The following is a 65,633-nucleotide window of genomic DNA, read 5'->3' as shown; positions in this document are numbered from 1 at the left end:
TTCTGGAAGTTAATAGCAAAAGACTAGTTTATTAGGTAGGGTGATTCATCCCATTTGTTAGAAATAGACTTAAGATATTTAAGCATCCAACCTAAAATATTAGTTTATTGCGTGGATTGATCTATTACAACTTATAAATATAAGTGTCTCTCCTTTATTAATAAACATGAAATTAAGCTCAACAATTCTATCCTCAAAATGAAACTTTTTTTTTTTTATCCATTATTGCATTCGACATACTTGAGATGTAACACAATTTGGCAATTGAAGTTTGTTTATAATACTACTTGATGGAGGCAAATTTAAGACATTCTCGCATCCAACCTAAAAGATTAACTTTATAACTTATAAATTATTAATTTATCCTTCTCTTCATTTATAAGTCTTTAAATATCTCCTTTTTACGAACCATTTTGATACTATTCAAACGTCATGATTTACTTGATCAAATCTAATTCAATTACAAAGATAATTAATAAAGCGAGGAAAGACATTTCGTTGGGGTCTTTTTTTCACCATTGAAATGGCTTTCTCGTTTTCAAAGCGAAGCGACAACTTCAAACAAGGGAAAAAGAAAGATAATAGTAACAAAAAGGTTGAAGGGTTTCATCACGGTTTGGCTTTCGGGAAGAAAGAACAATTATTCACGTAGAAAAGAAGGGTGTTTAAGTTGGGCAAATAGTCCCATAAACGTGAGTGAGCAGCTGATTAAGGGCTGGTTTTGGGGCAGCTTTCTCACCTAATTTCTTCCCTAAAATAAGACATGATTAAAACAAAAGATAAAAGCTTTAATGGTATTACACACATAACACGACACATTGGCCACTTTCTTTTTGAAAGTTCATGCAACAACTAATGCTTTGATTTTTCATTTACATGGCTCCACTAGAGAGGAAATGCCATCTGTAGATTGGATCAATTATATATCTTCAGAGTTTTGTGCATGGCTAAGAGTCTTTCAAAATATTTAGGCAAATTTCTTTTCTCAAATAGCAGTGATAATTCACTCATATTGAGTCAACTTCTATCTATGTTAAGTAAGAATTTTTTTTTTTTTTCAAAATCAGAATATTTTGCTAGCAACGATAAACAAAATAGATGCCTCAACAATTCTTGAATTGTTGAAATGAAAGTAATAAATGAAATTATCTCGTTGCACACTTAAAAAGTAAAAGTTAGATTTAATTTGATTCCATAAATTCTTTAGGTAATCTAAATTATTAATGTTCTTATTTATAGTACGTTTTGTCGACGTTTATGAGCTAGCTAGTTGATTTCAAAATTGACTTATCACTAGTAAATCGATTGCTTGACATGATATCGAATTTCACATGATTAGGGTGTATTTGTCATTCTAAACTTCACAGACACTTTAATTTTTCACCTGCTTTAGGAAAGAAAATCAAAACTATATGTAATATATGAGTTGAAGAAAAATTATTTTTCATTAACTGAAGATGAATGTTGGATATGCATTAATTTATACAATAAATTTTTTAATAAGTCATTTGAAGAAAAATATGGGAATTTGGAAGGCTCGTTATTAAAAGAGCTGATTATTCGTTTTTTTTTTTATAAAAAAAGTATTGTTATCATGCAAATTGATATTTTTTCCACCAATATAAATAGGGATTTAACCTAAAACTTAAGAACGTATTCAAAGACCAAGATTCAATAGTTAACTTTTCTGAAAAAACAAAAGAAGAAAAAGGAAATTATCTGAAATTATTTCAAGAAAACAATTATTGGAAGTCTCCTCGGAAAGTATTGAATCCAATAAGATATACGGGTCGGGTTCGGATAAGATTAACAATTAGAGGGGTAAAAGTATCATTTACCATCCTTTAGATTAAAGCCAAATGGAGTGAATCAGTGAAGTACCAGAAACAGTGTAAACTAATAATATTTTACAAAAATGGGAAGCAAGAGGCCCCCCATTAAATGTCATTATTTAATCAACCACCCAATATTGGGATAGAAAATCTGACAATAGTTCATTCACATCTGCTGATAATTATTATCAGATTTTAAAGCCAAATCTGGCCCATCCTCTCTCTCTCCCTCTTTTATTGATCCGTCAGCTCTCTGTTTCCACGATGAAGATGTAAACTAAAGCTTGGCCTAACGTAGAGCCACCCACACTCGATTACTTCGTCTTGTGGCTTCTGCTGTAAATTTCGCGACTCGTAACCTTCACCCAGGCAGCCGAGCTAAGCCGACACTGCAGCACGGCCCACGTGGTTAAAAATTTTATTTTAATTTTTAACATATGGTTACTCATAATTACATCAATTCTCTTTTCCATTGCAATTTGATCACGCATCTCATGATTCCCCACCTCACCTCACCTCACCTCAAATTATTTATATTTCCTTAAATTTGAAGCTTTAATCACTGGGAAAAATAGAAAAAAAAAAAAGTTCAGCTTCTACCACAAGAGACCGACTAAAAAAGACTATCTTTAAAACAACAAATTTTGTTATATATAATTTCTATAAACTTTGCCTGATTGAGGTGATAAAACGAACAACTTAAAAAGGTGTATAGAAATCTGAGAATAATGAGTTTTAAGTTTCAGATTAAAAGTTTTCACATTATCAAATCTGCCTTATTTATAATCACTCTCGCTAACCACCAATTAATTTTTGATTAAGATGATAAAGATTGATCGTGGTTAAGTTGAACCTATTTCAAGCAAAAATTCAGCCAATTAATTGAAAAGATCAGGATTGTCCAAAGTAATGAGTTTAAAGAACCTATTTCAAGCAAAAATTCTTTTTTAGCAACAACTCCACCAATTTAACATTCTTTTCAAAATAAATGGCATTTTTTTTTTGAGAAGAAAATAAATGGCATTTTAGTTTAAAATTTGAACTCAATAAACCGTATAGAAAAGCATTTTTGACTTGTACTTTTAAAATGCAAAGGTATTGTTTTACATTTCTTTTTATATGCCATGGAAACAAAAAAACAATTTTTCCCAGCTGTCCTGTAAAAAAACAGTTCGAGTTACACTGCGCATCTAAAAAAAATTATGCAAAAAAATACTAATAAATAAAGCCCCCCAAAAGAAACACCGGAGAAGCCTTGCAGCAGCACCTCTCCTACAACTCAACACTCTCTCTCTCTCTCTCTCTCTTACTCTGAAACAAAGGAAGCAGGGGTTTTTAATGTTCAGCCATCTCCTCCTCTAACCTTTCATTCTCTTTCTTTTTCTTTCTCTTTCTCTTTGTTATTCAAAGACCGAACCTTGTCGTTGTTTAATGTGTTTTCAACTTTTTCTCTGCTCTGAGACTACGACCCATTTGTTTTATCTCTGCTTGTTAGCCTTTAACAGAATTCATTGTGGTTAGCTGCTTCTGTCTCTCAGATCTATTAGCATTGTCATCAAATCCTTTTTTTTTTTTTTTTGGCCTGGGTTCCATTGTTGTAGCTGGTTTGTTTGTTTTATTTGACCGGACGGAAACAAAAAAAGAAGAAAAAAATGAGTAAAGAAGAGTTCATGAAGATTCAGGTACCACTTCCCAGAAGCTTTTAGAAATTTCCCATCTTTTGAACTTTTGCTTTATATGTTCTTGTTCATGTATATGTGAACCAGAGTGAATTCTTTTTCTTTTCTTTTTTGCATTTATGTTGGTCATTATGCTTTACTTCTCTACGGGTTTTTTATTTTGGTTACTTGCGCATGCAGACTTATGTTCTGAAAGTGAACATACACTGTGATGGGTGTAAGCACAAAGTGAAGAAAATCTTGCAGAAAATTGATGGTACTAATATTATTGCTGCTCTTCATGTTATTTTTAATTTTAATAAACGTCCTTCAAAAATAGTTCTCCTTGATCTTCTTTAATTTTGTAATGCTTAAAGAAGAAAAAAAAATCCAATTTTGGGGTTGCGTAATTTTGCTACAGGAGTATTCACCACCAGCATAGATTCAGAACAGGGGAAGGTGACAGTATCTGGTAATGTAGACCCATCGGTTCTGATAAAGAAGCTTGCAAAATCAGGCAAACATGCAGAGCTTTGGGGCGCTCAAAAGGCTAACAACAACCAGAACAATCTACCAAACCAGTTCAAGAACATGCAACTTGACAATGGCAAAGGTGGTAACAACAACAACAACAACAACAAAGGCCAGAAAGGTGGCAACAACAACAACAACAATAACAATCCTCCTAAAGGAGGCGGCGGAGGCGGAGGCCAGCAGCCAAACGCTCAACAGCAACTTCAGCAACAGCTGCAGCACCTGCAACAAATAAAAGGGTTTCAAGATCTGAAGTTGCCACCACATTTTAAGGACATGAAACTGCCTAGCATGCCAAACCAAAGCCAAAACCAGAAGGCTGTCAAGTTTAATATTCCTGATGATGACGAAGATTTTAGTGATGATGAGTTTGATTATGATGATGAGTATGATGACGAGTATGATGATGACTTGGATGAACCCCTTCCGCCGCTCAATAAGATGAAACCCATCACGGGTAATGGTGGCCCTCCGGGAATGATGCCTAATAACATGATGATGATGAATGGGATCAATCCCTTGATGAATGGGATCAATCCCCAGCTCATGAATGCTCAAAAGGGTGCTCCAATTCCTGCTCAAAATGCCAAGAAAGGTGGTAATGGAGGGCCTATGCCCGTCCAGGTAAATATGGCTAACAATGAGGGTAAAAATGGAAACGGAGGGAAGAAAGGTGGTCTTGGTGGTGGTGGTGGTGGTGGTGGTGGTGGTGGTGGGAATCAGAATGGAGCAAACAATCAGAACCAAGGTGGCAAGAATGGTAAAAATGGTGGAGGGCAAAATGGAAATAATGGAGGCGGCGGCGGCGGCGGAGCTAATAACAAGAATGGTAATAATGGCGGTGGGGCAAACGGTCATAATATGAATGGTAACGGGGGCAAAAAGGGCAATGGTGGTCCAAATCCAATGGGTGATATGAATGGTGGGTTTCAGAACATGGGTGGCGCTGCCGCTGCTATGGCTGCTGCTAATGCCAAGATGGGTCAAATGCCAATGGGCCAAATGGGTAGTATGCCAATGGGCCAAATGGGCAATGTTCCAGCTGTTCAAGGCCTACCAGCAGCTGCAATGAACGGTGGTGCCGGTGGAGGTGCCGGGTACTTTCAAGGTGCCGGCCCGGACCTTATGCCGGGTAACCCATACCATCAGCAACAGCAACAACAGTACATGGCTGCTGCAATGATGAACCAACAACGTGCAATCGGTAACGAAAGGTTTCAGCCCATGATGTATGCAAGGCCTCCACCTGCTGTTAATTACATGCCCCAACATCCATACCCGCCATATCCATACCCGCAGCACCCATACCCGCCCCAGGATCCCGGATATACTCACTTCTTCAGTGATGAGAACACCTCAAGTTGCAATGTGATGTGAAAATATGTCCCAACTTCGCTAGGGTTTGTGACTGTAGTTCAGTTCCGGTGTCGGTGGTGGTCCAGTTATAGTTCGAGGACTAAAAAGTTTGGTCATGCCAATATTATACATCATGGAAATGGGTTTTTATTTTAGTTTTTAATATTTTTCTCTTCTTTTTTGTTTTAATTTTTTTTCCTCAAATCCTAAGTTGAATTAGGGTTTTTCTAATTATCATAGGGAGTATTTATTATATATAGATAATTATATTAAAAAGTCCTTTTTAGGGAGGAGGGAGTAGTGGTGGGCCCTTTTTATGAGCTGTTTATATATGTTTATATAATGTTTTGCAAAAACAAAAATAAGATAATATATAACAATAGAGAATGGGGGAAGCAACAATAGCCCATCTCTCTGCCCATTTCTCTCCCAAAATTTTATCCCATTTTGTAATTTTTTGAATGTTTATATGTGCATTTACCATTTTTCTCGTTATTATTTTGTTTTTAAATTTTTTTGTTATCATGGATTTCTCTCGTTTGTTTGTTTGAATGTGGATGAATATGATAATCATGAAGGCCTGTGAGCTGCTGCTGTAGGGCTCACAAGCATGAGTTGGATTGATTATCAGAGGTTATGGCCCCACAAACCCAGTGCGTTTGGCTTTTTTTTTTTAAGTAGGCCCCACGCATGACTGAAATCGATTATAAGCGGAGAGTGGTAGTAGAGAGCATCATTGGTCATGCTGCTCGTTTACTTTTGGTAAAACACACTCCACTCATGACTCGGTAGTCGTAGTGACTCAGTGACAGTAGTGTAGTGAACTAGTGATACTTTGCTTGCACTCACTACCGGCCGAAACCCTTTTCTGTCTGTGCATCAGTAGCCGTAGAACATGTTGACAAAGACAAGCTAACTACTTGTTATTTCGAAAATCTAACGGCGTTGACACTTTTGACACAAATTCTGGTAAGCGTCTAGTCTTATCACCAGAAGCAGCACCAATCATCATCAGTTCAAAAAAAAAAAAAAAAACGTAATACCGAAAAATGGATTTTGTAAGTTACATGAGCTGTAACTTAGCAGCCCCCCGAAAACGGAAAAATATAAAAACAGATTAAAATTAAAGAAACACCCGCAAAAGCCAAATACCCCGTAACAATCTACAACCTCACATCATGTGTGTGATTTTGTCACGTGATCGTGATGATCACGATGATGGGTGCCATTAAGCTCCATCATCTGTCTGTCTAATCAGACAATGAATGAACAAAAGTTGGGATTCCAGTACTTTGCCCAAAAGTACTTCTCCGTTTTCTTAGAGCTTACACATACGATTCCCCATAACAAGTCCCCCCCCGTACAAAATCAATTACATTCACCAAAGATGGGGCTCTAGATTTTATTTTACTTTTTAAAAAAAAAAAACTCCTTAAATTGGATTTGATTAGGTGAATCAGTAACTACGTTAAAATCTAGTGGACCCCACGTCGTCAATATTTATGATGTATTTGCTTACGCCAAAGTTGTTGTAGTGCATTTTCAGGCCTACGTTCGCACGGGCGGTGTGGCCCTCTGAGGCAAACATTTAATGTGAGCAGCTCGAGATCCAAAATTTGTTCGTTGGGGGGGGGGGGGGGTGTTTGGTCGCGGACATAACTCTATTCTTCTGGTGGATCGATGTTACCTAAATGTACATATCATCCTCATCTTAATCCAACGGCCAGTTTCAATGCCAATTGGCATCGGCCTGATCAGGACACGTGGAGGATGATGAAGATAGACGATTTGGACGAGTAGTGGAGGAATCACATGGAGCGAAGGCAAGGCATGGGGATGAGGGTCGGGGGGTTGTGGGCTTTGTTTGGATGTATTTGTGTAATGAACGTGAATGATCAGAGAGCAGAGCACAACAGAGTGCGCAATGTTTACTTACATTACATGTCTCTCTGTGTGTTTTTGCTTAACAAACTCCTCCCTCCCTCGTTCTTGTCCCATCAATGAATAAAAAGACGTTGTCATTTTCTTTGATTTATTAGCCTCTCGTGATTCAATAATACGGATAAATTTGGATTGCGTTTTATGAACAGTTAAAACAATTAATTGATAAAAATGATTTCTGGTGTTTTTATTTTCCTTACAACTGATGAATCGGATAATATATACCTTTAATTTGTATATTCTTTATGGGAAGTACGCTGCAGGAGAGTTTCAACGTATATGCGTAGATTCTTATTTATTTATTTTTTATTTTTTTGAAGAGGTGGGAGATTCATCGGGAGACCTCGAACTTGTGTCTTCCACATTATTAAGAACAACAGGTCAACAAGCCGCCCACCATTGGGCTGCTACAAGCCCATGGCCATGGCGTTGAGGGGTCATGATTGAATGTTAAGCTATGCGCGTAATTTGAGAGAATAAATAAGGACTGAAACTTTAACCTTAGTCTGGGGAGAAAAACCAGGGAAGTTTGAAAGAAAAGAAAGAAAAGAGCGATGGAGTAAAACGGGGGAGTTACCAATCATGATGAAGCTGACAGACCCAAACTCTTTTTTATTTATTATTATTATTATTATTTATTTTTGCTTTTTTGGCCCTAAATTTTGACTAGGAATTGAAAATCCTGAACTTTCACGTGGGACCCTACCACTTACCCCTCTGTTACACCACCGTCTCCGATCGATTAAACCTGCTTTCTGTTTCCCCACTCTTGTATTGCCATGTCAATCTGAACAAAAGGTCAAGCTTCAATCACCCACCGTCTGATCGATTACATGTACGGCGAACTTTCATTAAGAACTTTGTTATGAGACCAGAGTCCCTCAATAAAAACTCGTCCTGCAATCGCACATTTTATTACGTACGACTGCATGTATTAAATCATACATCTTCTTATGAAAAAAAATTAATTAATTAATAACGTCAGCAATCGGTTGATTTTCTGAGAAAAAGTTAAAAGCACCAGACTACATAAAAAGCTTCCGAAATACTGATGAGCTTAACTCAGATTCAGAAGAGAATTAACTTAAATTGTACTACAAATATTTATATTTACGGTCTCAAATTATATGTAATTGCATCCATTTGAAAAAAAAAAAAAATACCAACTTCTTAAAGTAGTGCGTGTAAATAAATCTTCCAGTTACAAGCGTTTATTATGTAATTTGGTACAGCCTAATGGATCCAAATAAATTTCGATGTCCGAGATGGGAGTAGGACCCACCTGTTGCCTTGTTTGGTCTACGCGCCAGAAAATTCCAAAACGCTGGGCCCCGCAAAATATCAAAAAAGAAAAACAAAAGAACAAGCCTGACTATTGAAAAGTACGAAAACGCCACTAACGGAGACAACAAGCTCCGTTAAGTGTTATAATTACGATATTTAAAGCGACACTCGTTGTAATAATTACAAATCTTAAAAGCAAAGCAGTGCAGTGGGAACTTCGTACCATCGAACCATTAAAAATTTTGAATCAAATCTACCATATCTGCCATCGAACGGCGGAAAGCATAGGACTTTGTTTCCGCACTGTGCATACACGCTCTCACCGTACCCTGCCTCAAAGCCCTAAAACCCCTAAGTTATCCTCACAATTGGTCAACAGTAAACACCATTTTCATATTAATTTCTAAAGGCGGTGGCTGAATCAGCGATTGAGAAACCTGACCAGGATATTTCACAACATAAATCACAGCCTCGCCTAAAGTAATAAATAGTAAAAAATAATGGCTATATCAAAGTCGATTTATAATAAAATATGAATTTTAATTACACACATAAAATAATAAATAATAAAAAAATTAATATAATTTTAATTTTATAATTATGAAAAAATATTTTATTTCAAAATAATCAGACCCATAAAAAAATTATAACTTTAATCATATAATTATTTTAAAGCGATTCTTATATAACCGAATCCATTTCTAAAATATATTGTTAACTAAAATGGAGTGAGCTCATTTAACACAATATTAAATATTTGAATTGTCAAAACACAAGACGATTTTTTTACTCTTTTTTTTCTTTTTATTATTTGTGCCTGCTAAGTCAATAACTTGTAAAATTTAAAAACGAGTTACTGATTCATTTAGGAATAGGATCAGTTGTTCGTAGAAGGTGAGTTGATGACTTTAATTTATGGATGAATTTCAATTGTGGGGAGACCTTGACGTTAACTCTATTATGGAAGTGGACTCTCCACTCTCTTCATCACTTCGTATGGTCTTAAATCATTTCAAAATTAAACATCATCATCATCAAACTGTTTAGTTCGTATTATATCGACAATGAATTCAAGTATTGTGAGATTGCTCCCTAGGACCCATCATAGAAAAACGCAGCCGCATTTGAAATGATATTGTGTAACAAACATTCAATTAATATTAATTTTTATTGGAACAAAATGTTGGGTGGACTATATATATATACGGATAGACCAATAACGAAATTAAAATATGAATGGTAATACCTTATCATTCTTGCATTGTGAATGATGGCGACAGACAACATTTTCCATTAATGATATCGTAATGTGCCCTTCATTTATGTTCATGCATACATAAACAAATCAAGGTCATGCCATAACAAAATAACCCATGGGTCGAACCTTGGAATTGACATGACTATATATTTTCAAACAATCCATCTCAATCATGAACTTGGTTGAATAAACCAAATCATTAGATTGTTGCAATTTTCTTGAAATTATTGGAGGATATCTAGAAAGAATTGAAAATTGTTGCTTCGAATTAAAGGGACCCCCACAGGGGTTAGGTTTGAGAGTTGGCCAATTGTATGCACTTAAAAAGTTGACCAATGAGCACAGATTAGTCACTAGCTAGCAAAAAATATGGAATGTGCTTGTTGAGTGGAGCGAGATTTTTTTTTTTTTAAATACTGTTATACACTATTGTTATTGATATTACAATTAATATTTATAAACAGATTATATAATTGGGATATTCTTCGTGACATGTACTCCTCTGAAGAGTTGTCTAGATTCTTTAAATTCTCTCTAATATTCGAAGGTTGTCCACTCCACTCACATTTCGTGAGAGATAAACTGACTCTACTTAATTATTTGATAATTAAAGGAAAACAAAAATTAACCCATATAATACTTTTACGGAGGTTTGAACCATTACACTTAATATTGTAAGTACAAAAATTCTCTCACCAGGCCAAAGACCGATTGATGGGTGGAGTGAGACTCGAGTGCTAAGAAGGTGAATTAAGTTTTCACTTTCTTCTAAACAAAATACATGTACATACAAACATACATACATAATTACTGCTCGAATTATTCCATCAAATACACGTGACTATGTTATCCTCTAAAGGTGTTTGATTCGATATTTTTCCAACCACTAACACTCTATTGAATGGTGCCATGGATCACGGAGCTAGTTTGTTCAATGTTTGTGCCAAGATTGTGTAACATCCAAAAATCATTTAACAATTCAAATCTTTAGGTTGTGGGTAAAAGAAAAACAAAAAAAAATCTTACCGTATATCAATTATATCATTTTAGATGGTGACCTCTGTTACAAGTTGATATAATTCATAACTAACTAAATTCTGCAACATAAAGGAAAAAAAAAGGGGGAGAGAATCAAAACAGCTAATTAAAATGTGATCCTCATCTTGTGACTTGTGAGAAAAAGAGATCCATTCTTTTTAATATTTGAGTGTAAAAAAGTTTCCATAAATTTAAAAATAGAAATTCGATTTTTAAAAGAAATGTCTAGATATGCTCACATATGCTAACTAATTTTGTTGATAGAATTTTTAAAACGAAAATAAAAGGTTTGACGTTCGAACCCCACTCATATAAGTGAGAGAGAATTGATTTATCACTTACTATTAGACTATAATTAAAATTATGAATTTGATCTAATAAGAAACTCTTTTATTGAATCCTATAGATATAATCATTTATATATCTCACAATCCTCATTTATTAACAATCTCTCAATTGGATTAGTCACTATCTCTTCTACTTAACTCTAAGGTGATAATGAGAGTGATTTCTTTATACAAAATTTCAGTTGTATAACATTGATACTATGTTGGAACTGATTAAAAAAAGTGTTAAGGGTTGCTCCCATTCATTAATTCCAAATTTACATAACCTTTTGACTCTTAAATATCTACTTAATTTATTAATGTAATATTTATTACTATAAATAAAAGATCCGTGCATGTGACCAAGTATTGCATGATAACTTCAATTATGTATCCAAACGTTCGGTCACAATCAGTGGGATCCAATTGTGATCTAGGGCCAAGATTTGCGCAGTTTGGTTCTGATAGCAATAGCAAATATCCAATAAGTAGGGTCCATGTACAACTTTTCACATTTACAAGTAATCAACGATTTTATTTGTCGACGGCCAGATTTTGACTTCTTTACAGAAGTGCTTTTTTTTTTTTTTTTTCACAAGACTTGACATCTAGTGCACGTCCTCATCGGCATTATGCAAGTGCTTCTCCTATTACTAGTGCCCAATTCCCATCGCGTAACAGGAGAGAGCTGAGTAATTTGTCAAACAAACGTTCATATTATTGTTTTGTTATGCTCGTTAGTCTTATGGGGCATGCAAATTTTATCATTTTTATGTCTTGTCTATGTCATATAATTGCTTGGCATTTGTCACTTTGTAGGCGATGAGCGACCGCATGTGGTACACAGAAATGCAGTTTCTTGAAAAGATATTGGGAGTGGACAACAACGAACAATCAGCTAGCTTTACATTAAAAAAAAAAACATATATACCCAGTTTCCAATCGATTTCAGATCATATAATGTAATTATAGATTGTGACAAATTCGAAAGAAAAAAAAAAAATTGGCTTCCTTTTGTGTAAACACCATCCGCTTCAATAATTCTTTCCACCATTTGATTTATTATTTTAATTTGTCCTATTTTTATGTTCCATGAATCTTTGCAGTGAGATATTTTTTTTAATACTGTTATACAGGATTGTTACTGATATTATATCAGATATTACAATTAATATTTACAAACAGATTATGCAATTAGAACCTTCGTCGTGGCATGTACTATTCTGAAGCGCGGTCCAAATTCTTTAAACCTTCTCTAATATTCGAGGGGTGTCTACTTTACTTATATTTCATAAGAAATAAACTGACTCCACTTAATTATTTGATAATCGAGAAAGAACTGAAATTAATTCCCATAATATTTTTATAAAAATTCGAACTTTTACTCTCAACGTTACATTATAAGTGCAAAGAGAAATGGGTGTTTGAGGAGAGATTAAAACCTACAAAGATTGTTTATTTCCTATTCTTTCTCCTTTCAAAAGGTAACCATAGAATAAATAAATAATTAGTTGCCCAACAATACCACTGCACAGGCAGCTGGGAAGGCGAAAGCAGTCAGATACATTTGCAGCCTTACATGTATATAATTCAAGGGACAGATTGGACTTATGCTAAAGAATTATTATTTTGAGTTATCTTAATTGATTAAAGATGATTAATTAAGCTCAAAGAAACAAGAATTAGAATGCATTCATTAAAGCTGCTGACTTATAAGCTGTTCATTTGATGACTTTTCATGTATGCTGTCTGTTCACGTGCCTTTGGATTTCGAAAAATACCAAATTCACAATTATTGCTTTGATAAAAGGTAAGCAAACTAATTCATCTCGAACAAGAATGGCATCGAACCACGACTTACGAATCTTTTTCTTCTGAGTTATCTGTAGCTTTTTCCTGCATTATTGCCTGGAGAAGTAAAGAAGCAATAACATAGCCAGAATTGGAAAAAGCCGCTCACATTATTGTTTGATTTTTACCTCTTTTTTTTTTGTTTTTTTTTGTCAAAGTCAAAATTCAAACCCTTCAGTTTTACTCCATACTTTCTTCTCAATTATAAAATTTCTGCTTTGTACGAAGAAGAAAACAAAAGTTTTTATGAAAGCAGTAACGTGAACTACATTATTAATTAATTTTGGGCTGCCTGAAAATGACAATTGCTGGTAGATGTAAAGGATCAAAATTTCTTGAATAGAAAATAAATTTATTCATATTTTATGTTTTCATACGACAATCAACGTCAATCAATAATGTTATATTTTAGTATGGATTGATATCACATGATATCAATATGATATACATATATATACACATAACAAGTATACTCTCGATTAAACTATAAAGTTTTAATATTAATATATAAAATTATTACTGATATTACATCAAATTACAATTAATATTTACAATCAAACTATACTATTAGGATTCGTGTGTATTAATCTTTTAGAGCGCTATTCATATTTTTAATTTATTTTACTTATAGTTCGTAAGAGAGAAGAATATCTCCACTCAAATATAAAATAATTAAAAAAAAAAACTAAAACTAGCCCTCGTAATAAGAGGATTAGTTTTAGTAAGTGCTATCCATTCGGCCAAACGTCGATTGGTTGAACTTCTACACCTCATTAGATATTGTTAGGTGGGTGGGTGGGGGGCCAATAAACTAAGATAGTGGACGATTGAGATGAATGCAATGTGGGGGGGGAGGGACATATAATAATGTGGGAGGCTAATGTGTATAGTAATGGTTGAAATTAGGAAAATAAAATACTAAGATAGTCCTTTAAATATGATTGAAACCACTAGTGAGTTCAGTGATAAAAAGCACTTGCTTTTGTTGTTGGAAAGCTTGTTTTTATTTATTTATTTATTTTTATTATTTCGTGATGGCCACCAATTATTATTATTACTGTCCAAGACATAACTTTAATGCAGCATAATATCATATTCCTTTATACGTTCAATGAGATAAACTTCTTTCTGGCCAACGTGATAGATTGGATAGCATAATTAAGGACACAAGTCATCACACAATCCACTTGTACCAGCTCATTATTGTCACTCCTTTGCCATTTTTAAATCTTATTTCATTATCTTGTCAATTATTAGCTATAAATGAATAAAAATCTCAGTTTTTTTTTTATAATATATGTATTAAAGTAAAAAAAATCTACTCAAAATATTACCTCAATAATATTATAAATATATATACACTTCACCCCTAGCAATAAAAGAGATATTGACATCTACCTTTTCTTTTTTAAAAAAATAGAAAATAATACAGTCCCCAAATAGAGATTCTCATTAACATGAATTCACCAATAAGCCAAAGGCTCGCTTACATAAATTTGGGGTTCATAAATCATAGCAAAATTTTTAAAAGTGTAATAAAAAAAGTTTTCAACCAAAAAATAAAAAATAAAAAATGGAAAGTATTATAGAATAAAGTTGGATGACAAATGAAATCATAACCTATCTTTTTAAGCTAAATAGAGATTTATTGAAAAGATCTTAAGAACAGGTGATGTAATCACGGCCTAACATGGCACAGAATTAGATAAATTCATATTTGCATTTGAGTATGTTAAAAGCTTCAAATCACCAATCACAGTGGGGAAATTATGTTGCCGTGTTCCTTTTTTTTCTTTTTTTTTTTGCAGAAAACAAGTTTTATGACAATCATGCAAGTGTTTCAGTCAGTTAATTTAGAGAAAGCAATTGAAAGCTTTGTTTGATAGAGATTTGTTAACTCTCGATTTTTTTTTTTTTTTTTTACCTTTCTTGACCTAATTTTTTTTTTTAATCATTCTATATGGGGGCAATTATATTTTGAATAGTCAAGATTTATTGGCTTTTTTATTTCTATAATTAAATATTGTCCACTCAGTAAATATTATCTTTTTAGCTAAGTAATTCTATAACTTCTTAAAATAACTTTTAAATCCTTTGTTTTTTTTTTTTTTTTTTTGGTTGATTCATGTATTCTGAAAAGCATCTGATCGTTGAAGGATTTGGAAACGAGAATTTCATAAATGTAATTATAAATTAAAATTTCAGTAATATTAAGAATCCCAACAAAATGTAATTAAATTTAAGAAACAAAAATTTTGTGGTGTAAAATAGAAAGATTATTAAGGGCCCGTCTAGGAATATTTATATAAGTTACTGAAAGTGAGAATAGATATGCCTTGAAGCTTTTTCACTTGAGATAAAAATAAAATAAAAATGGTGGCGAATATTATCCATGAATGCACTAACTTTTCAATTAAAAAAGAAAACATATATAGATATTTCATTGTCACTCGATTACATAATTAATTACATTCAGAAAGGCAACTTGATAAACAATAACATCTTCCACTTCAATTCCACAATTTTTTTTTTTATTTTTTAAACTTTGCAAAACAAGAGAAATATTTTTTTATTGAAAAGATAAACGATGACGGATCCAAATCCTTTCTTGACCTAATTTTTTTCATAATCATTCTATATGGGGCAATTATATTTTGAATAGTCAAGATTTATTTGCTTTTTTTTTATTTCTCTAATTAAATATTACCCACAGAGTAAATATTATCTTTTTTAGCTAAAGAGTTCTCCAACTTTTGAAAATAACTTTTAACTCCGATCTTTTTTTTCTTTATTCATGAATTCTGAAAACCATCTAATCTTTGGAGAAATTGAGAATGAAAATATCACAAATGTAATAAGAAATTAAGGTCTTTTTTGATGATTCATAAATTTTAAAAACCATCTAATCGTTGAAATTTTGAGAACGGGAACTTCACAAATGTAATCATAAATTAAATTTTTTTGGGATGATTCATGAATTCTCAAAACCATCTTATTGTTGAAGAATTTGGGAAGGAGAACGTCACAAATGTAATCATAAATTAAAATTTCATTAATGTCAGGGATCCCAACAAATGTAATTAAGTTTGAGATTAAAAAAAGGATGTAAAATAGAAAGATTATTAAGATTTTTCACTTATAGTTATTTAAAAAAAAAAAAAGGAGCGAAGAGTTCAAGGAAAATTAGATTAAGAGAAGATCTATATCCAAACGTAATGAATATTATCCCAAAATGATAAAGAAATTGTGAACTCAAACAAATGGAAACGCATGCAAATGGGTCGAAAGACTGCTTATTAATCCTGCAAACAAAAAGACGAGAGCATCAAAGCCTAGAAATATAATACAAAATTGGAAAAAAAAAAAAAAAACAAACGAAAGTTTAGCAAATTTCTTTCAACAATAGTCAACTCCCAAGTCCCAACACAATACTTGTAATTAAGAGTTATCAAATGCTAAATCCTCCTCATACCAGATTACCAGGGGTGCCTTGTCCAATTGACCACCCAAATTTATATTGGTATTATTATTATTTATATATCATTGTCTTATATATTTATATAGGGTCATGACATGCTGGAATTATTTCACGAAAGAGCACTGATAATAATTATAAGATTATAGAAATTGACACTAAAATCGTCGGCTATCATTAATATAGTGAACGGTGGGGGCACCTCTACCGAGTAGCCACCACCTTTATATAAATCTCATTCTCTCAACGTATTCTAAACAAACATTAGACACAAAATCTTTTGAAGATACTATTTACCCAATTCCAATAGAACTTGGAATTTGTGCTCGAGCTATTCTTGCAGACGAGAATGGTAAAGGGTGCCAGCCTCAAAGACTGACTCATGCCGCAGCCTGGTTCACAGTTCATATGAAGTTAAGCTCTGAGGCAGCAACAACGAAATAATAAATGAATAAACAAGCAGTCTTGTACCATTAGCGATTAATTAATTAATTAAAAAGATATTAAATAATAAACAAATGGTAAAAAGTTACAAAAAGTCAAAGCGAGGAATTCTACATTCAAATCACAGAGGCCAAGGTATTTAGAATCACATGGGAGCCATGTTTACCATTAGTGGCGATTGGCGAATAACAAATGGGCTCGGTCTTAGTGTTTTTTTTTTGGGTTTAGTAATTAGTACCCTGCCTAATAATTCCTAATGCATAATTAGGACAATTTTCTTTAATTTTCCAAGAGAGCACTAGGCTCCATTTTCTGCTTTTGCTCCTGGCAAATGCATGTGTGTTACTGTCTCTTTCATTGAATTATCGAAGTTTGAAAAATCCCTATCTACTCTGCTCTATGCACCAAGCGATACAATGAGTGAGAGTCTCGGAAATATTAATCTTGATTGATTAATTAGGTGGGTTTAAATTTAATTAATTCGATCGATTGGCTTGTTGTTGAATGGTTGTTTTGATTAGGAACGCATATACACACATAACAATATTTTATTCTCTAATGAATTGTGTTTATGTATGCTTTTTTAATATTAAATCACAATTTTATTATTAAGAAAAAAAATTCGCAATTATGAATATTATACTTTAAATTTACAAGGACTAGTCTTGACGAACACAGGCCAAATTTCAGTATCTACTCCAAAAAAGAATTTGGAAAAAAAATCTACCCACAAGTTGACATGGAAACCTAATCCTGACTTAAAGAAGTCACGAGAAAGGAAAAAAAAAATGATATAAAAAGCCTTTTTGTGTGCGTATAATGTATGTATGTATATATATATATATATATATGAAGGATCGAAATTTATTAATTAGACAACAATTGATTTTTGGTGTATGCCTTGGCGGCGGCGACCATCAAATGATGCCGCCCCAAGTTTTAATACATTATTAACTGATATAATAATATTCATGGACTTTCGAATAACTTAAAGCAAATAGATAAAATAATTAACCTATGCTCAGAGAACTGGTTAATTTAACACTAATCGTCACTGAGAAGTAAATGCGACTTGTTGATTCCAATTTACTTAAAAAAGAACAAAAGGAAAGGAAACTTTTGGGCATGGACCGACACTTTCCCCTGAATTCAGCCTATGCATTATAGACAATTAGTTGATTACTGAATTCAAAAATTGAACCACATATATAGCTCCAAAATTCCTAGCCTATGCATTAATTTAACACATTGTTCCTCACTGAATACTACGTCCGAAGCACATTAATAAATTACCAACAACATTATCGTCATCACCTATGTATATATATATATTTTTTTAAAAAAAATCAATCAAGTTCAATGCATCAATTTACATGGTGATTATTTCATAGAATTAAGGATCCAATGGCCCACTTTTCTTTGATGATGTTCTGAGAGAGCTGAGAGATTCAGATTACTTTGTAACATGCAACCATCATTACAGGTTGCGAAGATCCTCCTTCACATTCATTATACAGTAGTAGCTTTCACTGTACTGGGGCTGCTGATTCCTTCACTTGCTTTTCCAATAATGCCATCGAAATATCCAATCCGATGGCTCAGTTACATCATTCCGTGCAGGGTTATTTGCGCGATTAAAATTTTGTTACTCAGATTTTGCAGGCTAATATATCTTTCTAAAGATTTTGTAGCCAAACCAAAATCCAATAGTACAGCTACAGCCCACTTTGTTTAGTTCTTTTCTGTTCCCTCATTTTCTCTCTGTCCCTTTTTTTGTTTTTAATTTAATTCAATTTTTATCTCTTAACCAAGGGTCGTATTCAATTTTGACTTTTAATTAATGTGGTATGTGCCGGATCAATAATGGATTATTTAATTAAAAAACGGCACGTAATAATTAAGTAAAAAAAATTGGAGTAATGTAGGGATTGTGTGTGTGTGTGTGTGTTTATTTTTTAAAGAATTAATTTTTTTTTTCTCTCTGGCTGGTAAAAAAATTAGAGAAATATTCCAATTGGTCAAAAAGAAAATGTAAAAAAGAAAAGGGGATAGCAAATTTGAAACCTTAAGGTTAAAAAAGAAAATTTCAGAACGTGAGTGCCTTAGAAGTCAAAAAAAAAAGAAAAAAGAAAAAAAAAAGGGGAAAAGGCCGGAAAGCCGAGCCGACAGCGGAGCGGAGCCGAGAGGGAGACAGAGCGACAAGTTAAATAGTAAATCAGCATAAAAAAAAAAAGGGTTAAAAAGAAAACGCGTTAAACGGGAAACAAATAAATAAAATTTGAGTATAAAAAGGGGGGAAAGAAGAAGCAAAAGATGACGGTAGCTAATAAACGGGGAGAGATGTCGGTTAGCCTGCAGCTGCGGCCCCTTCGCTCTGAAGAGGCGGAATCTTTTCTTTTGATTTTTGAGTTTATGTATGTAGCCTCTCTTAAGTGCGGGACCCGCGTTATCAAAGCAAAAGGCACCACGCGTCCACGCCTCAATGGCAGTGCCTGTTCCCCCCGGAGGCTAATTGTTACTACATACAGACGACGGGTCCGCCTAAGTAGTATCTTACGGTCAGTCTGTGAAATTTCATCTAGCCCCATATATTTTATATTATTTATATTTTATTTATAAATATTATAAATATTTTGAAATATAAAATTTTATTTAATTCTTTATACTCAATTTAATAGTAAATAAAGCATATAAGGTTAGATGAAATTTGACAGGAAGACAGTAACTTACATTCAATATAACTTAGGCGGATTCCGTACAGTATATTAAAAAATATCATCTCTTCCTCTTTTTAGATGACGAAGGTCAAATTTGTGTGGGAGTTAAGAGTTTTGGTCAAACTTACTGATAGACTGGGGTGTAAAGACAGAAGAGCTCCATACTTGAGACGTGTGCCATTTGGTGGTGCGGTGTTCACAAGTTTGGATTTGTCGACAAAGGTCGTCCGTGGGAATTAGAATTTTGGATCGACAGAGACCAAAATGAAGTCGTATATATATATATACTTTTTTTAAATATAAAATTCACATAGAAATAGGTTAAATTTTAGATAAAATTCTAATTCTTTTTTTTTTATAAAAAAAATCCCAACTTGAGGATCTAGGTCTTGCTATCCCTGCTAGCTAAGATGGACACAGCAGGGACAAGGTGAATTGTATTTTTCAAAAGTCAATCAATCCCTATATTTTGAAGCAATGAATGGGGGGCTAAATTAGGGTAAAGTCTTTTTGCACTTTTTTTTTTTTTTTTGGTATCTTGTGAGAATTATTTCACTCATATCTACTGAGGGCATGCAGGAAGACGGTCAAGTTTTGCTGCCGTGGCTTTTGTCAACTGTCAAATTTCAATTTGAACATTAGGGAATATCATTATGCTTCGTTTTGAATCAAAACTCTTTTGCCATATCAAACAAACTTTGGGTCCTTTACCAAATGCATGTTTTTGTATGAAATGATTTGAAATGCCCCGAAATGAAAATGCTTTTCCAAATTATCTTTCTCTTTTGGGATTGTTTCTCACCAAATACGTTTCATCGTCTTCACGGCTTTAGAAATAAATATTGCATTCTCGATTAAAATTCAGAACAGCAGCAATGAATGAAAAACGTTTTCGAGTTTATCAATGACAGAAACATTTGAAGCCACGTTTTTTATGAGTTCTTTTTTTTTTTTCAACAAATTCATAAACAATATATATATTTATAACCCCCCCCAAAAAAAAAAAAATCTCTATAGAACCTTTGAAATCAATCAACTAGAATTACAATTAACTCGAGCACACCTTGAATCATTTCAACGTGGGCGCATACATGGAGTGAAAACAGAACACCGCCACATACCATGAATTAGCAATTATGAAGAGCGCATAATTGAAAATCAAGATCAAGATCAAGATCCATCAATCTTGCAACTAATGGGCCCAATACTTTAGACATGATGTTGAGAAAGAAACTAAAAGAAGCAGTGGGGTCACATTGATTTGTTGATTTACTTAAATTAGATTTGAGATGGTGGTGCTATGCCACTAGCGGCGAAAAGGAGCTGCGCAGCCAACTGTTTGATGGAATTGCTCTAAATAATGTTCGGTTTATTTAATATGGCATTCCCATAATTTTCAAATGGCCCAAAAAAGTGTTCCCAAAATCGGAGTTAATAGCAACAAGTGCTTTGATTGGGTTTTGGGGTTTTATTTTTGTGGGCACAAAAGAATAGATTGAAATTAACACAAGTGTCCCTAGTGTTTTTCAATCGTGCACAAAAAAGATTATTTGTATTTTTGGTTGAAACTCGTGATTCGTGAACGAATAGTGTTATTAACACCCCATTATTTTCTATATAACACCTCTTTTTTTATTATAATTACATTTAAGGATAAATACAAAATTAAGTTTATCTACTGTTATTCTCTCTCTTCGAACTCAACACACCCACTAATTTTTTATTCTCTCTACAAACTCTTCGACTGCTTCTCTCTTTATAAGATTTGAAAAATTAAGAAGTCATTTTCTTTTGTTTGTGACTCTTATTTATCCAAAAATAAGACTTCAATTTGTTTTATGGGTGAGTGGAAAAAAAAAAAACTGTTATAAAACTTTGCAGCTTATCTTTCTCCAAAGTTCGATGTTCACCATCATGATCATAATTGGAGGAACCATCAAGAAGCTTCACTTAACTTTATATATTTTTGCAAACTCATCATCTCCTCCATCGGTGTGGCTGATTTAAAATACTTAAATTGGGAACAAACTGAAAAAAAAAAAAAAAAAAAAGGGAAATGGGATTAAATAGAAAAAAGGATATTTTTGCTTAGGACAAGAATAATTGAAAAAGGGTTTTGTAAGAGTTTTGAAGGGGTGTTAGAAGCGCTGTTCTTTGTGAATAGATTTGCTACATGCCCAATCAGTATATGGATGATCCATTGGGCCTCAAAATTGGGCCAGAAAGTTTCCAACACGGACAGATGAGAGATAAAAGAAGAAAATTCCTACTCAATTGGCCGATGCTGTAGTCTATAAGATCAAAATAAAGCAGAATTTTAGTTTTTAACTTACAAAGGAATATGCTGAGGTATTTTGTTATTAATTTGCATACATATTCTATAAAACATGTTATATAAAATTATTTTATTCATATATGCTCGTTTTTTTAGTAATGGGAAGCATCTATTTACAAACAACTAAGACTAGCTTTGCAAAGTAGGGATGAAAAGAATGATCATATGGTAGATTACCGATGTGATAGTAGCACCAATTAATAATTGATTATATGGTAGATTACCTATAATTGACTTTTATACCATCATGAATGTGACAATTACAAGCAACAATTAATGAGCGCCTTATCAATTAAGATACAAATGTTGTAAGATTTAGCAATTTTCGCAGGCTTTCACCCAACTTGCAATCGATTCAATCTGTTCGGATTTCAAGTTCAATTTCAAATTTTATGGACCGGCCTATTGCAGTTCGGATTGAGTTTGCAGAAAATTAATCCGAACTCGAAAATGCCACCATTAATTATTAACACACACACACACACTATGTTTATAAAGCGTGCATTGGCAATATCATTAATTAAATGGTTTAATATTTTAAATTGATTATAAACAATCTATTTATATGATATTAATCACATTCGAAGCTTTTGCCACAAAGATAAGAAATGTTCTCATTAGAATTAATATTATAGTGACAATGGTTGAGGTCTTATTTGGGATTGAGGTGAGTTCCAGCTGTTGAAAAAAAAATTATAATTATGAAACAAAAGTTAATAATATATAGTAAATAAAATTTTCAAATAATAATTTTGACAAAATTATTAAAAATATAATAGATTTTTCATTATGCAAGTGAAAAATTATATTAAAATAACTTTAAGTTACAACAACTAGTGTTTACCAAACACTTCAGTGTTGTTTCTTTTATGCTACAACTACCTCAATACCAAATGGACCTGAATGATATTCTGTGAACTATAATGCATTCATACATATCACAAAACATGACTGTGTACCATGTCTCATATCATATGCATACTTGATACCATTGATTACAACAAACCATGTAATTAAGATTAATTAAGACTGCAATTAAACTATATGTCGTTAGCATAAACAGCATTTGGCAGGAAACTTTTTTGAACCTCAAGTGCCAATTCCTCCAGGCTTAGCTGACATTCCAACCTTATCTGCAACAATGAATAAAACCACACAAAATCAACAATACTGTTTCTTTATATTTTGTAAATTAATTATCATCATCAGCAAGACATATAATACCAATCAAAAGTTCATTATATATGTTATGTACCAGCGTATGAGTTAATACATAATCATGCTTTCTACTATGAATATGTAATGTAAGGACACAGCCGTTTGCTTCATTCTATCTTCAGTCAAACAAACTAAGTAGAATTTCCACTCGTTATAAAAAGATACGAAAAAACAATATTTTTGTGTGTGTGTGTGTGTGTGTGGGGGGGGGGGGGGGGGTCAAAGTTCAAAAAGAATGTTAAAACCTCATAAAACTGACAATAATATGTTGATTATATATAACTAGGTGATTTTAGTACCACCAATGCTTAATGGCCGCATGCGTGCGTGAGTGCCATGAGTTGTGTGCGTGTCGCCTTGATCCTTGATGAATTTTAAGTAAGCAACGAATGAAGTTCCTGAAGCTACGCTAATTATTCAAATCAAATGAGAATACAGACCAATTCACATGCATGAATAGCATGGGTTGTAGTTCAATTAGGGTTTGAGGCGATCGCAGTTGCATCTCATTGATTCCCAATATCATTGGCTTTTAACTTGACTTATGTAAAAGAGTTGATCAATAGCTTAACTAATTCACAAAATCTAAAGTAGAAACTATGTTCTGATAGCTTTCATTTGATATTTGGAAATGATATTTAACTCCAAATGAATTAATTATATAATACCTTAATGACAAAGGAGTATAAAACGGTGTCTTCCATGGTACTGATGTTCAAATGAAGAACTTCAAATGAAAGTTTCTCCAACACAGTGATTATCTTCACAATTTGACCCGGTATTTGCTTTGAGATTACTTTGAGCAACACGTTCGATCCAGAGATTTTTGCTTCAACATCTGCAACCGAAGAGTTGCAACATGCTCCTAGTTCCTTAAAATGTTCAGCCCCAAATGAATTAATATTAATATCAGGTGGCTGCTGAGGAGATAATTGGTGCAACAACACCGGCCTTGGGCTAGGGCTAGGGCTTAAACTCTTCCTTTGCTTCTTAGACTCCAAAGCTTGAAGAACTTGATGCAACTCCTTGATAAAATCTATTACACCCCCTATAATCGAAGCTTGGTCGCCCTAATCAAACATCAAATAAGAGCAAAAATATGTAAGCGAGGCAGCGCACACACACACACATGTAATTAAAAGGAGAAACAACTGTAAATACCCTTTTGATGTAGAAGCATGGGGTTAAAGATCTCAAAACTTTGAGGTGCTCGTTCATCTGTCTTCTTCTGTTTCTCTCTACGGCTATGTGAGACATATTTTGGTTTGATTCGCAGAAGCGATATATAAAACTAAAAAAACCCTAGTAAGCTACCTCTTGCTTGTTATTAGTTTCTAGATGTTCTTACAGCAACTCGATGGGTTTGTCTTGTCTATATATATATATATAGAGAGAGAGAGAGAGAGAGAGAGAGGCCATCGTCATCTAATAGCTACTTGGTGGTCGTGGTTAATTCATAATAAATGCTTTATGTTAGAGTCCCGTGAGGGTTTTGGTTACTGTCTCTGATCTCTCTCTCTTTCTCACTCTATATATTACGTCTCACGTTTATTATCTTGGGTCAATTACATACACCGCGTGAGAGTTAAAAACAAACGGGGGATTGCTCTTTAACTTCTTCTTTATATTTCCCATGCATGTACGTGTGTTCCCTCCTTCCGAGTAAAAGAAAGTTTTGGTAACATGTCATACCACACGTCAACACTTTTGAGTACGTACCTCCTTCGTTTAATGAATGAGACGTGTTCTCTTTCCATAATTGTAGGTAAGGATAAATATCTCCTTTTAAATAGAAGTCTCAATTGATCTCTAAATTATATTCTCGATAGACCTATGCCGTATTATAATTGTATTAGTTCAAATTCTCAGAAACTATCATTCATTCCGTAAAGGTTTTGCTAATAATAATAATGATAATCATACACTAGCTTGTAAGATTTCAATTTTGATGTACATAAACACAAAAAAATAAGAAAAGGCGCCCCGAGGTCATTGGTCAGATAGTAAAATACATTTTTCTTTATATTTGAAGCTAAGGTTTAGTTTCAATGATAAGAAGCCACATTCTTAGAGCTCAGATCCTGAGTTAGAGCTTAAATGAGTGAGCTTGAACGAGTGAGTGAGTGGTACATAATTTTTTTTTATAAAAAGGTGAATAATCCGCGTATGCAGCATGGCAAGCTGTCAAAACAAACTCACTTTTAATTTCAGAATCAAGGCATGATATTGTGCACGTCGATGCTGATGTAGTGATTATAGTGCATGGAAAAGAAATTTTTTTTTTTTTCTTTCGCCTTTTTGTGTGTGTGCGCGTGTGAAGGCTGCTCTAATATTAGCCTTTGGGAATGATCAACGGACGCCAAGCAGTTATAAACCGTAGGGACTCGAGTGATAGGATCCTAGTTTTACTCAAATACAAACGCAGGGTAACAACATTGATTGGAATATCTAATCGTAGCTTTCAGACACTGAAACGAAAAGGAGACGAAAGAGAAAAAGAAAGTTGATTTATGTCGAGCTCGATTCAAATTTCTTCCACTCTTTTCTAATCTGAAAAACAATGGCTAGACTATTTATTTACATCATATTCATGCAGTTATAAACATCATATAAATCATAGGCACGTTGAGTCATTGAGTCATCTTTTCATGTAACAACTAGGACACACTTCTGTTCCACTGAGATTTACTCTCACTGTTGATTTTGAACCAGAAGGCAGAAGCTAAGTTCTGCTTTTGCAACGCTAAGATGTTCATACACATATGCGATAAGAAACTCTTTAGGTAGAAACCATGATGAAAAAATTGGGTAACTCTGAAAAGAAATGTGATCTGCTGGTCTGAGTGAGCTCGCAACTTCAAGTACGACCTGTAGGAGTAACCAGACCTGTTAAGGTGAATCCAATGTGTTGAATTTCTGAAATGATCCAATCAGAAATATTTATTGTAATTTCACACTAACGGCAAACAATTTGAATATAACTTATTCATTTACCATTTACTCAAGAGAAGGTACTCGGACATAAAATATATGTTTACGGTTTTCAAATCTAATATACAGAAAACAAAGTTGTTCATTATCAGGAATTTGCAATAACACACAGCTTAGGTTGCTATGTCCAGCAGATTATAATCATCTTGAACACATCGTTAATCTCAGAATAGTTTTATAATGGAAGTTTTCTTTTTCAATTTACTTGGATAACTACCATCCTTTGTGGATAAATAGGTTTCTGAAACCATAAAATATTCATAAAGGTAACTTTTCAATGCCTCAAGAAGGAAATAATAAAAGCTAAGAGGCTACCTTGAAGAGATTTCTCTAACTCCTGTAGTTGCAAAAGAAAACCAGAATTTGGAGCAGCCTGAGGGCGTCTGCTCTTAACATGCCCCATAGCTTGAGACAGGCTCATGCCATGCTTTTTCATTAGATAAGCAACAACAATAGTCACACTGAAAAGGAAACAACTTGATTAATATCCATTTCCTTCCCCCAGATTTGGAGAATAAATAGTTCACTTTCCAGATTCGCTGGGTCTATTATCATTAGAGTATACAAGTATAATCATAGAAAAATAACCAAGATGGGGAAATAAATGACACCTTCTGGATCTTCCCACAAAGCAATGAACCAACACACCGCCACCCTGCCTTTTAGCTTCATCAATAAAATTGATACACTCATCAAAATACTGTGATAAATTTGTATCTTCTTTGTCCGCAACTATTTCACAGAGAACAACGGAGAATTAACAAGGATTCTAGTCATTAAAAACAGCTTCATAGGGAAATAAGAATCAATCTGGAAAGAAACAAAGTTAATCACAAATATAATATGTGCTGATACAGCATGAGTTCAACACACTAAAACTTCGTGAAGTGGGAAAGAGATACAAACAGAATGAAAATACCAAAATGCAAACAAAGTTAAGTAGAATGGGACTGCTTTGCAAATGTAGCATTGGAATGTATGAATATGCGAAACAAAAGCTATGCAAAGTGCATATAAAACATAAAATACTACATGATTTGAAGAATTACTTCATTTAAGACAATGATCTCATGGATGCAAAGGCAAGGGAGTAAAGCAAGCGAAATAACATCTTTTGTTGTCAAGAGCAGTATCAGAAACACCAAATATCTCATGATTTACTTATGAAAATTTTATAACTTCAAGAAAACTTTCATGTAAAAGGATACAGCAGATCAAATTATCATACCTCCAATAACTTTATATACAAAATCATTTGGATGTGCAGGAGCCAGTGCATTAGCTACAGTTAATATGTGTGTAATATTCCTGCTTTTCAGTGCATCCTTGTTACTAGCCGCTCCAATCGATCCCAAGAAGAGACCCTGCAAAAATAAAAAGAATCACAGAAAGCAAACTTAATTAAGAAATTTAGGCATTAAGAAACACAATCGAAGCGAATTCCTAGTTGGTAATCATATAGAAACTGTCATATGGCTGAATGATGAAATCAATATTTAGTTACCTGCTCAATCTCTACTTACCTGTTCAATCTCAAAAGGAACCCTGTCTTCTCTCAAACATGTTGTTAAATTTAAAACTCGCAAAATTGCAGCTATTTGGTTCCGATAGGCATTATCCATCTGATCCATCCCCAGCACTTTCTAGCTCCCTTTTCCTTTCCCGTTCCAAAGAAGTAGAAACTGAAATGAATTAAGAGACGGTGAACATTATTGGGGGGGCTGGCCTAGGATTTCTAGGTATCCAATCCAAAAAACTAGTCTATTGGGTAGAGTGACTTATCCTACTTATAAACCCAAGTAACTCCTCTTTACTAGCTACTGTGGGACGCAACTCAACAATCTCCCCTCTGGGAGGAAACCACAGCCGGATCCAGGTCTTTTTGTCAGACACACCTGAGTTATTCCACCACCACATTCTAGCTATTAAAGTCTGGCTCTGATACCAATTGTCGGGGGTCTAGACCTAGTATTTCCAAGTATCCAATCCAAAAGACTAGCATATTAAGTGGAGTGATCTATCCTACTTATAAACTCAAGTAACTCTCCTTTACTGGCCAATGTGGGACACAACTGAACAAACATCTATCTCAACAGATCATGTCCATCTGTAATTCCAACAACTTTGCTGATATAAACATTTTAATGAACTAAAACAGCAATAAAACCGCATTATAAATATGAACCTACGAAACAAAATACCCACCGGAAAGATAACATAATTTGCACGAAAATACAAATTAGAGAACTTCTCTTCCCCTCATCATTGTGGAGACTTATATCTGTTATTACTAAATCAAGGCCCCAATCAAGCATCCTATTTCTTCAATTTGAAATATGATAACCAAAGAATTTAAATGAGGTTACATTAAACTTCGAAATAAAAGAGCACAGGCACATAAAGGATGAAGAACTCACATAAGCCTGCATTCCAGATGAATGAAGAAAAAAGTACTAAAAACAGTGTTATATCACAGGTGCTTTTGTTCTTTATCCAAGTGCATCATAATACCCAAATTCAAAAACTCCCTTGTTTGAGCTCATTTCTTGAAGTTAAAATAAATCAAAACATGGGTTATAATCATGGCAAAGCATTTTTCAAATTCGCAATCAAACAAAATCAGCATTAACAAAACCGAATGCTAATCAAATTCCCAAAAGTAAACAACCAAAGCCTGATTATGAATAAACACGATGAATAACTGAAAAAAGAGAAACGAAAGAAAAGAAAATGAAACTAACCCGCGAAGCTCTTGAATTCTGAGAATGTACTGGAATTAATTATTTAATTGAATGATTGTTTCATTATTTATATCTAGTTTATTTGCGTTCTTCTCAGCGTTTAAGAGTCTATGCCATACAGGGCTTCCTTTCGGCCCCTGGGCTATCTTTTACTGATAAAGGACTGACAATAAATGCGGCCCATCAAATTCGTGTAATAAGCTTTTTTTTTTTTTTAAAAAAAATACAGACCACTAGAGGTAGAGAAGCCAGGTACGGATGCTAGCCTAGTAGCATATATTCAGCACTCATATAACTTATAGCGACAAATTAAAGAAAGAATGATCAACCATGGTTCACATACGTAATTCGTAAAAGCAGAATCAAATGATAAATTATGTAAACTTGAAGAGCAATCCTTAATTTTTCAGGTTCATCAAAAATTAAATTCAATCACGTACCTGTAAAAAAATTCCAATGATTTTATTAGTATCTTATGTTTTTAGAGTTTTTCAATTTAAATTTTGAATCTCTCTTGACTTACGCGAGAATTAGCCAAAAGTTCTTTAGCTTTCATCTATAACGGTGAGATGATAATATAAGTAACTACTTAAACAATATAAATAGTCAAAAGATCTTCTAAGGCTCCCCAAGCCTCATAGAGTCTTCTGAATTATCTTACACATAATTTCTCAACTAATTTAGGGCATCACATCACCATTTCCTGATAAAATAAATCTTTATTTTCCATTGGCCCACAATAAAATTGTTTCTTTTGTGGAGTTGAAGGGTATTGTATCACTATTTTAAAGTCCTTATCTTCTCAATAAGAGCTAGACTAGAAAATTATTAAAGTCTTTAAAAGCCCATTAGTTTAATAACAAAAATACAAAAATGCTAAATATACAAAAGTGGGATAGAATAGACTGTCTGTAACACTATGATGTTATGTTATAGTGTTAATTGTTAATTATATTTTGTTCCTTTTATCATTCTCCTTTATTAAACCGGTTTGTCTCCTGAATTGCTCGAAAGCTAGGGCTTTAAACATTGCTGTCCTCACAGTCCTGTCAAATTATTTTATTTTTGACTTTTACAAAGTTCCCATATTCTGATATGCAAATTTTATATGGGAGGAGAGAGAACATACTCAATCCTGGATGTTTCCCCTCTTGCTTTATTAATTATTATCATTCCAATTATTGTTATTGTTTTTTTTTTGTTTTAATCACGAGATATCCTGAAAAAGGCTCCAACTGTGGGAGACACCTTTAAGCCCGTACCACAACCGATACTAGAAGTTCTCGCTCGAACCGGGAGGCACATGTTCTCCCAACAAAGGCGACTTTCCTACGACTCGAATTGGAGAACAAACCCAGTCAAGTTACTTAAGGGGACTCCATTACCAATGGAGCCAACATTTTCTTGGTTTATTATTATTTTTCTATTGTGCACTCAGTGATACAACTGCCTCGAAGATCTCTATCTGTCTCACCAGCCCTTACCTCTTAGAGTTGTCAAAGGATCACTCACTCCTACTGAAAACGACACAGCATTCAGAATAGATAATGTGGCGCATGCTCATTGCACATTTCCAAATTAATGTAAGATCGATTTGGAGGAGGAAAATGGAAAGAAGCTAGCATACTTTATTCATTCATTAACAAAAACACTCTCACAAATCTGAGGAAACTGAAGCAAATTAAAAACCAAAACAGGAAAGCTAAGCTTAATGATCGTCAAAATATTCTTTGAGAGGCACCTATATGTTGCGTTATGGAGCAGGAGCGAAGGGCTAAGGGCTAAGTGCCATATATATAAGAAGATGCAAGATCAAACACTAAGAAGCGGTCCTCCAGCTAAGACCCTCCCAAAACTATCTAAGGTACTGGGTTTGGACCTCCATCAAGGAATCCCAAGCACATTAAATTTCAATTTCTCTTGATTCTCGCCATTGAGTTGGCTCCGCAAATTCTCCAATATGTGTTACTGCTACTATTACCAATTCCCCTTAGCTCCAGACCTATAGTTGGCACAGCCGGTCCTGCACTCTTGGTGGTAGCAACATTCTTAGTGTTGAAACGTGCACCAAATGGTGCCACTGCCGCCAACTGATCACCTTTTTAGCGGACTCCCCCTAAACAAAGTGTTTAGCCAAAGCATTATAAATAGCAGAATGTTAAACAGTATATGGAGTTAAGGTACAAATTTTCGCCCCTCCCACGCCTTCACTACCAGTAGATAGCAATGAAGTACCAAAGGAAACAACTTTGCCATCTACCTTAATGGACTTCAAATTAATGAAGTAGTCGTCAGAACGAAAGGCCAGAGTGCTTATGAGTGGTATGTTGATAAGAAGCTTGGAAAAGTCTTTGCCAACAACAGTATATGTGTATATAATTTATAACATGCAAAAATATTCGTGATATGCCATCATAATCTTCCCAATTATAATAACATCACTTCTTTCTTTCTTTTTATTTTCTTTTTCTTTTTCTCATGTTTGGGCCATCTATTCGAAGGATGGAAGGAGAAAGGCTTTTGCTGTTGTGACGTTCAAGAAAGTGCGACTTTACAATCACCGGCTAATATGCCTTTCTCGCCGTGATTCTTTAAAAATAAAATAAAAAAATTGAACACTTCTCATGTTTATGCCATACTATACATTAAAAGCCCCAGTCAAGAAATCTCTTCTAACCCTCTTCACATTTTACCGATTCTCATTCTCTATTATTATTACAATGACACCACACAAAAAAAAATAAAAAATAAAACGGCATGCTATTCAAAACCCAGAATTATTACATGTCTTCACGTCTTCCTGACATTAAATAATTAGTGGAAATGCTCATTTTCTAAGAGAAATTCTAGAATACCTCATATTTTTTAGAAATTCTAGAATACATCATAGATATTCTAAAATTTCTCATTTTCGAGAGTACTTTCGGAAGTCAAGGCGAAGACTTTAGTTAATGAATTGTGCTTTTACCACCTCTTCACTACCTTGATAAATCCTCTATTTTATTGAAATTATATTTAAATACAAATTAAATTTAATTGATCCATCTTTTCTTCTTTATTCAAATTATATCCAAACAAACATTTATATAATTCATTTTTTTTTGTGTGCAAACTTAGTCATCAGTCATGCGCAGTTTTATTTTTTTAAATCAACAATTAACTAATCGATTTTTACAAATTTGTAATAATCTCTTTTTCCTACTTCTTACGAATTTTATTATTTCAGTATAAGAAGGCTTTTAATCTAGAAATTTTTTTGAATTATTTTAAACGAGGATTAAAAATAAGTTTAATTTGAATTAATTATTGACATTCAAATCCTTGTTACTTAGAATTTGAATGGAGAATAAAAGACTTTGTATTACTTCTATAATTACACTTCAAATACAAAAATGCAATTTCGGATGGGGGAGATGGAGAGGAATTTTATCTACCATATTGAAGGGGTGTTAAAAGCACTAAAGCAAACTCTTAATTAATCCCTTGTTGTCCACAATCGGCCCAAAAGGGATCCCCGTAGGCCCAAATTTCACTATAAACAAATTTTGTGCCCTTCATTTACCAGTCGTTTTATTGTCTTCTTTCTCTGAGAAATATATATATATATATATATATATTCCTTAGAAAACAATTGGACCAATTGGCAAAGATGACGATGAATGAATGAGGTTGGTGCTTTGCAATTCCTGGCTGGATACAATGATATATCACATTCCTACCTCAGATATTTGTCTCTAAAACAAAAAAAAATCCTCATGATAACTCAACACTCTTATCACGTGCCAAAAGGAAATGGAAATGGATAGAGATGGAGATTACCCAATACCCGGCCACAACCCACTCGGTGTAGTGGACACGGGCACTAAAAACAAATGTCTAGTCAGCAAAACTATTATACAATTCCAAACACTTATCCTGTTTTAAACTCAGCCACGTGAACAGCGTCGCTCCTCCGCATATTCTATAAACTATTCCATGATATTCCTCGATCTATCTTTTACCAAAATCCCCTCAGTCCTCTCTCTTTCTGTCTCTGCGCTGCTTTTACTTCCATGGCTTCCCCTTCTTCTCAATTCCTTCTCTTTCTTTGCTTCATTTTTCTTGTCAACGGAAGTGTTAATTCTATTGCCATCCCGGTCGTCAAAGATGCTTCAACTTTGCAATACGTTGCCAAGATTCATCACGGCGTTTCGCAAGTTCCCATCAACCTTGTTCTTGATCTCGGCGGTCCGTTGACCTGGGTCGATTGTGATTCTTCTGCCGACGTGTCGTCGTCATCATCCCGTCGGTTGATTCCAAGTCAGTCAATCCAGTGCTCAAGATCTGGAAAATCCCCTGTTCCTAGGAATGGTAGCGACACAACTACTAATACATGCGGTGTCTTCACACAAAATGGCATCTCAGGATTGGCCACTACAGGGGATTTGGCGGAAGACACCATAGCCGTTCGATCAGAACTAGAGGACCCATCAATCACAGCCGTTGATGAGTTCCTCTTCTCTTGTGCGCCAACTTTTCTCCTCCAAGGCCTTGCAAGCGGTGTCAGAGGAATGCTGGGCCTGGGAAGGGCTCCAATTTCACTACCGTCACAGCTCGCCACCGGAATCGGCCATCAAAGAAAGTTCTTTATGTGTCTCTCATCTTCAAACGGTGTCGTATTGTCTCACCATACAAGCACGACAAAGTTGCCACTGATGTACACACCTCTTATTGGTAAGTCTCAAGATTACTTCATTAATGTCAAATCCATCAAAATAAATGGCAACCCATTATCGGTTACTATCGAAGGATTGACAAAATTGAGCACAATTGTTCCTTACGCGACTATGGAGAGCTCAATTTATGCCACATTTGCCAAAGCTTTCACGAAGGCTGCTGCTGCTGCTTCTAGGGACATGAGCGTGGTGGCTCCCGTGGCTCCATTCAGTCTCTGTTTTAGCTCAAAAGGGTTTAATGGGTCAGCGGTGCCGGTTATTGACTTTGTGTTGCAGAGTGAAATGGTGAAGTGGAGGTTTTATGGGTCCAATTCTATGGTGAAGGTGAATGAGGAGGTGGTGTGCTTGGGTTTCTTGGACGGTGGCTCTGACTTGACCAGCTCAATTGTGTTAGGTGGATTTCAGTTGGAGGATAATGTTATGGATTTTGATTTAGGTACTTCTATGCTAGGATTTAGCACTTTGAGGGGAACGTGTTGTTCCGACTTTTCACCTAATTCTGTGCTTGACGAGTCCTTGTGATTATTATTAATTATATTGTAGCGGAATACTACGTACACTGTATTTTGTATACATATATAAAAGAAGAAACAAGAAAATGAAAAATCTCTTGCCTTCTAAGGATGGGAAGGATAACATATGCACACTGTTTTTATAAATCCAAGTACTTTTCTTCAGTCAAACAAAGACCCTATACTAGTTCTATGAAAATAGGGGAGCAAGATCTTTATTAGATTGTGATTATTAAATTTATAACTTCAATTAATTAAATGAAATGCAACTACAGAACATGTGCCATTCCTGTATTGATGACTGAATCCCTTATCACCTTAGGCTATGAGTATACAAAAATTTTGCTCTCGCTATATCTTTTTTTGGCTGTCGCTGGACAGCCATCAATGGCTAAGAATTTACATTGATTCATCACCCTCCATACGTCTGCGTACCGTTTTGTACTTTTTGATAGTTCACATATGTTGTCCTTTTAACGTGTCATCGTTCTTATCCTGAAATCATCTTCAAGTCCTGCTTGTCTGCCGATTAATCTTCATGTTGGGCTTCAGCATGTTGGGCTTGAGCAAAGATGATTTCCCAATTGACCTGCTGACATTTCATCAAGCAAACACCTTTTGACATGCATGCAAAATCAAGATTATCACCGATTGTCACGCTAAATAAAACCAATTAGTATTCAATATTATTTTAGCAAATCGCAGAGATTTCAAACCATTTGACATCGCAATCAAAAGATTTAACATCACGAGTCTTCTTCGAGAATCGCATCCCCCATCAAAACATAAAATAACATAACAAAATCTTTATTTATTATCACTTGCTTTCTCAAAGAAAACGGTTTAATGCGTGCACGAAATTGTTAATGTACAATCAAACTTCTTGTTTTTGTTATATGTATTTTTATTAATTAGCTGAAGACAATTAGATTAGATAGACGGGCCCATTTATCCAATATGAGCCCATTAGATATAAGCACGCAGAGTCATACAGAAGATAGAACTAGAACAACCCAAAATACTATCAATCAAAGTCAAGATTCTGCCCCATTTTAACGAACAGTTGTACAGCTAGCATGTCCTGACTCCTGAGTTGCAATTGTTGAAATCTTTTTAGCGCCTCGAGACAGCAAGCCGCAATTGCCAGCAGCCGAGCCTCTAGTAGTTTTGAAAATCTGTAGGGTCAACCGGTCAAGACTCCTAAATCCTATATAAATCGAACAAAACCATGGACTGTGATCACAAGCAAACCAAAAATGGCTCTCTCATACAATTTTCTTCTCTTATGTTCTCTCCTTTTCTTTGTGTCTCCCATTGTAGCCCAAACATCATTCCGCCCCAAAGCCCTCGTTCTTCCTGTGCAAAAAGACGCTGCCACTCTTCAATATGTTACCCAAATCAAGCAAAGAACCCCTCTTGTGCCTGTAAAATTAGCTGTTCACCTTGGTGGTAACATTCTCTGGGTTGATTGCGAGAAAGGTTACTTGTCGTCTACCAATAAAACAGCCCGCTGTGGCTCAGCTCAGTGCAATCTTGCTAATGCTAAAGCTTGTGGAGGTGGCATTTGTGGCGCTGGCGTAAATAATCCCATCTCAAACACTGGCACATCCGGTGACATACGCATAGATGTCTTGTCCATCCAATCTACCAACGGCGGTAATCCGGGGAGAGCCGTTACTGTGCCTAATTTCATCTTCCTTTGTGGTTCAGAATTTGTCTTACAAGGCCTTGCTAATGGCGTTGTGGGTATTGCCGGCCTTGGAAGGAGTAAAGTTGCATTGCCTTTACAGCTTGCTGCTGCTTTCAGCTTTGATAGGAAATTCGCCATTTGCTTGAGCCCAGCTTTCCCGCGTACTAATGGTGTTATAATTTTTGGTGATGGGCCATATGTTCTTTCCCCAAATGTTGATGTATCAAAATCTCTTACCTACACTCCACTTTTCATCAATCCAGTAAACACTGAATCAGGTTTCTTGGGCGACCCTTCAGTTGAATACTTCATTGGTGTAAAATCCATTAGAGTTAGCGACAAAGCCATCCCATTAAACACAACATTGCTGTCCATTGACAGCGAAGGCTTTGGTGGAACAAAGATCAGCACTGTCAATCCTTACACTGTCCTGGAAACTTCAATCTACAATGCCCTTGTTCAAGCTTTTGTAAATGCCATGCCAAACGTCACCAGGGTGGCTCCTGTTGCGCCATTGGGGGCATGTTTTAAGTCCAGTGACATTGTTAGCTCCCGTTTTGGACCATCTGTGCCTCCAATTGATCTCGTTTTGCAGAATAACGTGTCCTGGAGCATCATTGGTGCAAATTCAATCGTGCGGGTTAACAATAATGATGTGTCGTGTCTGGGGTTTGTGGATGGAGGGGTGAGGCCGATGACTTCAATTGTTATCGGAGGGCATCAATTGGAGAACAATCTTCTTCAGTTCGATTTACCTTCTTCAAGGCTTGGGTTCAGCAATTCGTTGCTGTTCCAGCGAACAGTTTGCGACAACTTCAACTTCACATCTGCTTAATTACGCGCGTAGGAGGATGCCAATATTAATATTATTAAATAATAAATGGCCGCGGACAGCATGGCCCATTGTTAGTCGTTATGATTTTGGTTGAACAGTGTCCCTTACAAGACTATGTGGCATTATGTTGGAAATTTGTTGTATTTACTCAATAATAAAGTCTGGGATAGAGTTAATCATGCAATTAAGATAGTATATGCTGGTTCTATGCTTTCAATTTATTTCATGTTTCATTATTGCTCTTTTCACATCGCGGTTGCGGGATTGCTTTGATAATTACATGAGGATTAGTTCAGCTGGCTGTGATTGTCTCTGGCATCGTTGGGGTAATAATAAGTGGCAGTGGGTGGTATTTAATTGATGAGATTTTTCATTCTTATCCAATTCTTTTAGAAGAAAAAAGTGATAAAATAAATAATTACCTTGAAATATATGTTCAATCATAATTTAGAAACCTGCAATATATACTTTTGAGATCTAAGAATAAAAATAAGGGAAAGACGGAGAAAATCAAAACCATAATTTCAATAAACAAATAAATTTATTTACATAGAACTAATATCTATTATTCTTGAATTTAATTTAATTGTGATAATTGTTTGAGCACCAATATCAAATACAAAATAAGAGACAAGGGAGTTAAATAAAATAAAATAAAAAAGAGAAAAGAAAAGAAATTTATATTTTAATGTCTGTTAGTATGAAGAAGAAAAATTACTTTTTAAAAAAAAAACAAAAACAGATGGAGAAGAAAGAGAGTTTTAGTATTCAAAAACGAATTAATGACTAAATCAAATTTTAACCCTTAAATGCCATACGTTTTAATCCTCTGCAAGCATTACTTAGGAAAAACTAAATTTGGAGAGAATGCGAATCCGGTCTTATATGATAGTTCAGTATCTTATGCGTAGTTCACAGTCCAAGTCTGTTACTCTTGAAATATTTACAAACGCACGCCCTCCAGGAATAAAAAAAGATAAGCATGTTCAGGGTTTATACTACTTTTATAATGAGAAGAGGACCAATAATTCTGTCCCTTCGATTCCTGCTTGGAAAAGATCAGTGCAAGCATTGCTACTTGCTAGATGATGATGATCATCATCATCACCATGATGATCATGGTGCCCCGCTTATGTCTCATGATGATATTTTGGGAGATGAAATACCTTATGAGCAACAACAGGGCCTTTCGCACTTCTGCTACCAGGCACTTGGTGATCAGTTGAATATTGTGAATAATAGCTATGGGCAATTTCCATTTCTATGGTCACATCCTCTTTCTCTCAACAGGGACAGCTTACAACTATTAAGGCAGCGTTATTTTTATGCCACTTGGAATGCTGATGGGACTCGACACATGATGCTTGTAACCATGGATGGATGTTATTTGATTAAAAGGTCTTTTAATTTTCGAAGGGTTCAAATGAGGTTTCCTTGTGGCAGAAGCCACCACCGTCGCTACACATTGTTTGATGGGAGATGATTGCCTGCAGGATCAGGTTCAGGCTCTTCGAAGAAGATACTTTGTCTACGACATCATGGCTGTTAATCAAGTGCCTTTCATTAACCGGCCTATCACTTAACGGTTGAAGATACCTGGAAAAAAGACATTGAACCACGGAATCATGAGCGTAATATTCTTGAGTTTCATTACAAATACAATAAATAAAGGAGCATTCAGCGTCAGGAAAAAAGACCTTTTTCTGGCTCTCCTCTGTTACCAAGCTGTTAAAGGACTTTATTCCGCGGCTTTACCACCACTCGGATGGTCTTAAATTTCAGCCTTATGATGATCTTTATGTATGTTCCTCGAACCTATTTAAGCTCAGTACTGAAGATGATCGTCAGATGGTGCTTCAAGGCCATTATTCTGTTATATTTACACATGGAGATCCGCGTTTTTACTCGGGGAAGATCATCGAGTGTCCGACGTCGGAGCCAACTACTACTACAGCAGCTTATTATAAGGATCATCATCATCACGCGTATGGAAATGTACGCGGATAAAGACAGATAAATCAACTCCCAAAATAAGGTGATTAAAAGTATAAGTGATAATATTGCAGAGGATGCCTTTGATGGGTGAGATAAATCACATCATTCGCCTCTCCATCTATTCCGATACCCTGGATGTGATCTTTAGAAGCAGCGATGAGCTTAATAGATGATAGATTTCATTTAATTCTTCAGTGTATTGTAGTAGCCAGCAGCCTAGCAGGGTTCAAAAAATCAATCTAATTCTTCGGTCGAGGTGTTTGCTGGCAAAATATATGTATTATCATGTGACAAAAATTAATATAAGTTATAGTGCCTCTTCAGCAGCTGTACCCCCAAGAATTTATTGTGAGCTCATGTGGCATTATCCCTTAACACTATAGCAATTAGCAAGCATAGGAAAATTTGTCTTATGCGTAAACAAATCTTCTCTTTTAAATGCCCTCCCCCCCCCCCCCCCCCCCCCCCCCCCCCAACACACACAAATATATATATATATATATATCTGCGACTCATTTAATAACTGGTACTCATAATTAAATTCTTACAGTCCAGCTGAAATAATATTCGAAACATGCAGCATTATTGTTTAATAAAATTTTAATCAAGTTTTGTATCTATAATGAAATAAAATGAACAATCAATGAAATAAAATTTGCTTAGCATTACAAATTCTCAAATGTTAATAGAAACATCTGAAACAATAATAATGCAGAATTCATTTATTGATGGGCGGGTGATAAAATCAGTGAAATAAAATTAAAATGCAATTTTCGCTTTGTGTTGGATTTATGGTATATTATGTGTAACTTACATCAATTGAAAATCAGTTTTTTTACGTATTTAAGTCTCTTCATGGTCTTACCGATTGTTCAGGAACTTTTCGATACTCTTTTTTATAGCATGATTTTCATAAGAGTAGTGTTGCACGTCTTGAAATTTTTATCTCAAAAAACTATCATAAGTTATGTGGCACTCATAAATTAGTTGATGAGAAAATATAATTAATTGACTTAAATCTTGTGAAAGAATTAACAACCATTCAATAAATGACACATCATTTAAGATGAAATTTGGGATAAAATTTTTGAAATATCTATCATTACTCTTTTCATAATTAAGTGGTGTTAATTTTCATGCAAATTAAGGCATAAATGGACTAATCATCTACTTTCTTCATTGAATTCGAGTTATTCATCTGTGACTCAATTTAATTATTCAACTTGAATAGTTCAGATAACTTGTAGATTTTAATTATGCAATTCTACTTTATAAATAAATGAGAAACACAATTAATTCTAATCAAACGCAAAAAAAAAAAAATCGCAACTCCCTTCAGTGTAGAACATTAATATTTTGAAATATTAATTTATATCCAACGAAGGAGAGCTACAATTCGGTTAGGACTGCTCATCGGGTATTTTCGTGGCCTTCTATTGCTTGGCTGACCTTTCTCAACAACAATTTGGTCGCTGAGATGATTAACTGCCATGATCTGCATACAGATGCATAGCAATCCAACAAAAGCATCATGTAAAAGAACCCCACCAGCAGCGTCGCCAAGAAAGAATATGGGCTTAAATTTGGGAGTTTTTCCAATAGAGGGCTGACATTCTAGATCAAGAAGATTATTTCATTTGCGTTTGATTCTCTTATTTAAGGAAAATGCTTGGTAAAGAGAAGAACGAGAGAAAGACGAGAGAAATAAAGAAGAAAATGATAAAGAGAGAGTGAGTGGGTAGAGAGAGAGAGGATAAAATTTTCTCGTCATTCTCTCGTGCTTCTCTACACCTAGCACTACTCCTTATTTAAATAGGCATTTGGGCCACGTTGACTGAAGAAAAAGTATGTTTATTTTGTCCTTCTAATGTTTATTCTGTCCTTCTACATTGTGGATCAACCGTAATCCCAATGTCCCTTGGCCAGGTGCATTTGCTTGAATTTTTTTTTTATTAATAAGGGCTCTATAAAAAGAGCTAAATCGGAACAATACGGGGTTTAGCAACCCCAATCATGTCCTGCAAAATAGCTGAATAAATGCCCACAGGCGGGCTAGTAAATAAATGCATCCCATTAGGGAGAGAAAGAGCCATATTGGCCATGAAATCTGCAACTGAATTCGCTTCACGATAGATGTGGGTTAGACAGACTTGCCAGTTCCTATTAAGAAGATCCCGTACTGCAACCACTAAAGCATAGGAAACATTGGGCACGACTACCTGCTTAGAAATCATTTGTGTAACACACAGACTATCCACTTCCACTAATAGCCATTTTATGCCAGCCTCCCATGCTAAGAGTAGCCCTTGATAAAGACCTCATAGCTCCGCCATAACCACCGTACACTCCCCAATATTCATACAAAATCCCGAAATCCAATTTCCAACATAATCACGAATAACACCACCAGCTCCTGCATCACTTGAATTTCGAACGGAACCATCCGTATTTAATTTGCACCAAGGCCATGTAGGAACCTGCCAGCCGACAAACATCTCTCTTCTCCTCGGTTGCTGACTCATATGAGAAAAATTAATTCTATGAATTTCATTTGCTTTGGCCATAACATCCATAATGATTGCTGAGCTATCCACCAATTTTCCTTCGACCATGAAATGATTTCTCCAGAACCATAATCTCCAAACGGCCACCCCAAAAACACACTCCCAAGGAATGTGAGAAGCAGGCTTTGACTTGTTCTGAAGATTTGCTATAATCCAGTCTCGGAGATTATCGTGAAAGAAAGAGTTATAATCACCCTCTGAAACAAGACACAACCATACCCGTTTGATACACGGGCAATCTCTCAAAGCATGAAGAATATCTTCAACCGGAGCCCCACACCTATCACATGCCATTGACACGGGAATATGACGTCGAACTAATTCGCCATGAGTTTTTAAGCTGCCATGCATAATCTGCCAGAGGAAAAGCCGAACCGACTGTGGTCCCTTCCACGACCATGCAAGGCTCCACATTTCTTCTTTGATGGCGGGGTTATGGCTGCAGATGGAGTCATATGCTGAACGGACAGTAAAGATGCCTCTGTGATCAAAACTCCAAAAAATTTTATCAACACCTAGTTTATTGTGGAGTCAGTCGTCTGATATGTATTATTCAGTAAATAAATAAGTAAAAATTTGTAAGAATTACATTTACTCAGTCTTAGAAAAATTGAATGTGGATGGATCCTCTTTATATGACACAATTCAATTATGCACGGGTGGCCGGGAGTCGAACAACACCTTTATTACTATTCAATGTTGGTCAAAGTTTAGCCCCACTTCAATCAATAAGTACAGCTGCTATAGCACCATGCCTTGAGTTGCCATTCTTGACATTTTTTAACGGGGCACCCATGAAACAGGACACCACAACTTGTCCTCTAATAGTCTTGAAATTATATATGGAGCCAGAGCTCAAATCCTATAAATAAAACACATCCTCGAGCTACAAAAACACAAACGAACTTTCCGAGTATTACAATCAGAAGCACACATAAATGGCTCTCGTATACAAATTTCTTCTGCTCTGTTTTCTTCTTATCTTCGTTCCTCCGGCCATTGCCCAAACATCTTTCCGGCCCAGAGCCCTCGTTCTTCCGGTACAAAAAAACGCAGCTGTGTTTCAATATGTGACCCAGATCAAGCAAAGAACCCCTCTTGTGCCCGTAAAATTGGCTGTTCATCTCGGTGGCAACTTGCTCTGGGTTGATTGTGAGAAAGGCTACGTGTCATCTACCAATAAAACAGCCCGTTGTGGCTCAGCTCAGTGCAATCTTATTGGGCCTGTAGCTTGCGGAGGCGGCATATGTGGCGAGTTCCCAAGTAATCCCATCTCGAACACTGGCACATTTGGCAGCATACGCATAGATGTTGTGTCAGTCCAATCTACCAATGGGCGTCATCCGGGAAGAGGTGTTACGGTGCCTAATTTCATCTTCCTTTGTGGTTCAGAATTTGTCTTGCAGGGCCTTGCCCCTGGTGTTACGGGTATTGCTGCTCTTGGAAGGACCAAAACCGCATTGCCTTTACAGCTTGCTGCTGCTTTCAGTTTGAATAGAAAATTCGCTATTTGCTTGAGCCCTTCAGCTCGTTCTAATGGTGTCATCATTATCGGAGACGGGCCTTACGTACTTCTCCCTAATGTTGATGTATCAAAATCTCTTACTTACACACCGCTTTTAATCAACCAGGTAAACACCGAAGGAGGTTTCTTAGGCACGCCTTCAAATGAATACTTCATTGGTGTAAAATCCATTAAAGTGGGCCGAAAAGCTATCCCATTAAACACAACTTTGCTATCCATCGACAGTGACGGCATTGGAGGAACAAAGTTCAGCGCTTCTGTTCCTTACACCGCCCTGGAAACTTCATTCTACAAGGCTCTTCTTCAAGCTTTTGTAAATGCCATGCCAACGAAGGTCACCAGGGTGGCTCCAGTTGCGCCATTTGGGGCATGCTTTAACTCCAGGGACATTGGAAGCTCCCGTCTTGGACCATCTGTGCCTCAAATCGATCTCGTTTTGCAGAATAGCAAAGTGCTCTGGAGCATCATCGGAGCAAATTCAATCGTCCGGGTCAGCAACGATGTGTCTTGCCTAGGGTTTGTGGATGGAGGGGTGACGCCAAAGACTTCAATTGTTATTGGAGGGCATCAATTGGACAACAATCTTGTTCAGTTTGATATAGCTACTTCGAGACTTGGGTTCAGCAATTCGTTACTCCTCCAGCGAACAATGTGCTCCAACTTCAACTTCACATCCACTTAGTTATGCATTTAAGAGGTGTCGATATTAATGAACCAATAAATGGGACATGGACGGCATGGACCCACAGTTGTAATGATTTCACCAATGTACCTCGCAAAAACTACGTGGCATTATATTGGAAATATTTTTGCTCTGTTGTTTAATAAGTTACTTATTTATGGGATACGCTGCTGTCAAGAAATTATAAAATTCATCCCTACGACAGACCACTCGCATGCACCGAAAAAACAAAAATATATGAAGACCGAAATTAGGAGTGAAAATTTGAAAAATCTTCTTAAACGAAATAACACACATAGAGAAAGATAGGGACTAAATTAGGATACTAAAGATATAACTTTCAAGCTTGTTAATTAAGACAATTATGATGCAAATTTATTGTCATTGTGACATATAGTTATGACAAGTATCCTTGCAATTACAAATATCGCAAATATAGAAGAAATCTCTAAACTGTAGTGGTTGATTCTGTTTCTTTTCAACTCAATTTCTATAAATAGTTGATCGTTGAAATTTAGAGCACATTGAATAAATTAAAAAAGAAAGAAAAATGAGAGAATGCTACATATAATTTTATATGTTTCCGAATTTTGTGTATAAAGAATAATATTAAAAATCTCAATATTTTAATTCTAACTTAAGTCTTAATTAATGTGATATTAATTTATCGGAACATATAATAATGAAATAATAAATACTTTTATATGTTATGAAATCTGTCATCTAATATTTAAATTAAAATGAGATGGCTAAATCAAATGGTGTAGAAATAGAATAATTCACTCCCTTTGAAAAAAAGTGTGACAACAAATAATAATATTACCGATGAGATATTTCTAAACGCTTCATTTATCCTTAATAATAAGTACTTTCAACAAAGGAGAGCAGCCGGACAAACAATAAGAAAAACCATTAGTTTTTTGAAGAGCAATTTGTCCTTGGTGATACGGAGTAGACTGGTCGAAAAGTAAATGAATAATGCTGAAAATACTTTTGTGTGCTAAAATTTAAAGCAAGATAAAGGCACCGACTATTATGCATGGGCTTTGCCTAATTAAAAGCTCGAACATAATTTTAGTTGCTAATTAAATTATTATAAGCTGGTACTTTAACAATGTCTTGCTTTTGCTAGTTTAAAAAATTAGGCAAGAACAATTAAATTTCCAGCTAAAAAATAAAATAAAAATGCAATTAAAAAACCAGCACATTAAAAGTACTTTAATTCACATTCTCATTGTTCTCGCTTTTCGATTGCGTGAAGGTAATTATCTCAATTCTTCGTTGTTCGATCTCTTAATTTTGCAATTGATTTCTTTTTTTTTAAAAATAATTTAGGATTAGATTCAAGTTAGTTTTGGATTAGATTATAGTTTCCATCACCTAATGAAGTTTAGGGATCTCTTCACCTTATTCAAGAGTTATTAATTATGAAAGGTTTACACTTTAAAATCTACTTTATAGTGTTCAAATTAAATTGCCTCTATTGAACAAAATTTTCTTGGCTAACTCAGTGACCCAGTCCCTAACTGTGATGATAATTACTCTAGTTTTACCAGATTTAGACTCTAGCTAGGGCTGGCTGCTTTTGCTCTCAAGTTGAATTTTTAAGTTTAGAAGAGGGAAAAGTTTCATTATTTTGGATCTTCTTTAATTATATTTTATTTTAACCTAAAAAAAAAAGACAAAGGTAGCTAGCTATCTTGGGAAAGTCCACTGGTGATCGGCAGTGTTTTTTTTTGGGTAACCCTTGCTTTTTTTCGGGTAACCCTTGCCGAAAATCTTGTAGTAAAAATCAAGTAGGAAGTTAAAATGTGTGGTAAAAAATTATTAGCTAATGTGTGAGTTTTGTAAGAATTGTGGTTAAAATTGTATGCTATTGTCGGTGGCTCGGTGCTGACGGCTATAAATAATTTATCACCTCTCTTTCGTTGTTTCATCATTTTGTAGGGGCCGCCTGTGTTGCAACAGTTGCAACATACCACTACTTTTGTCTTTTTATAATCTAATTAAGGCAAGAACGACAAAAATAAATGCAAAGGTAGGGATGTATTATTTAAGTTATTTTCATTGCAATCCCCTTTTTTTTTGAAATGTTAAGAAAAAATATAATAATAATTATTTTATTTATTGGTTTAGTTGTTAAATGATATGAATAAAGAAGAAGTAGGAAATTTAAAGAGAACTTATATTATTGATATTAGGCAATTACAATACATGATTCAATACTAGTTTATAAGAGCCACAACCCGTTAAATATAAAATAAAGCCTATGTTTACTTCCTAACTTCAAAAAGATAAATATATTTATTTATTCCACAAATTCATAAATATTTCATAATTATCTAATTATTACTATCATTTCTAAATCTACTCTCATTATTTAAAATTATTTAAAATTATTATTAATTATGTTTAATTATTATTTTTATATTAATTATTAATATATGAATATAATATGATATAATAAAATAATATTATAATATAATTTATTTTTAATATTATAATTATTATAGTAAAAATAAAAATATAATTTAAATATATTTAATGTTTCAATTAAGGCAAAAGTTAGCACATTGTAGACTTGTAGTGAATTATATAATTAGCCACAATCTAGCTTTCAAAACCTCCAAACATAGGTAAGTAAAAAATTAATGTGAACAATATTATAAAAAGAATCGAAATGAACTAGAATCATAATAAGAAATTTGAATCACAATAAGTTGTTTACTTGAGCTGTAGGAATTGAAACCAGAATGAACAACATTCCCATTGATGTGTTTACTTTATTTTAGAATTGGAATAGACTATGGCAAGTTATTAAAATGCCCTTTGTTAATTGTGTCCCTAATATTATTTGTATATATTATAATTAAAAAATTAATAATAAAAAACTAAAAATAATAATTATGACAATAATGTTAATTAAAACAAAAAATTAATAAAATTTAACAATAATAATAATAACAACAACAAAATTAACTGAAATAATAATATCAATAATGATAACAATTAAAATAATAAAAATTATTAATAAGTTTTAATAATAATAATATTAATAAAAATAATAACAACAATAATTAATCATAATTAAAATAATAAAGTTAATATATTTTAATAATAACAATAATTTTAATAATAATAATGACAGTAATAATCATAAAAAATAATTATAATAAATAAAAATAATAAAATTTAATAGAAATAATCTTATATAATAATAATGATATTAATAATAATAACAAATTAAAAATCTTTTTAAATGCTATTTTATTCCAAAAATGAAATCTTTTTAAATGCTATTTTATTCCAAAAATGGACTTATATGTAAAAGTTTATAATTTTTAGTACTTTTTGAATTTTGTAGAATATATAAGGTAGTATAGTGTAATTAAATATAAAAAGACAAAAATTGTTGTATGTTGCAACATAAGCGGAACCCATTTTGTATGCTATTTCTTTATCAAGATTGGTAAATTAATGGTCGTTTCCGCTTTTGCTCGCTGTTTGATTCCACTTTGGTTCGACATTAAGGGTGCGTTTGAGATTGAGGTGTTGTAGCTTTTTAAGCTACAGCTGCTGTGAAAAAAAAAGTTGTAATTATGAAATAAAAGTTAATAATATATAATAAATATAAATTTTAAATAATAATTTTGATAAAATTATTAAAGTATAATAGATTTTGTATTATACAAGTGAAAAATTATATTAACATAGCTTAAAAGTTACAGCAACTAGTGTTTACCAAACACTTTAGTATTGTAACTTTTAAGCTACAACTGCCCAACCTCAATCCCAAACGCACCCTCAGCTGCAATTTGCGGTAAACAATTAAGAAAAAGAAAATTGATGCTCTCAGCATTATAAAAAATTAAAAAGCTCACTTGCTTGGTGGTTAGCATGTGCGATTTTGATTATTTTATGCATAAGCTATTATGCCTCCATGTGTGTGTACGCAGAAGGGGAAATTCCAAGAACAGGCTGATATATATATATATATATATATTGGTGTATTAAACAAGCTAATATATATAATTACATATATACTTGCATGGGCTTAAACTGTTAGAGTGGTGCTTGGAGTTAAAAAAAATGAGAAAAATTGACATACTCTCTCTCTCTATCCACCCACTTTCGCTCTTTCTTTTTTTCTTTATTTCTCTCATCTTTCTTTTATCTTTCTCTACATTTAACATTTTTCTTACTCTTATTTAAAGATATCGCATCTCAAGAATCGAACATTCCTCAAAAAAATATATATATACAAACACAGACACACAATAACTAATCTCTCGATGTAAAATATGTTCCTATCAATTCATCACGTGACATATTTTTGTTGTGTAAAAAATTTATGAAACTCATTTGCGAGTTGTGAACGAATTTACTAATGATATTATTTAAGAGGTTTTATGGCTAAACTCAACTCGAAAATAAACTTTCAAATATGTGTTAAGCCCAAGCCCATGACTTCTGTTGATGCAAAATTTTTGCTCAATGTGCAGCGATTGATTTGTGTTTCGGGCTTTCTTCTAAATCGAGTTCTGTGACTTATTTTTTCTCTGAGACGAGTGTCTCAAATTACATGTCTCCTTATCATTAATTGTTCTGCAAAAGAAATGAAATTGTCAAAGGGTGCCGGGGTTGCCAGCAATAACCCTCCGACGCTCAAGTCAGCCTTTTAAATTTGATTGTAAAGAGAGAATTTAGAGAGAGAAGGACAACATTTCCTTACCCTTTTTCTCCCCCCTTCAAATGGGGAGTCTTGGTCTTTATATAGACAATTTGATCCCTGAGGTGGAGGTGCCAACATGCATGTGGCATTTTCTTAGTGACAAGTGTCTGCAAAACTCATGCATAAAGACACATGTCATTATGTGTCAAGCTTGTTCATGACAAGTAATCTTTGGACATTTGTCATGTTTTTGGGCTGTTAACCTTTAATGGACTTTAACTTAAATTCAGCACTTATATTGGTTCCTTACAAAGAGGATTGATTTTGCAACATTTTGCCCGTAAGTGCATTCTGCCCGTAGGTGCATTCCGTAAAATGCATATATTTGCCCATATGTTCATTTCGTAGAATGTATATTTGCCCGTAGACGCATTCCGTAGAATGTGTATTTGCCCGTAGGCCCATTCCGTAGAATGTGTATTTACCTGGAGGCCCATTCCTTAGAATGTGTATTTGCCCGTAGGCGCATTCCGTAGAATGTGTATTTGCCCGGAGGCGCATTCCGTAGAATGTGTATTTGCCCGTAGGCGCAATCCGTATAATGTGTATTTGCCCATAGGCCCATTCCGTATAATGTGTATTTGCCCGGAGGCCCATTCCTTAGAATGTGTATTTGCCCGTAGGCGCATTCCGTAGAATGTGTATTTGCCCATAGGCCCATTCCGTAGAATGTGTATTTGCGCGGAGGCCCATTCCTTAGAATGTGTATTTGCCTGTAGGCGCATTCCGTAGAATGTGTATTTGCCTGGAGGCGCATTCCGTAGAATGTGTATTTGCCCGTAAGCTCATTCCGTAGAATGTGTATTTTCCCGTAGGCCCATTTCAAGTAGCTCGTGTGCTCTTATTTAGAAATATTTTTGAAGTATCTAGGTCATTTTTTCTGATGAATGGACCTAGGTCGCTCTTTAGGAGGAATGGACCTAGGTCGTTCTTTGTTAAATCATGCCTTCGATATTTTGCCAAAGCCTTGCCCTTTAGGCGTATTAAGAAATATTTTCTAAGTGCCTAGGTCATTTTTTGCGAGGAATGGACCTAGGTCGCTCTTTGTGAGGAATGGACATAGGTCGTTCTTTGTCAAGAATAGACATAGGTCGTTCTTTGTTAAATCATGTCTTTGACACTTTGTCGAAGACTCGCCCTTTGGGCGTTTTACTTAGAAATATTTTCTAAGTGCCTATGTCGTTTTTTGTGAGGAACGAACCTAGGTCGTTCTTTGTGAGGATTGGACCTAGGTCGTTCTTTGTAAAGAATGGACCTAGGTCGTTCTTTGTAAAGAATGGACCTAGGTCGTTCTTTGTAAAGAATGGACCTAGGTCGTTCTTTGTAAAGAATGGACCTAAGTCGTTCTTTGTTGAATCACGCTTTTGGTTTTTTGGTCGTATCTTGCATTTAGACACTTTAATTCTAATTGTTAGTATCTTGGTCGTTCTTATAGAGAACATGTTTGAGTTATTTTATATAGAATAATTTCATTGGGCCTATATTTTTCGTGGGTTTGGGCCTTTCATATTTTGGTCTAACAACTTCTATATATATATATATATATATATATATATATATATTAGTGCCACTTTCTTTCCAATAATAATTATATTAGAGGATTCCCTGCTATTTTTTTTGCAAAGGACATGAAAGGATAAAATTGATGTACACTCTTATGGTCATCTAGAGATCAATGTTCAAAGTAACATCTCTTTGATTCTATAACGGTTATTGGAAAAGCAGAGCGGCCTTGGCAACTGGCAAGTCAGTCAAAGCACGTGCGTGCAAATAGACTACTTATGTACGAACATCCTATCACTTATCAATAAATAAATAAATTATGGCAATCTTTAATTTATATTTATTGTAACTTATAACCAACAAAAATAATATAAAAATGAGTAACATACAAGTGAGTCATGCAGAGTCAATATCTTATTTTTAATAGTTATAAGTTAGATTAAAGCATAACTTAAAGAGACCCATAAAATTATAGATACCAAATTCGCTAAAAAATGACCCATCTTACATGAACATGCAATTTGGAATTTCATGGCATCTCATATACTAGGGATGGTAAATATCCAGTTGAATATGGATATTGTCCACCCATGTGTAAATCCATGATTATTCATGATGGATTTGTCCATATCTATATCCAATATCTAGAACTGGATATGGATATGAATTTTATCCACACAAATATGGATACCCATGGATGTCCATGGACATTAAATTTGTGTTTTTAAATTTTAAAAAATAATATAACATAATAATAAAATAAAAGTTAATTAATGATGTATGACATTAAAAAATTCTTTTTTTTAATTTTATGTTTCCTAAAATCATTAATTTTAAAAGCTAATTAAAATTATTTTAGAAAATTTGAAAAAAAATTACAGCACAGTCCGTTGCCGGCGCCGCTGCCATAAAATCACTCGTAGTCAACACATCCCACAGCAACAGATCAGAAATTCAACGATCTATCTAAAGGTGGTGTTTGATTTAGAAAATAACAAATAATGGAGGCGCACACGCATCACAAAGAGCCACGGCCACCACATTGCCGTCGCACGTTTCTGGCGTGTGCACCTTCATTCTTTGCGATTGCTGCAAATCGCTTCCATATTTTGTATAGATCATGTAGTTTCCAATATATTTATGTAAGCGGTGTCAACATTGGATGAAGTTTCCCTGCCGACGACGAAATAGCGGTGGTTCCAGCAATAAAACAGTGTCAACGGTGAATTTTTCTAAATTATCAAAACTTAAAATATTTTTCTATAATTTTGTTGTGGGGGTATATTTGACAATGAATATTTTAGTTGAGGACAATTTACATTTATTTATTTTTAGTATTTTTACAATTGTTTGTTTATTACATTTTTAATTTTTAATTTTATAAAATTAAAACTTTTTAAACTTGTGTTGGGTTAAATGGATATCCATTGGATAAAAATAATTATCCATATCCATCTAAATATATTTTTAAAATATCTATTTCAAGATCCAAAAAGTTTTGGATAGAAATTATCCGATCCAATTAAATGGATATTATGAATATTTATTATGGAACGATCCAGTTGTCATCCCTACCTTAGAGACTATGCACTTAGAGCTTGAATAGATCTTATGAGACATGAGCTAGTTTTAAGTGCGAAAATGAGAATCTTACAAATTCAGAAAGTCTAATTGCCAATCTCTCCGGTAAGTATGTCAAACAAATTCAGAAAATGAGACATTCCTCCATTATTTTATGTAAAATTCTTATCGACACATGCCTTTACGCATTGAAAAATTTGTCCTCTTTGCCCATTGTCAGAGGACAAAAATATATTGTCCAATTCACTCACTCACATAATTACGTTCACAGATAATTTTCTTAATTATTTGGAAAGCAGGCCAATTTAAAATTTCCGAATTTGCTCAACTTGTCTACTTGGATTTCTTAATAATATCTGACTGTCATCATTGTTAAAAAAAATAAATAAATTAACTGAATATTGATTGATTGAGGCAAAGATTATGAAAAATATTTAATAATAGAGTTATTTATTTTATAAAAATTAATGAAAAATAACAAAATAATAAAAATAAATCATTTGAATCAAGAAGTATTTATTTTAGTCAATTGAATCTTATCACATCACTTTGTACAAAATTATTTTATACAATAATTTATAACTTTATCATCAATTTTTAGAGACAAAATTTTCTTATGTAGAGATTAAAACTACTTCTTATATTAGTGGTAAAAGTGAGAGTGCATATTTTGAATAATAATTTGAATGTACGGATTTCATGTTTTATTGAGATTGGAAATTTTATAATTAGAGAATGGTTCTTTTAACTATCGATTCTGCTAAAATTATATTCTTATAATCTCTATTTTCAGGTATTGCTGATCTTCTTATTATTTTTTTGACCCCCTTACTCGTTATGCTGAGTTGCCATTCTTGACATTTTTTAACAGGCCACCCATGAAACAGGACACCACAACTAGCCCTCTAGTAGTCTTGAAATTATCTATGAAGCCAAAGCTCAAATCCTATAAATAAAACACATCCCCGAGATACAAAAGCACAAATAAACTTTCCGAATATTACAATCAGAATCACACATAAATGGCTCTCTCATACAAATTTCTTCTCCTCTGTTTTCTTCTTATCTTCGTTTCTCCAGCCATTGCCCAAACATCTTTCCGCCCCAAGGCCCTCGTTCTTCCGGTACTAAAAAACGCAGCTGTGTTTCAATATGTGACACAGATCAAGCAAAGAACCCCTCTTGTGCCTGTAAAATTGGTTGTTCATCTCGGAGGCAACTTGCTCTGGGTTGATTGCGAGAAAGGCTACGTGTCATCTACCAATAAAACAGCCCGTTGTGGCTCTGCTCAGTGCCATCTTATTGGGCTCGTAGCTTGCGGAGGCGGCAAATGTGGCGATTTCCCAAATAACCCCATCTCGAACACTGGCACAATCGGTGACATACGCATAGATGTTGTGTCGGTCCAATCTACCAACGGGCGTAATCCCGGAAGAGGTGTTACGGTGCCTAATTTCATCTTCCTTTGTGGTTCAGAATTTGTCTTGCGGGGCCTTGCCCCTGGTGTTACGGGTATTGCTGCTCTTGGAAGGACCAAAACCGCATTGCCATTACAGCTTGCTGCTGCTTTCAGCTTGAATAGAAAATAAGCTATTTGCTTGAGCCCTTCAGCTCGTTCTAATGGTGTCATCATTATCGGAGACGGGCCTTACGTACTTCTCCCTAATGTTGATGTATCAAAATCTCTTACTTACACACCGCTTTTAATCAACCAGGTAAACACCGAAGGAGGTTTCTTAGGCACGCCTTCAAATGAATACTTCATTGGTGTAAAATCCATTAAAGTGGGCCGAAAAGCTATCCCATTAAACACAACTTTGCTATCCATCGACAGTGACGGCATTGGAGGAACAAAGTTCAGCGCTTCTGTTCCTTACACCGCCCTGGAAACTTCATTCTACAAGGCTCTTCTTCAAGCTTTTGTAAATGCCATGCCAACGAAGGTCACCAGGGTGGCTCCAGTTGCGCCATTTGGGGCATGCTTTAACTCCAGGGACATTGGAAGCTCCCGTCTTGGACCATCTGTGCCTCAAATCTCGTTTTGCAGAATAGCAAAGTGCTCTGGAGCATCATCGGAGCAAATTCAATCGTCCGGGTCAGCAACGATGTGTCTTGCCTAGGGCTTGTGGATGGAGGGGTGACGCCAAAGACTTCAATTGTTATTGGAGGGCATCAATTGGACAACAATCTTGTTCAGTTTGATATAAGCTACTTCGAGACTTGGGTTCAGCAATTCGTTACTCCTCCAGCGAACAATGTGCTCCAACTTCAACTTCACATCCACTTGGTTATGCATTTAAGAGGTGTCGATATTAATGAACCAATAAATGGGACATGGACGGCATGGACCCACGGTTGTAATGATTTCACCAATAAAAAAATTATATTAATTTTTTTACAAGCACCATTTGCACACTTGATAGTTTGCATACAATTTTTGACAATTAAAAATTAATATAGTTTTTTTTAGGGTTAAATTGGTAATTTAATTATTTTATTTTTATTAATGTCCAAACAAAAAAATTATTATAAAAGGGTAATATTGTAAAAGTAAACCAAAAGAAATAAAAAGTAACGGTAGGGGTATCAACACTTTAACGACATGGATGTTTCGAGATATTTTAAAAAATATAGAAACTAAATGGATACTAATCTTAAAATACAGGGACTAAATAGACTTTTACCCTATTTTATTTTAACCTCAAAAAAGACAAAGATAACTAGCTATCTTGAGAAAGTCCACTGGTGGTCGGCAGTGTTTTTTTTTTTTTCTTTTATTTTTTGGTAACCCTTGCCGAAGCAAGGGAGAAAAGAATAAAATGTAGGCGATGGTGGTCGGTAGGTTGCAAAATCTTGTAGTAAAAATCAAGTAGGAAGTTAAAATGTGTGGTAAAAAATTATTAGCTAACGTGTGAGTTTGGCAAGAATTGTGGTTAAAATTGTATGCCATCGTCGGTGGCTCGGTGCTAACGGCTATAAATAATTTATCACCTCTCTCTCGTTGTTTCATCATTTTGTATGCTATTTCTTTATCAAGATTGATAAATTAATGGTCGTTTCCGCTTTTACTCGTTTGATTCCACTTTGGTTCGACATTAAGCTGCAATTTGCGCTAAACAATTAAGAAAAAGAAAATCGATGCTCTCAGCATTATAAAAAATTAAAAAGCTCACTTGCTTAGTGGTTAGCATGTGCGATTTTGATTATTTTATGCATAAGCTATTATGCCTCCGTATGCGTACGCGGAAGGGGAAATTCCAAGAATAGGCTGGAAATATAATTACATATATACTGGCGTGGGCTTTACTCTTTTTTTAAAGATATCGCATCTCAAGAATCGAATGTTCCTCAAATCTATATATGTATATGTAATAACTAATCTCTCGATGTTATTTTCCTATCAATTCATCACGTGACATATTTTTGTCGTGTAAAAGAATTTTAAGAAACTCATTTGCGAGTTGTGGACGAATTTACTAATGATATTATTTAAGAGGCTAGGGCTAAACTCAACTCGAAAATAAACTTTCAAATACATGTTAGGCCCATGACTTCTCTCTCTCTCTCTCTCTATATATATATATATATATATATTTAGCGCCACTTTCTTTCTAATACTAATTATATTAGAGGATCCTCTGCTATTTTTCTGCAAAGGACATGAAAGGATAAAATTGATGTACACTCTTAGGGTCATCTAGAGATCAATGTTCAAAGTAACTGGTAACTATATTAGTAACATCTCTTTGATTTTATAATAGTTATTGAAAAACTGGAGCAGCCTTGGTAACTGGCAAGTCATTCGAAACACGTGCGTGCTAATAGACTACTTCTGTGTGAACATCCTATCACTTATCTAACAATAAATAAATTATGGTAATCTTCAATTTGTATTTATTGTAACTTATAACTAACAAAAATAATGTAAAAATGAGTAACAGACAAGTGAGTCATACTGAGCCAATATCTTTTTTTTATCTTATCTTTAATGGTTCTGAGTTAGATTAAATATAACTTAAAGAGACCCATAAAATTATGGATACCAGGTTTGCTATAAAAAATGCCCCATCTTAGATGAACATGCAGTTTGGAATTTCATGGCACCTCACACACTATGTACGTAGAGCTTGAATAAATCTTCTGACACATGAGCTAGTTTTAAGTGCGAAAATGAGAATATTACAAATTCAGAAAGTCCACTTGCCAATGTCTCGGTAAGTATGTCAAACAAATTCAGAAAATGAGAAACTCTTCCTTTATTTTATGTAAATTTCTTATCCACACATGCTTTTAAACATGGAAAGATATGTCCTCTTTGCCTGTTGTCACAGGACAAAAAATATTGTCCAATTCACTCACTCACTCACTCACATAATCATGTTCACACATAATTTGCTTAATTATTTGGAAAGCAGGTCGTTTTAAAAATTCCGAATTTGCGCAACTTGTGAACTTGGATTTCTTAATAATAACTACTGTCATCATTGTTGAAAAAAATAAATAAAATGACTGAATATTGATTGGTTGAGGTAAAAATTATGAAAACTATTTAATAATAGAGTTACTAATGTGACATAACAAAATAATAAAAATAAATTATTTAGACCAAGAGCTATTTAGTTTTAGCCAATTGAATCCTATCGCAGTAGTTTATACAAAATTATTTTAGGGTAATTTTCCATCGACCACTTGATTTTTTTAGATTTTTCAAAAATGCACAAAAAATTTTTTTTGCAGCGCTCCACCTGAAGTTAATATTTTTTTCATTGATCCACTCCCGTTATAACACTGTTAGAACTTTATTGACATCATAAGGGTAAAATTATCATTTCACAACGACATTGTTTGAAGACAAAGTGGATAGGAAACAATATAACTCCAAGTGAAGTTCAACAAAAAAAAATAATAATTAAGAATTGTGTATTTTTCAAAAAATTAGAAAAAATAGGTGGTTGGTAGATAATTGTACTTTTACATTTGGGGGTATAAAAGTCATTTACACAATATTCCGTTAGTTCTCTTAACAGTATGAAGACGGAAGTAGACATGTACAAAATAATATAATTTCGAGTGGAGTTCAACAAAAAAAATTAAAAATTGTGTTTTTTTTAAAAAATACAAAAAAAAGTGGTCGGTGGATAATTGCCTATTATTTTATACAATAATTTGTAACTCTATCATTAATCTCAGAGACAAAATCTTCATATGTAGAGATTATAATTACTTCTTATATTAGTGGTAAAAGTGAGAGTGCATATTTGAATAATAATTTGAATGTGCGGATTTCATGTTTTATTGAGATTAGAAAATTTATAATTAGAGAATGGTTCTTTTAGTTATCGATTCTGCTAAAATTATATTATTATGATCTCTATTTTCAGGTATTGCTGTTCTTATTATTATTATTATTTTTTACCCCCTTACTCGTTATGTTGCAGTTTCCTTTTTAAGAGATAAATCTCACTATATCCTCGCTAACTATACCTTATTTATTTTTATCTACTGTCTGTACTAATCGTTCTGTTTTGCTTATACGAACGTGGTTTATTTATTTCTTTCTCTACGGGCGTCAAACATTTTTTTAGTAGTTCTTAAAAAGAAAAGGCTAATACTAATTTCTTTAGTCCAACTAGTTTGAAAGTTCATCACTAATCTAGTAATTTTAAATGTCTAAATTAAAAGATGCCGATGTTGACGTATCCAGAACGCACTGATAGATATTATTATACGATACGGATAATTAAATCGACCTGTGCCTTAAAAGAATAATTTTCATAAATTTTGACAAATGAATTCATCTATAAATAGGGAGGCATGCACGCACACAGTTATATCTCCCACCAATCGATTAACGAAATGGCTCTCGCTTACAATTTCCTCTTCTTTTGCTTGTCTCTTGTCTTTTTCATCTCTCATTCCGAAGCCAAAACATCTTTTAAACCAAAAGCATTGGTTGTTCCGGTTACCAAAGATTCATCAACGCTCCAATACCTCACACAAATACAGCAAAGAACCCCTCTGGTTCCAGTAAAATTGACCCTAGATCTTGGTGGCGGGTTTCTTTGGGTTAACTGTGAGCAAGGCTTTGTCTCGTCTTCATACAAACCTGCCCGTTGTGGCTCGGCACAGTGCAAGATTGCTGGGTCTGAATCTTGTGTCGAGTCCTGCCTTCCCAAAGGGCCAGGTTGCAACAATAACACGTGTACTCATTTCCCAGGCAACACTGTATCACACGTTAGCACATTCGGTGAGCTTGCCACGGATGTTGTGTCTATACAATCAACTGATGGCAGTAAGCCGGGTCAGGTTGTTCCAGTACCTAACATTATATTTGCTTGTGGAGCAACCTTTCTTCTAGAAGGTCTTGCTAGTGGTTTCCAAGGCATGGCTGGCCTTGGAAGAAATAAAGTTTCACTTCCTTCTCAACTCTCTGCTGCTGCTTTTAAACTTGACAGAAAATTTTCCATATGCTTGAGTTCAAACGGTGCAGTCTTCTTCGGTGATGTTTCTTTTCCTGGAATTGACCCCAAGTCTCTCATTTACACCCGGCTGATACGAAACCCTGTGAGTTCTGCCGGGGCTTCTTTCGAAGGCGAATCTTCAGCTGAATACTTCATTGGAGTAAAGTCTATTCTGATAAGCGGCAACGTTGTCCCACTAAACAAATCGTTGCTGTCGATTAACAAAGAAGGTTTTGGTGGAACAAAGATCAGCACCGTTTTTCCTTACACAGTCCTGGAAACATCAATTTATAAAGCTTTTGTTAAAACCTTCATCAAATCGTACTCTAACATCCCCAGAGTTAAACCAATGGCACCGTTTGGGGCGTGCTTTAACTCTAGCTTCATTGGCAGCACGCATGTTGGCGCAGCTGCGCCCGAGATTCATCTATATATGCCAGGTACTAACCGAATGTGGAAAATTTTTGGAGCAAACTCGATGGTGCGAGTTGGGAAACATGCAATGTGCCTCGCATTTGTGGATGGTGGAGTAAACCCTACGACTTCGATTGTGATCGGAGCATACCAACTGGAAGACAATCTTCTGCAGTTTGATCTTGCCAAATCTAGGCTAGGTTTCAGTTCATCTCTCCTGGCCCGACAAACAACTTGTTCCAACCTTACTTCTAATGTTTTTAAATTTTAATTAATTTATCCCTCGTTGTTTCATCTTCTTGCTTCCTTTATGTATGCTTTTTCTTAATCAATTAAGAAGAATAAATTAATGGTCATCTTCATTATTTTAAGCTGAAGCCATAATGCCTCATCCTTTCAAAATTAAATGTTTAAAAAGTCTACTTGCAATCTCTCTGATAATTATGCGAAAATGAGAAAGTCCTTAGCAAATGCTTAATCATGTGCCTGTTGAGGATAAATTGAGAGCCAATGCGATACAAATATATATCATTAACAATACTCTTATTAGGGATACTATGTTTACTAATTTTAGATATTTAACTGGAATACTTACTAATGTATCACTAAGCATAACATTACTTGTACTCTTATCATTACAGTGGGTCAAAGAATAACATTATTTTTTTAAACCATAAAAAAATAATAATCTAAAAGGAGCATATATATTTAATTACCATATTTTCAGGATTTTCTTCCAAATTTGCTTTCCATGATATTTTTGATTGTACATATTTATATCTAGTGATTATGATTCTTGCAATATTCATGTAGCCTAATAATGAGTTTAATTATTTTGATTTAGAAGGATATTCAAGATCATTGCATAATTCTTTAGGATGATCATGAGATTCAGTTACTCTTTGAATCATAATGTAACATATGTATTATGTTGAAATCCTCCTACACATAAGTAATTTAAAGTTTATCATGTGAATCATTGCTAATTTTAATTTTTTTTAGGTATCTTTTGGAATATTATTGTATTAACCATATTTATAGATGTATATATTTAATTTGAAGCAGAGGTACGTTGCAACTACTTAAAAAATTAGTTTCATTTTACATTTCTTATAAAGAGATACAATTGCGAATGCTGATTTAAATAACACAAAAAATAAACAACAAATAAAGCATTTCAAAGGAGAGTAATTTCACAATGAAGAAATCCTTTCGTTAATAATGTAATGCACATGTATATATATTTTGATACAATATATTTTTTCTTATAATTTATTAAAGAAAATTTCTATAATGATGTGATTAAAATTACAGCATCAATGCCATGATAAATATAAATTTCGTAAATTATATATAAGATTATTAAATGAAAAGTAAAATAAATAATTAATATAAGAGTGATAAATTAGTGTTTTAAAATTGAAAACAAAACAAACACTTGTAAAAATAACGTAAAACTTTTTAATCAACATTAAACTATAATTTGAAAATTATTTATTTATTTAAGCAAAGAAAAAAATTTACTCATCGATTGACAACAATTAGAATAAGTTTTATTAAATTGGTTTAACCATAAATTCTATATTTATGCTAGGACATTTATAATTTTTTTTGTTAATTTTCTATCATGATATTTTTTTACTATGCAATTTAATTAAGCAAAATTATTTTTCTTGATGACCAAGGCATACAAGAATATAAAAAGATATTCTTATAATACTAGACATGTATGAAATATCAATAAAATTGGATCTGATTTTTAGTTTTATACATAATGTGCTTCCAAACTTTGTTTATTACTTATACTAAAAGATCATTTGGGGTTACCTTCAAGAAGGTTTAGTAGGATGTAACATCACATATCATACAAACAATTTTGAAAAATATGAAAAACAGTTTTTCAAAATTTAATTTTGAGAATAAGTTTTATCCTTAATAAAATTTCATATATATTATCACATATATTATATAAACCTCAAATTATAATTATTTAATTTAGAAATAAAAAGGTAAATATATAAGATAATCATTATTTTGACTTTTTATTTTACATCCAGAAAATTTTATTTTTTCAATAGCTCTTATAATATTTACTTATTTTACATTTCATCTACAAGTCTTCTTTTTCATTTACATAATTTATATGTTATTTTACACTCAATGTTAATTTGCAAGTTTTTTATGTTACATTAATAAGTTTTTGTTTCATTTATCAATGATGCACCAATTTACACTCCTATGTTAATTTTCTTATTTTCCCTTTTATCTATGATTTTTATGTTCTATATACATCATTTATTTTTTTTAATTTTACACTTGATGTTCATTTATAAGTTTTTGTTTTATTTACCAACAATACATAAATTTAATACACTTATGTTGATTTACCTATTTTACCTTCCATTTACAAATTTTATATTTTATTTTCACAATTTATGTTTTATTTTACGCTTAATATTGATTTAGGAGTTTTATATTACATCTATAAGTTTTTTGTTTTGTTTACATGTAAGACACAAATTTACCATTCCTATGTTAATCTACTTATTTTATCTTCCATTTACAAGTCTTATGTTCCATTAAATAATTTATGTTTTGTTTTACATTTAATATTGATGTAAAAATTTTATGCTAAGTTTATATGTCTTATGTTTTATTTACATAAATTATGTTTAATTACAAATCACAACATTATTAAAGTATTTTCTTTACTTTATTAAAATAAAAAGTCTATTATTGTCAAATTATTGTCCCGAGAAATAGTCTAATTACCTTGGTTTTTGTAGTATAACCGGATTCAAGTATAACATAATACATTTGACGGTAGAATTTAGGGATGACAAACAAATCTTAGGCCGGCTAAGATCCACAAAGATCCGGAAGATCCGTATTTAGAATAATCAAGATTAGCACATCAAAAAATACGGATCTAGATGTTATAAATTGAAATCCCTGAGGATCCGAATTCGAATCTAGATGCAAATGCACTTAGAAAACTGGATATCTAGATATGCATTATTTTTAATTAAATTATTTATTAAATTAAAATTAAATGCAAAAATATAAGTTAAATAAAAAAAGGATTAATAAAAATATATAAGTTAAATTAAATTAAAAAATATATAGGGATTCACATTATCTCATGTGGATTTATGGTGTTTTTATAATTTTATTTGTGGATTTGTGGTGGTGTTAAACTTGTATTTATATTATTCTTAATGTTTGATTTATACTGTGTTTTTTTTTTGTGAATTTATGGTGTTGTATATTATTTTAAGTATTGAATTGTTAATTGTTGAATTATAATTATAATTTATTTGATTTTATTAGGTAAATTTGTTGAAATTTAAATTATATTTAAAATTTTGAATTTAACATCATATTTATTTCGATATCCAAAAAATCTACCTACAATTCACACAAGTATTACTCACATCTAAATCCGCACATTTTGTTGCGGATCTAATATAGACATGGATCTCAAAATGTTAATGCAGATCCAAATTTAGATGAAGCTATTTCGGATCCGGATCCAAATTTAGTCATCATTTGATGATTTTGAAGGCGCAACAGTTCCGACACCAATTAAAAATTTACATTACTAAACTAAACATAAATATGTAATACGTAAAGGAGAAAATTCTCTAATATTTTTATTTCTAATCTTATCCGCCCATAATGTCAGAAATCTTGTGGGCTAGGAGCACGTTGAGGATAAGGCTTTACAAGTTGTCAACTTGTAATTCTGTAAAGAATGATCGCCGTCAGTACAATTTGTCAACTTGGCGTTGAATGTTGTCAGACTTGTCAACTGGTCAAAGTTTTTAGCTAACGAAAGAATCTTATAAAATCCCAAATTATTCTTTTAAGTAACAAAAACATTTTTCAAACACTTCAACGCTTCATGTAAATTGATATTTGTGCTCTCTTCTTAATTAAGTAATCCGTAAAATAAACAAAATAGAACATTTAAAGAACAATTATTATTAATATCACCAAGCCTGCAAACAAGCCAGAACAAATGACCGGGTTTTATCCAATTAATACTTGTAAATGATATATGCGTTGGAGTTGGATTCGGTCACAAATGAATATATTTAAAAGAAGCCCAAGCAGACGTCTACAGTAACAAAGACTTACTCAATTAAATGGAACTATATATATATATATATATATATATATAATTTCATTACTTTAAGAATTATAATAAACTAAATGACTATAATAAATATTATTTAGTTGATTAATAAAATGTTAATTTTATTCTTTAATAATTTTTTTTATAAAAAGATAAATAACATGTAGTGCATTGCGATATTATAAATTTAAAATATAAACTAGCTAAAAATAATTTATATAAACTTACAAATTTAACATTTAACATTTTTATTATGTAGTTTTCTTTTTAGAATAAAATCAATATTTTATTACTCAACTCGTCGGTCATTATAGTTATCTATATATTATAATTCTTAAAGTAGTCAATTAATAATAACTCTACATATATTTGTATTATATATATATATATATATATATATATATATATATATATATATATTTTTTTTTTTTTTAATTCGGAACTCCCGAATTGGAACAACATCCGGAAAGGAAATTGTGGCCGTTGGATTAAATTCCAACGGCCCCAAATTCCTTCTTTTATTTTTTTTTTTTGGTTGGCTGCCCATGGTGGAGTCCACCATGTGCAGCCACAGGTAGCCTTTGGATTTGAGTCCAAAGGCCACCAGCCTCCCTCCGGGACGTTGTTCCAATCCGGATTGGAACAGCCTCCTGTATATATATATATAAATGCTGCGAGCTATATTTGCAGTACTACCAATTGATCAACTAAATGGCCCGCTCGTACAATTGCCTGCTCTTTTGCTTTATTGTATTGTTCATCATCCCTCCCACCACTTCCATATCCAATACATCTTCAAAACCAAAAGCGTTAGCTCTTCTGGTATCCAAAGATTCATCAACTCTCCAATACCTTACTCAAATCAAACAAAGAACCCCACTTGTTCCCGTCAAATTAACCCTAGATCTAGGTGGCCAGTTTCTTTGGGTTGATTGTGACCAAGGCTATGTCTCAACTTCTTACAAACCTGCCCGTTGCGGCTCGGCTCAGTGCAAACTTGCTAGGTCTAAGTCTTGCATCGATGAGTACTCCTGCTCCCCCGGGCCAGGTTGCAACAATCATACGTGTAGTCGCTTCCCAGCCAACTCTATATCACGCGAAAGCACAAACCGCGGTGAGCTTGCCACGGATGTCGTGTCTATTCAATCAATTGATATTGATGGCAAGGCTAATCCTCCAGGCCCGTTTGTTTCGGTGCCTAACCTCATATTTTCTTGTGGACCAACGTTTCTTTTAGACGGTCTAGCTACTGGTGTTAAGGGCATGGCCGGCCTTGGAAGAACTCAAGTTTCGCTTCCTTCACAATTCTCAGCTGCTTTTAACTTTGATAGAAAATTTTCCATTTGTTTGAGTTCTTCCACAACATCAAACGGTGCAGTATTCTTCGGTGATGTTCCTTTTCCAAATATTGATGTCTCCAAATCTCTCATTTACACCCCACTGATACTGAATCCCGTGCATAATGAGGGTTTGGCTTTTAAAGGTGATCCTTCAACTGATTACTTCATTGAAATAAAGTCTATTCTGATCGGCGGCAATGTTGTGCCACTAAACACATCGTTGCTGTCAATTAACAAACAAGGTAATGGTGGAACGAAGGTCAGCACTGCTGATCCTTACACAGTCTTGGAGACATCAATTTATAAAGCATTTATTGAAACTTTCAGCAAAGCATTATTATTTAACATTCCTAGAGTTAAACCAATTGCACCATTTGGGGCATGCTTTAACTCTAGCTTTATTGGTGGCACTACTGCCCCAGAGATTCATCTAGTGCTGCCAGGTAATAACCGCGTGTGGAAAATCTACGGAGCAAACTCGATGGTGCGAGTTGGAAAAGATGCCATGTGCCTTGCATTTGTGGATGGTGGAGTAAACCCTAGGACTTCAGTAGTCATCGGAGGATATCAACTTGAAGACAATCTCCTAGAATTTAATCTTGCCAAATCTAGGCTAGGGTTCAGTTCTTCTCTCCTGTCCTGGCAAACAACTTGTTCCAAACTTACTTCTAATTTTTAATTAATTATAAGTCATCTAAATATCGCTGAGTCATCACTTAGTTTATTCCTTATGTATGCTTTTTCTTCATCAATATTAATAAATATGGTCACCTTGGCGTGATCTTTGTAATTGGTTCCACTATGGCTTCACATTAAGCAGCAACCTGCGGTAAGAGTTGATGCGTTTAGCATCGTTGATCAGTTAGATATAGAAAAAGAAAAATAATAATTAACGAACAAGGTTAAAATGGACTTTGAACCGCTAAAATGAGATACCGGATATAATTATCTGTGTCTATGTAACGTTTTTAGTTTTTACTAATTTTTTTAATGGTGAAATTCAGTACTTATGACTTGAATAAAGCAAATTTGAACTCAGAAGGAATAAAATTCCACGAATAATATTTTTCAAGATGGTCAACTGAAATTCTACTCAAGTGTTAATAAAAAAATACTCTCAAGAAAGGAGGAAACCCAATTAAATCTAGATGGGTTGAGTTCATTAAGTTTATGTGCTTTAATTTGAAAGATCTAACTTATCCTATTGCCACGATAAAAAATTAAAAATTGTCCAACAGTCCAATTCGCGCACACACCATGTGAGGGCAAGCAGCTAGTTTCAGAAAACAATAGGTCTGTACAAGTACATACTTGTCTACTTATAATTCTTTAATAACAATATCTATAATTACGGGTAAATTTAGAGATCTGAAAAATGCCTAATTAAGTTCCCATCATTGACGTCTCCACCCTGCATGACATTAATTTAGATTTAATTAACACTTAATTCCAAAATTATATAATTTTATTTTGATTATATATTTTCAGTTTTGTCCAAGTATATATAAATAACTTGGCCAACTTACTGTTAGCAAAATGGATCTCTCTAACAATTTCATTCTGTTTGGCCTTTTTTGTCCTTTTCATCATCTCTCCTGCCACCTCCATGGCCAAAACATCTTTTAGACCAAAAGCATCTGTTCTTCAGTAACCAAATACTCATCAACTATCCAATATGTAACACAATTCAAATAAAGAACCCCTCCCTGTAAGTATATTAATAAAGAGCATAAATAATATTGAAAAGGCATAATTCAACCTCGAAAATTTCCAGCCACTCGGCCTTTGGCCGAGTGATCAGGGCTGCTGCCCTCCAAGTTGGAGGGCAGCAGTTCGAACCCCCACAAAAGTATTGTGGGGGTATTTCCTTCCTCAATTAAAAATTGAGTGAAGGCAGTTATCTTCCTTACCCATGAGTGAGGAGTGGATATCCCTCGAATATTTGTG

At 33.9% G+C, this 65,633-nt stretch overlaps 7 protein-coding genes and 1 pseudogene across 10 annotated transcripts; 6 read left to right on the top strand and 2 right to left on the bottom strand.

Annotated features, from left to right (window-relative positions):
- The first annotated feature begins 3,065 nt into the window (after positions 1-3,065).
- LOC102629516 (heavy metal-associated isoprenylated plant protein 32) lies at positions 3,066-5,539 on the top strand. Its single transcript, XM_006489238.4, has 3 exons — positions 3,066-3,514; positions 3,692-3,767; positions 3,912-5,539. The coding sequence occupies exons 1-3, from the start codon at positions 3,485-3,487 to the stop codon at positions 5,399-5,401; spliced, it is 1,596 nt and encodes a 531-aa protein (XP_006489301.1). The 5' UTR covers positions 3,066-3,484; the 3' UTR covers positions 5,402-5,539.
- Positions 5,540-22,900: 17,361 nt separating this feature from the next.
- LOC102629800 (transcription factor MUTE) lies at positions 22,901-24,563 on the bottom strand. Its single transcript, XM_006489239.4, has 3 exons — positions 24,429-24,563; positions 23,936-24,337; positions 22,901-23,182 (listed from the first exon to the last, which is right to left on the bottom strand). Exons 1-3 carry the CDS (start codon positions 24,522-24,524, stop codon positions 23,090-23,092), a joined length of 591 nt encoding a protein of 196 aa, XP_006489302.1. The 5' UTR covers positions 24,525-24,563; the 3' UTR covers positions 22,901-23,089.
- A 1,191-nt stretch (positions 24,564-25,754) lies between these two features.
- LOC102630094 (dual specificity protein phosphatase 1) lies at positions 25,755-29,144 on the bottom strand. 3 transcript variants are annotated; one of them, XM_015533590.3, is made up of 6 exons: positions 29,000-29,144; positions 27,782-27,940; positions 27,487-27,622; positions 26,870-26,990; positions 26,574-26,719; positions 25,755-26,153 (listed from the first exon to the last, which is right to left on the bottom strand). In XM_015533590.3, exons 2-6 carry the CDS (start codon positions 27,887-27,889, stop codon positions 26,125-26,127), a joined length of 540 nt encoding a protein of 179 aa, XP_015389076.1. In that variant the 5' UTR covers positions 27,890-27,940; positions 29,000-29,144; the 3' UTR covers positions 25,755-26,124. The 3 variants fall into 3 exon arrangements, with proteins under 3 accessions (XP_015389076.1, XP_006489303.1, XP_015389077.1); XM_006489240.4 differs by having other exon boundaries at positions 25,755-26,135; XM_015533591.3 differs by having other exon boundaries at positions 26,870-26,924.
- A 3,635-nt stretch (positions 29,145-32,779) lies between these two features.
- LOC102630804 (probable aspartic proteinase GIP2) lies at positions 32,780-34,354 on the top strand. The gene has a single exon (XM_006489243.4). It carries the CDS (start codon positions 33,052-33,054, stop codon positions 34,234-34,236), a length of 1,185 nt encoding a protein of 394 aa, XP_006489306.1. The 5' UTR covers positions 32,780-33,051; the 3' UTR covers positions 34,237-34,354.
- A 1,098-nt stretch (positions 34,355-35,452) lies between these two features.
- LOC102608764 (probable aspartic proteinase GIP2) lies at positions 35,453-43,656 on the top strand. Of its 2 annotated transcripts, XM_052434957.1 has the most exons (2): positions 35,453-35,705; positions 42,472-43,656. In XM_052434957.1, the coding sequence occupies exons 1-2, from the start codon at positions 35,483-35,485 to the stop codon at positions 43,515-43,517; spliced, it is 1,269 nt and encodes a 422-aa protein (XP_052290917.1). In that variant the 5' UTR covers positions 35,453-35,482; the 3' UTR covers positions 43,518-43,656. The 2 variants fall into 2 exon arrangements, with proteins under 2 accessions (XP_052290917.1, XP_006489578.1); XM_006489515.3 differs by lacking the exon at positions 42,472-43,656 and having other exon boundaries at positions 35,459-36,935.
- An 8,582-nt stretch (positions 43,657-52,238) lies between these two features.
- Positions 52,239-53,699, top strand: LOC102609054 (probable aspartic proteinase GIP2; annotated as a pseudogene).
- Positions 53,700-57,189: 3,490 nt separating this feature from the next.
- On the top strand, positions 57,190-58,563 carry LOC102631420 (probable aspartic proteinase GIP2). Its single transcript, XM_006489245.3, has one exon. It carries the CDS (start codon positions 57,190-57,192, stop codon positions 58,477-58,479), a length of 1,290 nt encoding a protein of 429 aa, XP_006489308.1. The 3' UTR covers positions 58,480-58,563.
- A 4,460-nt stretch (positions 58,564-63,023) lies between these two features.
- Positions 63,024-64,485, top strand: LOC102609343 (probable aspartic proteinase GIP2). The gene has a single exon (XM_006489516.3). The coding sequence runs from the start codon at positions 63,058-63,060 to the stop codon at positions 64,363-64,365; it is 1,308 nt and encodes a 435-aa protein (XP_006489579.1). The 5' UTR covers positions 63,024-63,057; the 3' UTR covers positions 64,366-64,485.
- Positions 64,486-65,633: the final 1,148 nt, after the last annotated feature.

The sequence above is a fragment of the Citrus sinensis genome, chromosome 1, assembly GCF_022201045.2.
Source record: "Citrus sinensis cultivar Valencia sweet orange chromosome 1, DVS_A1.0, whole genome shotgun sequence".
Classification (NCBI taxonomy): domain Eukaryota; kingdom Viridiplantae; phylum Streptophyta; class Magnoliopsida; order Sapindales; family Rutaceae; genus Citrus; species Citrus sinensis.
Note: the sequence above shows the minus strand (reverse complement) of the source record. Positions and strands in the feature narration are given on the sequence as shown.

Bases quoted from the DNA above. Each gene is read 5' to 3' on its own strand.
- LOC102629516 (XM_006489238.4), top strand. From the start codon at position 3,485: ATGAGTAAAGAAGAGTTCATGAAGATTCAG. The intron at 3,515-3,691 runs GTACCACTTCCC...TTGCGCATGCAG, and splicing joins AAGAGTTCATGAAGATTCAG to ACTTATGTTCTGAAAGTGAA. The intron at 3,768-3,911 runs GTACTAATATTA...ATTTTGCTACAG, and splicing joins AATCTTGCAGAAAATTGATG to GAGTATTCACCACCAGCATA.
- LOC102629800 (XM_006489239.4), bottom strand. From the start codon at position 24,524: ATGTCTCACATAGCCGTAGAGAGAAACAGAAGAAGACAGATGAACGAG. The intron at 24,338-24,428 runs GTATTTACAGTT...ATGTTTGATTAG, and splicing joins CATGCTTCTACATCAAAAGG to GGCGACCAAGCTTCGATTAT. The intron at 23,183-23,935 runs GTATTATATAAT...TCATTGTTGCAG, and splicing joins TATACTCCTTTGTCATTAAG to ATAAGGTTGGAATGTCAGCT.
- LOC102630094 (XM_015533590.3), bottom strand. From the start codon at position 27,889: ATGGATCAGATGGATAATGCCTATCGGAACCAAATAGCTGCAATTTTG. The intron at 27,623-27,781 runs GTAAGTAGAGAT...TTATTTTTGCAG, and splicing joins TTCCTTTTGAGATTGAACAG to GGTCTCTTCTTGGGATCGAT. The intron at 26,991-27,486 runs GTATGATAATTT...TCTGTGAAATAG, and splicing joins TGTATATAAAGTTATTGGAG to TTGCGGACAAAGAAGATACA.
- LOC102630804 (XM_006489243.4), top strand. From the start codon at position 33,052: ATGGCTTCCCCTTCTTCTCAATTCCTTCTCTTTCTTTGCTTCATTTTT.
- LOC102608764 (XM_052434957.1), top strand. From the start codon at position 35,483: ATGGCTCTCTCATACAATTTTCTTCTCTTATGTTCTCTCCTTTTCTTT. The intron at 35,706-42,471 runs GTTACTTGTCGT...ATTGTGAGAAAG, and splicing joins CTGGGTTGATTGCGAGAAAG to GCTACGTGTCATCTACCAAT.
- LOC102631420 (XM_006489245.3), top strand. From the start codon at position 57,190: ATGGCTCTCGCTTACAATTTCCTCTTCTTTTGCTTGTCTCTTGTCTTT.
- LOC102609343 (XM_006489516.3), top strand. From the start codon at position 63,058: ATGGCCCGCTCGTACAATTGCCTGCTCTTTTGCTTTATTGTATTGTTC.